Below are 72,089 nucleotides of genomic sequence, written 5' to 3'. Positions count from 1 at the left end.
CCTCGTGGAGTTTACTCTATGCACACGTAGCCAGGACTCAGCAAAGAATCAAGGGGACCCGTGCGTCGATGCAGGAAGCAGTTTTCTTGAGTTGCTCCCCTCTTTCTAGAGCTCTGCCCCAAATGTCTAGTTGCCTCAGCCTCCCCAGCTTCCAGCTCTACCTCCTCCACTCAGACGGGCCCTGTTGTGTTCCCTTCCCTACTGCTGAGCACTGGAAAGAAAGCTGGACAAGCAGTGGGCCACCTCATTTATTTCTTTGGGGTTCACAGTCTCTGCTACCTGTGGCCCCAAAGTCTGGAAACCAGTGATTCATGTAATCCATGTTGTTTGCGGTGGGAGGTGAAGTGCAATCCTTATGACTCCAGTCAGTCCAACAAGACTGAGAGCCATTTAAACACCACAGGCGAATCTACCTGGTGAGTGAATGCTGAATGCCCTGGCGTGCAGCGGGAAAGGAGGAATGAATCTCCTGCTTCTTTGATTTGTCTTGGGGTCCTCAGGCTGCTCTGGGCTGAGTGTTCATCCTGTGTTTAAAGAGGCGTTCTTTACATATAATACGGCCCCCACAGTGCAGGTCAATGAATTCCTTTGGTGCCCATTCAAAACACAAAGACCTGTCCTTGCAGGAGAAGAGCCTGGTTGGACTGACTAAGATGTGGTCTGTTACTCTCCAGTGGAACAGACTTTCCAAGGGCTACTTCTGCTCTAGATAGTTTTTACTTTATGGGCTAACGTTGGAACCCAGCCACACGCCGCAGTACTGAGACCTCTTTTTAGGGGTTGGGTGAAACTGCCTTTTTGCTTAGGAGTCTTGGGATTAGAAGATTTCTCTATCCCTCAACGGGACTTCCCAGCAAGTTCTGTAACCAACACTGTACTGTTTATGAGCAATTGTTCTCACCTTAACACAGGCCCTGTTTCTACCTAATGATATTTTATACCTATTAGCTTTCTTTCATGAAAGAATCCAAGTAGTGTAAATCTGGGCCAGCTTGGTATTAAATTTTCACTCTTCCTCCTGCAGTCTATAAACCAAGATGCATGCTTTACAGCTCTGAGCCTTGACCTTCTCATTTGTAAATGATGGTAATGATTTCCCCCTTGCAGGGTAGTTGGGGCAATTAAATGACTTCATGCCCACTTATTTTTCAGCTCTCTGGTGTGGCTTCCTAACTCACTTCTCCATGGAGACTGCTCCTGTCAGAGTCACCGATGTCTACCATGTGCCAAATTCAAAGACTCTTTTCTGGTCCTGATTTTACTTGTACATAATTTCACGTAAATGTTGAGTAGAGGTCAAACATCTTTACTGATGGAGATGAAGTCAGAAATGCTTTGGAGGGCACCACTGCTCTCAGTGTTGGAAATCCTCAGGGCTTGACCATGAAAGCTCTTCTCTTTCCTTCCACTGTCTCCCTATAGGATCACATCCATTTCCATTTATATGTCAATTCACATGTGCCTCCAGACCTCTCTTACAAGCCGTAACTTGTGTGTTCAACTTCCTACTGGACAAGTTCCTATGTTTCTATCGGACTTCTCAAACCAAAGAGCCCCCAAGCAAAACTCTTAGCCTTCTCACCTAAACATACTCTTCCCCAAGGCCTCTCCTCTCAGTTAATGCCATGTCCATCTATGTTGGCTACTTCTTTGAACACACCAAGCTGTTTCTTGAAGGCCTTGCACTCATTCCTCCATTCTCCAGCCTCTGGTCTCTGCCTATTTCCTAATCATCCACTAAGAGTCCACTAAGGGGGCAGGGTATAGCTCAGGGGTAAGAGTGTGTGCTCAGCATGCACGAGGTCCTGGGTTCAATCCCCAGTACCTCTGTTAAAATAAATAAATCTGATTACCTCCCTGCCCCCAAAAAAGAGTCAACTGAAAGATCACTTCCCCAGAGAGTCACTTAATCTGTTCTTTTCTTCCTTTCACCCTCCTGCAGCCATCTTTCCTCTCTGTGTCTCTCTCTCCTTTTCTGATAAGGACACCAGTCAGACTGGATTAGGAGCCCACCCAGCTCCAGTGTGACCCATCTTAACCCAGCTAATTACATTTACAGTGACCTTATTTCCAAGCAAGGCTCCATTCTGAGGTACTGGGACTTGGGACTTCAACAGTACCTTTTAGGAGGGTGCACAATTCAACCCATAACAGCACCTTGTTTTTCCTTTGGTGGCAATTTCTTTGGTTTACAATTATATCTTTATTTATGAGCTTACTTGTTTAAAGTTTGTCTCTCCTACCGTCCATGAGGGCAAAACCTGTGTCTGTCTTAGCACTATCTCCCTGGAGCCTAGCACAGTTCCTGGCGTAACTCTAATGTCAATCACAGCACCTATCTGATAGCCGGCGCATCGAAGGCTTTAGTAAATGATAACTCCTTTTGATTCTTTAGGGAATTTTTGGAATATTTTCCATTGGAAGTATCTTACCAGAATCTATTGTATTCTGTACATGTCCAAGGACAGGGAATGACGGTGGACCTAAAATCCCCAAGGGATGTGTGTGTTTGTCTCTAAATATTAAGAGCCATGCGTGGCTGAGGGATGGAATGGCCTGGTCCCAGGTGTCTCTGGGGGGACCATGAGTTGCCATGTAAGAATGAGACCCCCATTGTGATGCTGAGGTGCACAGCCAGCCCCTGACTGTCTGGAAGAGCGTCTGCATCCCTGCCAGTGTTCATCCTTCACCTCTGTCATCCATTTCCCACCGGCAGGGCTTCGTCCGTCTGGCTCAGGGATGGAATATGAATCAGGCTGTCCCTGGTATCCAGAATTAATCATTTCTCCTTCACATTGATTGTACACCCCCAGAGCCCCGAGTTGGGCCAGAAGTTCTGGAATCTGTTTTCTAAAAACATTTTCCAACTGGCCAAAAATATTTCTGCTGGTGAAAGGGGGAGAGGTGCGTTAGGGAGGAGATTGTTGGAGCTTCGAAGTAAGGACAATTATTGTGGAGAGCCGAGATGAGATCTGACTGCTGGCCAACAGGAGGATGGCCAGACAGTGGCGGGAGGGGTGGGGGACTATTCGGGAGCAAGAATCATGAATTGGCAGCGGTATTTGTCTGGAGTCGGGGCGGCTTCTAATGTTTATTAGCAGGGCTCATCCACCTGAGAACCAGAATGTGGACTTCGGGGGCAGAGGGGGTGGCGTGTGCAATGGATGGGAGGGGAAAGTAATTTTAATCTGGAAAGGGAAAGAATTGAAGAAAGTAAGTATTAGAAGGAGAAAGGGAGGGGTTAAGGAGAAATGGAGCAAAAGAAAGTGCAGTGAAATGAAGAGTAGGAGACGACGTTACAGGACTTGAGTTTAGGATTTCAGCAGTGTAGGTATTCAGAGCGAAGAGGAGGGGAGACCCATTCATGGCGGGCTGAAATGGAGCAGCGGTGGGAGTCACTGGAACTGAAGAGGTCGAAGAACTGCGAAGTGAGGATGCTGGTGGTACAGCCACGTCTCCCAGCCTTTCCGGGCAGGCTCTGAGCCCACCATTGGGGCAACTGCTCCTACCAAGGTCAACAACGACCTCCTGTTGCCATGTGTCTCATCTCACCACACTCACCTGTCGGCCGCCTCTGACAAGCTGGCCACTCCCTCTTCCTCCAAATGCTTTCTTATTGGTGCTCAGCCCTCCAAGCTCTGGGTGACCGTCTCTCCCAGCCACCCCACTGGCCATTCCTTATTTCTATTGCTGGCTCCTCTTTCTGACCTCCTAATGTGGGCACACACAGACTCCACCTTCAGAGTTCCTCTCTGCATTCCTGCTCTCGCTGCTCCCTTCCAGTACCACAGTTCAAACGCCGTCCATACCCTGATGTCTCTCAGTTTGCATCCCTGGACACCACTGTGTTCCTGGACTCTGGGCACCTGGATCCAGAGGTTTTCTTGATATTTCCACTTCAGTGCCTCATTAACATGTCAAAAACAGAAGTCATGACTTCTCCTGCCTAAGCGTCTACCCCTACTGGTCTTCATCTTAGGAACCAGTGCTCCACCCTTCAGGTTCCTCAGATTTGGTGCAAGATGCTAAGCCTTTTTGTGTGTGTTTCCATTTTCTCATCTATAAAACAGAGCGAATGGTGTTACTCGCCATATAGGCTCCTATAAGGACTAATTGAATTATTGCATTTAAACCACTTTACATTGTGTCCCAACTCATAGAAAATGCTCAAAAGTTTGTGTGTGTACACACACACACACACACAAACACACACACACAGACACACAGACACAGACACAGACACACACACACAGACACACACAGACACACACACACAGACACACACACACACACAGACACACACACACACAGACACACACACACAGACTCACACAGACACAGACACACACACACACAGACACACACACAGACACACACACACACACACACACACTCCTGACTCTGCATTGCCTGCAGCTAACTGATGCTGACCTCCTGATAATATAACTGGCCTAAAGTGGAGTTGTTCTAGCTTAAAAACCATGAAGACTGGCTTAGTAAGAAAGAATTCACAATCAGTGTAGGCATGTAGGATTGAGGGAGGTAAGAAATTTCTTATGCTATTTTCAATTTTGTTTTGGTAGCCAAAACATCTGGATAAAAATGAGCATTTCATCTGGACAAAAATGAGCATTTCTGCTTTTGGACATTCTAAGCCTCTGAGGCCAAATGGCTGGTTTTTGGCAACCTTGGGGAAACCCACTCCCCAGGCAGCCCGTGCCGGGGCCCCAGCAGGATCTTGTGGCCAAAGACCCAGGCTACAGGGTAAGAGTGGGCGGTGGGAAAAGATCCCTGCCAAAGCACTGTTCCAGGGTCTGGAGCTTAAACAAATCCTGTTTTCAGTTATCCAAGTATTTCCTAGCAAACAGATGTTTAACATCACATAGCCATAGTATGACAACAATCAGCTAAAACTGCCGTGCAGCCAAGAGAGACATGAAAAGGAACCATCCTCTTCGGGAGGGTGGTGGGTGGCGACAAAGGCTTTGCTGCTGAGATTCTGCACCTTCTTTTTCCTCTTCTCTAAGCCCGTTGGCATGTCCTTCTGCAGTGAGAGGAGGTGCTATTTCAGAGCCCCTAACGCTGCCTCTTTCACTCTTGCCATCTCGGTCACCCCAATCCTCTCGTACATGGATCTGAAGTTGGAGGAAGCAGTCTTCTTACTGCCATGTCTGGAGAATGCCCTTCTTGTCTGGGAAGGCCACCCTCTTCCACCGAGGTGCAGCACTGGATGGGATGCCTTTAAAAGAGTGAGGAGACCTGGGAGCTGCCCCCCTGGGTAAACCCACTCAGCCTCACCCCTAGGGGTCAACCGGATGATGGAGGTCCCAGCCAGGTTCCCCTCACCTCCAGGATAATATTTATAGCAACTCTGAGGGGCAGGCTTTAAATTTTTAAAAAAAGGAATCAATAAACCAAGAGCTTCTAAATTTAAACTGCTCAGAGGAAATCAAATGTAGAATCTTGAGAGAGGATAAAAACAAATAAACGAAGAGATGAAACTCTCCGGAGACTCTGTGGTTGACTTCTCTGAGTGTCGTAAGTGACAGTTTTTGTAGTCCTGAGTATCCTTGCCCTGCCAAGCTCTTTGTCATCTAAGTGGAAGGGGCATATACAGGGTTGGAAAAAGGAAAAGAGAATGAGGCTGTGACAATGCATGTCCTGCAAATCCCCACCATGAAATGAGCCATGCCGTCAAGCGTGCAGGCACTCCATGTATACCACCTCTCAGAATATACCCATTTCATCTTCAACTTACCACTAAATCTAGGATTAAATACTTGGTGTTTATGCCGACAGCCTGACAGGAGACTGGGGCTTCAGTTCCTTTATTTTCCATGAATCCAGCCAAAACTGAGTGACGTAGATGGGAGTGAGGGTGGGGGCTCTACCCGAAGAATCTGCAGCAAGTCCTTTCATTGGATCCTGCTGGCCAGTAAAGATACAGGGAGATTCTGTTAAGAAAACTTAAAGAGAATAGAAAGAGGAAGAACAAAGGGATGAGGAAGAAAGGAAACAGGAGAGAAAGAATACCATAGCCCCAAAGAATAAAAGTAGTGCATGGTAGGCGAGGAGCTTCTGTGCCCAATGTCGGTGAAAGGTTTGAGAAACGGGAGTGAAGCACTGTACATTCAAAACAGAGTTACAAAGCAGTCCCCTTGAAACTGAAGCTGCTGCATCCGTTTTTTGGAAATACTCTGACAATGTGTATCATGATCCCTCTAAAATGTTCATACAGTTGGAACAGTCATTCTTTTATTAGGAACCAAGTTTAATAATCTGAAATAAGAAATTGTTTTGCATGCATCTCAAACAGTGGTTCTCAACACTCTTCATACTTTAGAATCACCTGGGGAGTTTTTTTTTTTTTTTTTTTTTTTCCAAAAGAGACTGGTGCCCAGGCCTCAACTCAAACCCTAGGGTGGAGCCAAAGTACAGCTGGTGGTGGTGGTTGTTTGTTTGTCTGCTTTAAAGCTCCCTGGACGCTTTCACTCATATTGGACAAACAGTGATGGAGATTGTTGCTTGACTGAAGCCCTCACACTGTTCAGGACTAGTTCAAATTTCAGTCCCTCTGAAAGCTTGTCTTGACTTTGTATCCAATCCCACACCCCACCCCAGATACTCCCTATACTTTCCTGTTTCACTTCTTTGAGGGTTACCATCTCTTTCTTTCTCCCTGTCTTCCTTTTCCCTAAGAAGACCTTCTATCAGAATTTCTCTTCAGTCCCTAATTTTGAGGACTTTGGCTTACAGTAGGTGTAGGAGGTCGGGGGGCAGGTGTTGGGATGATGGGTAATTGGTCACTAGTTATTAAAACACTGGCCTCCGCGATTTTCTGCAGCAGCAGTCAGAGACTCCTACTCTCCAGGCCCACGGTGTTTCCATGACTCTCCCAGGGCGGCCTCTTCAGCCCCTGGGGGCATCCATTTAGGGGATGTTATGAAGATCTTCCAGGCTTTGCCGATTCACCATACACCTTCTCTCCCGGGTTAGGAGCCACACCAGAATTCTGCTCACCAGATATCTTCTACCAGCTACCACTTTTCAAAGTGTGAGCCAGGAAGCTGCGGCCTTTCTGTGTTCTTGGGGAGTTTGGGGGCTGTTTTTCCCATTTCAATTATTTCTCTTCTCCTTGGTGCATTTTGTTAGCTTGAGGAAGAGGAAGAAGGACCAAGCCCACTGGACTCACCATCATTGTCAGGAAGACAGCAAAAAGCTTTTAGGAATGTTAATAAAATGCTAATATTATGGTGTTCAGTCCCCAAACTAGGCTAGATAGTGACTATTTTTTAATATAAAAAGTGTGGGCAGAAAGACAACAAAATGATAATAGCAATGGAATTTTTAAAGAAGGAATTATGAAAGAGGTTAGTTTTCAACTTTTCAGTACTTTTCAAGTTTTCCACAACATTTTGATTTTGATTTTATGGCGATAAAAAGTACTGTAAAAAAAATGCACAAAGCAGTCTTCTTTGGAGACTGAACCCTTTATCACATAATTCTGTCATTGCTCAGATGTTTCACTCTCCTCTTTCAGAATTGTCTAGATTTGCTGGTCTCTCCTTATGACTGTTGTAATTGAGACTCGTCTTCCCCCAAAGCCTTGGGCCAGGTTTGGTGAATCAGTGGGTGATCAGGCTGGGAAATCCCACTTAACCCCACTGACGGTTAGGGAGTGTGGCTCAGTGCTTGGCTTTGAGATCCCTTCTGGGGGAAGACACCGAGCTGCCTCACAACAGCTAACATTTCTCAGGTGCACCCCCTGTGCCAGGCACCATCCCACAGACTTTACGTGTTTGAGTGTACTTAATATACAGGACAACCTCATACACTTGGAATTAGTTCAGTCCCAATTTTGTAGATGAGAAAATTGAGGGTAACTTGCTCAAAATCCTAGAGCAAGTGGTTGAGCTTGGTTCTCAACTCCGGGAGCCCATACTCTCAACCACTGCTTTTTTTTTTTTTTTTTTTTTAATTGAAGTATAGTCAGCTATAATGTGTCAGTTTCTGGTGTACAGCACAACGTCCCAGTCATGCATATACATACATATATTCGTTTTCATATTCTTTCTCATTAAAGATTATTGTAAGATATTGAATATAGTTCCCTGTGCTATACAGAAGAAATTTTTTTTAATCTATTTTTGAATGTAGTTACCCACTGTTCTTTACTAACCGTTGTAGGAAGATGGTGGCATCAGTGGAAAGAGTTCAAAGTAATGTCCCAAGGAGATAACTTAAAGAGGACTGGTGTGTTAGACCTGGTATTATTGTTCCAAGCTGACTGGTTAGCTGCAGAGTAATGGACAATGGGTGAGGAGGGGATGGAGTGGTGGAGTATTATCCATATTGGGTACCAATCTGTCCCCGAGCACGTGGACCCCTGACCAGTGCTGGCACCCAATCCCTACAGCTGAAGGCACTTGAGACCCCCATCTGCTACTCTGCCTTGATCTGGGAAGCTGGTCAGACAGGGCCATGTGTGGGGCACGGTCCCACTTGTTCCCTCAGGACTCATCATCTCACAAGCACGCCCCGGCACACACAGGCCAGCGGGCACTTTGTGCTTGATGCGTTTTAGAAACAAGGACAGGGCTCCAGGGCTTCCCCTAAAGACTGCTGTGTGTGGAATAGCTCTTTCTCTCCCTTTCCTGCCTCCTCTCTCTGTGTCTGTCCTCTTCCCTTTATCCTTTCTGACATTCCTCCTTTTTTTCCTATTTCTTCATTCACCTTCCTTTAAACTGTGGTTCCTAATCTTTTAAGAAGTCACAGATGCCTTGGAGAGTCTATGAAAGCTACTGGCCTTATCCCCAGCTAAATGCACAGAAACACACACACACACAGATTCACAGAGGTATGTGGATGTGGTTGTGATGTTTTCCCATGGACCCATCGTGAGCCTCTCAGTGCCTTCAGAGATCCCTGATATCTGGGTGGGAATTCTGCCTTCATCCTTCCCAGGCCACTGCAGACAAGAGCAGGCACCTCGCTTCTGATGTCCTCTTGGTGGACCAGAGAGTGGGCATAGTCCCACCTCTCCTCTCCTCTCTGGCCCTTCCCATGGCCAAGTGATCGAAGGCATGGACCCTGAGGATGGGTCATCTGGGTCAAAATTCTGGTTATTTCCTTCAATTATGTGCCCTTGAGCAAGTATCTTCACCAAGAAACTGAGAATGACTGTACCTTCCCTGTAAGTATTTATTATAATTACTTGCATTAATAAAATAAAAGCCCTTAGAACAATGGCTGGCAGGGAAGTAAATATCAGTATTTGCCATTTTTATTATTTGAGGGCTCAGTGAAAGAGGGAACAGAATGAGCCTTGGTTCTGCAAGTTCATGATAGCTTCTTCCCCTCTGTCCTCATTTCGGGGGGTAGCAGAACCGAGTAAGAACAGCCCTGAATAATTTAAACATCTAGGAAACATTTAAGCCCTCTGGGGATGACTAAGACACACAGATGACCATCAAGGAACTTAAAATTTAGCCCCAGAAATAAAATAACTAAAACAACTCTAATGCAAGACAGAATTTGGCCAATGGTTCAAGAGAGGAATAAATCCAGGGCTGAGAAAGAGATTCTGTTCAACTCTGGGGGAAGGCGGCTCTGGGAGGGTGGCCAGGGCAGGCTGGTGGGGAGGGCACGGAACTTTGCAGCAGGAGTGGGGTGGAGAGGCTCCGAGTCCGCCAGCATCGGAAGAGGACAGTCTGGAGGAGACTGTCCCAGGGAGTGGCAGAAGAGATCTTAAACGACACGCATCTTGGATATAATTTGGTTGCGGGAACAGAAACCCACTCAAGCTAACGTACATAAATAGCGATTTATTTTAAGATATTGTGGTTTCTCACAAAGCTCATGGAGATGAAGTAGAGCCAAGTCGCTCAAGAGACTTCAGCTGGGAACCAGAAAGAGGAGCCCGTCTGGGTATCTTCCACACTCTTTCCTCATCCATCGCCCCATCTCTCTGCCCCTCTGCGTCTTCATCTCTTTCGAGTCTCTTGCCCACCTGTCTCTTCTATCCTCTCTGCTTCCTCTCCAGCATTCAGGATCTTGAAATGGTGGTCCTAAAACCCATGTCTGCGTGATCTCTGTGGTCCATGTACCCACAGACCATCTCCATCTCAGCAGGGTTGCTGTAGATGGTTGGGCAGGTTGGGCCCTGCACAGAGGCTCTCTGCCAAGGGGGTGAGTGACAGCTGAAATACAGTGAAATTCTCTCACTAACATAAATGGGCCAAAATCTGGCCCATGAACAAATTTCAAAGGAGATGGGGACATATGTTTCCGCCATGGGTCCAGAAGGACTTCATGGGTCCAGAAGCATTTGGGAACAGATCTAAAGTGGATCACATGGTAAAATAAAGTTTAAAATATACCAGGTAGAAGTCAGTGAGTATAATTTTCCACTTCAGCATGTTCTTTTTACCTGCTGAACATCTCATTCCTATTAAGACACGGTGCATAATGCTCTGTTCTGTGGCTGGATCATGACCTGTTCATGTTTTCTTTCTAAGGGATATTTGGTTTTTTTCAAGCTTTATATTATAGAATATGAGGCAACACATTTCCTTGTGTGTATGTATAGTATATAAGTAAAAATATATGTGTGTATATATATACACACAGATACATATATATACATATTTTTTCACATTTGAGAACATGTATCTTAGAATATGAAGAGAACCAAAAAGAGATTATCCTCCAGTGTTACAACAAGATAAAAGCTGACCAACATCACATTAATGACTTTCTGTGAGCCTAACAGACAACCGAAGCCACAGGACCAACAGCCACCCTGAAGAGGCGGGCGTCTGCAGGGAAGCACAGGACCTGAGAGCTTGCCTATCTGGGGGCAGAGGCCACTGGGCACCGTATGAAGTGGTAACCGCATTGAACTAGAAGTTATAACGATTTTCTGGAAGCCAGACAGGGACTCACATGAGAGTGTGAGGCTCCGGGGGCTGTGGTCACAGGGGCAGAGATTCTCAGCCTTTTTCAGGCTTTTCCTCCAGGAAGCCCACCAGGCTCTCACAGGAAGAATGGGAAAAATCTAGAGACACTGGCTGTGAGAAGGGAATAGCAGCTACTGCTGACACTCCACAGAGGCCTTTCCTCTTCACAGAACAAGGAGTTGAATCTACGGGGGGATGTGGGTTGCCAGAGGCCACTCTACCCAGCCTCAGACTCCAGGTCGCACCCAGAGGGCAAAACAAACAAACAAAAACAAAAAACCCCAAACTTAATCTGCAGGGATGTCCTCATCAAAGACATAGACTGAAGATACTGGAGGCTGTTCACTGCTGCAAGGGAGAGGAACAGGGGTTGAGGGATAACATAGGGGAGGAGGGACGGAAACCATTGCTAAGGCTACATGTGAAGATGCAGACCCCCTGAGTACTCCAATGACTGAGACTTCATTAGAAAATTAGAGATGCTCCCTGCCCGCCACACCCCACCACCATGCCAGAAAGCCCCTGGTACTTATGACAGGCAGGAAATAATAATATACAGACAGGAGAGCTCAAGAGGCATGAGACCAAAGAGAAGGAGAAAATCTTGAAATCAGCTGCAGAGGGGGAAAGAAAAAACACTGTACCTACAAAGGAGCAAGGATAAGAATACGGCCATCTTCTCATCGGAAACCAGGCAAGCAAGGAGACAAGGGGGCACCATCTTTAAAGGGTTGAAAGAAAAAGCCTATTGACCTGGAATTCTATATCCAGTGAAAATACGCTTCAAAAGTGAAGAAGAAATGGAGACTTTCTCAAACAAAAACTGAGGGAATTCATTGCCAGTAGGCCACTTTACAGAACACGTTGAAAGAGGTTCTTCAGGCAGAAGGGATGTTATTAAGCTGAGCAACGTCAACCTACCCAAGGAAATGAAGAGTATTGGAAATAAGATAAAGGTAAAATATCATATTTTTCTTATTTGTAGTCACTCTTTAAAAAAATGACTGATTTTAAAAAGCAGTAACAGCAATGATGTAGTGGTGTTTATACCATATGTAAATGTGAGGCATGTCCACAGTGACACAAAGGACGGGAGGAAGAGCTGGGGTCATCTGTTGTAAGGTCCTTTCACTACACATGAAGTGACACTATAATACTATGATAAAACATTGTTATAACAAAAGTTGGATTCAGATTATTTTATTTTTTAAATTTTAATTGTAATTTTTTAATTGAAGTATAATCAGTTTCAATGTGTCAATTTCTGGCATAATGTTTCAGTCATACATATACATCCTTTAATTGTTTATGTATTCTTTTTCATTATAGGTTACTATAAGATATTGAATGTAGTTCCCTGTGCTTCACAGAAGAAATCTGTTTTTTATCTACTTTAAATATAGTAGTTAATACTTGCAAATCTCGAACTCCCAGTTTATCCCTTCCCACCCCTTCTACCCACCAGTAACCATAAGTTTGTCTACTATTTCTGTGAATCTTTTTCTGTTTTGTAAGTAAGTTCATTAATGTCTTCTTTTTTCTTTTTCTTTCTTTCTTTTTTTTTTTTTTTTTTTTAGATTTCACATATGAGTGATATATGGTATTTTTATTTCTCTTTCTGGCTTGCTTCACTTAGAATGATGATCTCCAGACCCATCCATGTTGCTGCAGATGGCATTATTTTATTTTACTTTTCATGGCTGAGTAGTATGCCACTGTATAAATATACCACAGCTTCTTTATCTAGTCATCTGTCGATGGACATTTAGGTTGTTTTCATGTCTTGGCTATTGTATATAGTGCTGCTATGAACACTGGGGTGCATGCAAAATATATAATTGTAAGCCCTAAGGAAACCATTAGAAAAGTTAGAAAGAAGTGTAAGTAATAAGTTAATAGAGAAGATAAAATGAAATCATAAAAGTGCTCAATTAAAACCAGAGAAGGCAAAAAAGAAGAGGAAATAAGAAACAAACAAAAATAACAAAAAGAAAACAGCTAGCAAAAATGACAGATTTTAATCCAAAAACACCAATAATCACTTTAAGTGTAAATGGTCTAGACACATAGTTAAAACACACACACATTATCAGATTGGATTTTAAAAATCAAGTCTCAACTATATTATGTCTATCATAAACACTTTCAGTATAAAGACATGGATGGGTTAAAAGAAAAGGGATAGAGGAAAACACACCATGAAAACATTAACCAAAAGAAAGCAGGAGTAGTTATAATTTTGGATAAAGTGGAATTTAGAATAAAGAAGCTTATTAGCGACAGAGGGATATTACATTATAATAAAGAGGTCAGTTCTCTAAGAAGATGTAACATCCTAAACCTGTATGAACCTAACAAAAGAGACTCAAAATACATAAAGCAAAAATTGAGAGATCTGAAAGGAGAAGCAGCAAATCTACAATTTAAAGCTGAAGACCCTAACACTCCTGTCTCAATAACTGCTATAACAAGGAGGCCAAGAACAGATGACATGAAGAATATTATCAATCAGCTTGACCTAATTGACATTCATAGAACACTGTATCAACCACAGCAGAACACACATTCATCTCAAGTGCACGTGGACCACTCATCAAGAAGACCACATTCTGGGCATGAATTAAACTGTAACAAATTCAAAAGAACAGAAATCATACAGCTGTGTATTCTTGTGTCCTATGAAAATTAAACTAGAAATCAGTAACAGAAAGATACTGGGAAAAACCCAAATAACTTGGAAACTAAACATTTTGCTTCTAAATAGCCCATGGGTCAAAAAGGAAGTCTCAAGGGAAACTAAAAAATATCTCGAAGTAAATGAAAATGTAAATACAACTTATCAAAATATGCGGGATGCAGCAAAATTTGTAGGATCTACGAAAAAGGTAAATGGAGCACTTTTTTTTTTACAAAAAAAGGGAAATATAGTATACATCCGGTTTTATCATCTGCATTTTCCAATTCACAATATATTGTGACCATTTTTCTATATGCATATTTTCAGTCGCGTTCTGGGTTGAAACCATGATTGTGAGGGTTGAGGAGTGACAGGAAGGTGAGGGAGTGGAGGTGTTCGGACTAACTCCTCTACCAAGTTCAGTGGTAACAGGAAGGAGAAATATGGGGCAGTAGCCTGAGGACCAGCTGGGTTGAGGAATCGTAATTTAAGGATGGATGAAACCATCCTCTTGCAGACCTAGGAACAACTGGGAAAGCAAGAGGGGAGTAATGGGAGGAGGAAGGATGGAGGCCGAATGGAGGGATGCTTATGCCAGAAGATGAGAGAAAAGGAGGGGAATGTGGGTGAGGAGACAGAAAAACTGATGCAGAGGAGATGGAATTTAAAGGAGTTTACTTTGTGTGATTACCATCTCCCTGAAGCTGATGAGGTCATATGTTGAGTGCAGTTTAGACTGATGTGTTTGGGGCCTCCAGGAAGTGGAAACATTTGGACCAGAGACCCTGGGAAACGCAGCAGGGAGTCAGCAAGAGCAGCAGCAAGAAGCCAAGTAGGTGAACAGTCAGAGCATCCACATGGCTCTTCCCAGGACCACTCAGGACTCCAAGAGTGGGAAGGATGGGAAGGAGACTTGGGCACGGCCAGGGTGCAGACTGGGAGTGAGATGGGTACAGCAGAGCCCTCTGGCCAGGAAGAAGCACACTCAAGTGTCTGGAACCAGAGGACAGAAGCAGGGGAGAGTTGGCTTTTGTAAGCACCAGGCTCTGAACTCTGCTCAGATGCCCTGCCTTCTGCCTTCTGACATCAGGGTTTCCACCTATGTCCTCCCCACAAGCTGTTTGGCCCTGCCTGGCTGCCAGCCTCATCATCCCCTCCTCCTCACACCTGGAGCTTCCTGGTCTTCAGGTTCAGACCCTTCTCATCCCCAGATCCCAGGGAGCAGGGGGAATCCAGCAGGGATCCCCCTGCATTCTTCAACTCCTCAGCAAGGCACCTGGGTTCTCCACTGACCCCACCCATTCAGCCCATTCAGACAGCTTCCCATCACCATGCGGTTCCCCCTGCATGACTGTTCACATCTACAGCATCCTGAGCATGTTGGTGTCAGGCCCTTCCTGGGCACGTGGGGTACAGTGACGGATCAGCTCAGGCCACTGCCAGAGGAAGTTCAGAGTTCAGAGCAGAGACAATACGGGTAAACCGATAACTCATCCAGGCAAACAAGGCCAACACAGCAGTTTCCAACACGACCGAGGTCTGCAAAGGGCAGCCCTAGAGCTGAGCCCCACAGCACAACAGGAGGGACGCATACGAGCAGAAGGAACTCCAGGAGCAAAGGCTCAGAGTCCGGATGAGCCTGCGACGTGGGGTCACCAAGACCAGAGCGACTAGGCCCTTGCTGCTGCGACCCCAGACCCCAGACAGCACTGGCTCACGTATGCTTTGCTGTGGGCTGGGGCCTGGGTCTGCCATTGCTAAGGTGTAACCAGGCATGGTTTCAACATGGCCTTGGATTCTGGCTGTGCTCTTGGGGCTGCTCAGCCACTGCAGGTCCTAAGCCTTCAGAGTGGGTGTTTTGCTCTGTGTCCCCAGAGCTGGATTTCTGCCCATGGAGAACATTTCTCCCCTTTCCCCAACGCTGTCATTCCTGCCGAGGCCTATTATATATGTGTGTGTGGTGGTGGTTGGTGGGGTGAAGACACTGGCCACTTGATCTGTGCTTAATAGAGTGCATTTCCCAGCCAACTCACTCCCTCTGCCTGGGTGTCGGTTTCTTCACCGAGAAGACACCCACGACCTCCTTCAGCACCACAGTCGGGGACCTGCCCCACTAGCTGCCTTGCCTCTCCTCCCTTCTCTCTGCTGAAGCTGCGATTTATCCTGTCCTCTCCAGCCGGACAACTTGTGCACCATGGTTCATCATATGCTAACACTGTAATTATGCGTTTATAGGGTCGGGTCAGCAGAACACCAGCCAGGAGGGGAAATAAATCAAAGCTGGGTGTTTTGGGGAGAAGGTCCAAATGTCTCTGCAGCAAGGCTTCTCTGGGCTCCCAGCCCAGGGTGTGAGGCCTCACAGCTGGGCCACGGAGGGAATTTGATGCAGCTGTCCGGCTGCTAAACCGAGGGAGGGGCACGTGTGGACAGGGCCGGCCCTCCCAGACCAGCAGCCCTGGCCCCTGTCCCCAGCCAGCTTAGAAAACCGAGGTTGGCCACTAAGTGGCACTTCACAGGTTTCTGGGACTTTCTCCTGCCCAAAGAGGGCCTAGTTCTTTGGCTGGTGTGGTCCTCACACCCAAGTTAAAGAGAGCTGAGATGCACATTAACTTGCTAGTTAGGCATACTAACTAGCTCCTTTGTGCTTGACTGAGAGACAAGAACCTGGTCTTCTGACCCCAGAGAAGTGATTTTCATGTCATTCCATGCCTCCTGGAATAACTGCCTGTTATCACGGTTCCTTTGGAGCCGAGGGGCGGCAGGAGGAATTACAGGTGCTCACACTGGAGCAAGTGCAGGTCACTCACACTGGGTGCAGGGACTCCCTTAGACGGTGCTTTTGATATACTGAGTAACTGAGTTCTCATAACCACACCCTTAAGTAGATACCATTCTTCCAGTCTTACTCATGAGCAAACTGAAGCTTGTGTCAGTAACAAGGTTGAATAAGCAGTGGCTGGTCCTACACAGGGAATGACCTTGCATTCTACCTGCTGGAGCCCACCTTCCACCCACCCCTAGGGTCGCTCCAGCTGCAGGTGCCTGGGCAGACCCACCTCAGCACGGGTGGGGAGGGAAGGCTTTGGTAGATGTGGGTTTGTTGCTGCAGGAGGATGGTTAACCACCTCTGCTGTTTGTTTCTGCCTCCAACTCGCATAGATGCCTGGGGAAGTCTCTCTCCCAACTTGGGAAAGATGTACGTGCAGAAAAAAAAATAGCTTCCCCAAAGAGAGGTGCTGGCTTTGAAGAGTCCTTTCTTTTTTGAAACCACTTTTTTTTTTTTTAATTGAAGTATAGTCAGTTTACAATGTTGTGTCAATTTCTGGTGTCCAACATAATGTTTCAGTCATACATATACAGACATATGTTTTCATCTTCTTTCTCATTATAAGTTATTGTAAGATACCAAATGTAGTTTCCTGTGCTAAACTTGTTTATCTATTTTACATATAGTATAGTGTGTATCTGCAAATCTCGAATTGGGAAGAGTCTTTTGGGAGATGGCTTAAGACTGCTAAAATAAGTGAAAGTTAGCTATGAGAACAAAAAGTGGGGGGAAGAATTCTAAGCATTAAGGAAGAAGAAGGAAGCAGGTTCAGGGAGGGCTCCCAGCTGCACCCTCGTGGGGCAGCTGCTAGCTACAGAGCCACTCTCCTCGGCCCCCAGTGACCCTGGGAATTCTACTCTGGGGGCAGCTGCAGAGGGTGCCAAGCCACCAATTTTTAGCCACCAAGTCTCGGGTTGGAAGGGGAAGGAAATAGGATGAAAAAGAGGCAGAAAGAAGATGGGGGAAGTCATGAGGGAGGAAGAAGACCCTGCGGGGAGCTGAGTAACAGTCATATCCCAGTGATGGGCCCCTCACTTTCCTGTCTCTCCTGGAAGGATGGTCTTTCCAAGGCGGGGACCATGAGCAAAGGACTTATTCATGGAAATCCAAAAGGAGATTTAATGAGGCTGGCCGGAGGCCACGTCTCATCTCTTTCTGGAAGCTGTCACTCCCAGGAGCCCTTTCCCCTCCAAGAACCTCCCAGGACCTGCATTTCATTAAACAGCAAAGAGGTAAAACACTTTTTAACTATTTGCAAGATCTGAACTCTTAAAGGCCCCATATCAGTGGTTCTCAAAATGCAGCCCCTGGGTGAGCACCACCCGCAGCACCCAGGAACTGCAGAGGCAGCTAGATCCAGCCGTCAGTGGGTTGGAAAGCATCTCTCCTTCGGCAGTCATCCTCCGTCTGCTGATGGCCAGGTCAAGTGCCCTTGTCCTAGAGGAGCAAGGACAGACCGACATTCACCAAGCACATCGCAAGTGCCAAGTATGGCAGTAAATACCTCATGAGACACCTCTCTTTTGCAGAGGGAGAAACTGAAGGGCAGAGAAGTTCAATGACTTGCCCAAGACTGCACCGCTAGGCGGTAACGGGGCTGGTCTATTTGAACCCAGGTCTGAGTCCCTCTCCTCTGACTCAGAGTTTCTTGGATCTGCCCCGCTGGGAAGTTGAGTCCAGGAGGTGGGTCAGCAGTGGCAGTGTTCCAAAGCCCTTAAGCTCCCTTTGAATAGAGCAGCTGTTTTCATACCTTTTGGTTTTGGGGCGTCTTTGCCCTCTGAGAAACTATCGAGGAGCTCAAAAAGCTTTTGTGCATGTGTGTGTGATATCCAGTGATATTTACCATACTAAACACTAAAGCTGAGAAATTCTTAAAATACTAATTAATTCATTAAAAACAAATATAAACCCATTACACATTAACATAAATAATGTGCTTGAGGGGAAAAAAGCAACCCTGGTTTTTTGAAAATAGAAAATGGCATTGTTTTACATTTTTCACCTCTCTTTGTATCTGACTTCACAGAAGATCGCTGGATTCTCAAAGCTGCATTTAATCTGTTGTGATACCTCATGTCACGCGGCCTCCAGAAAACTCTACTGCACGCCTGTGAGAGAATGACAACGAGGAGGCAAATGTCTTCATGCTATTATCAAGTAGGTCTGATCTCGCAGACCCCTTGAAATGTCCTAGGGGGCCCCAGAGGTCCCTGAACCACACTTTGAGAACTACTGGACTGGAATATAGCTGAGGAATTATCATCTGAGTGCTTTTAGGTCCCCATTTTTAGAATCCATCATTCATAAGTAAATACCGAGTGATGGTCCCCAGTCTGGCTTCTGCCAGATTTTCATTTGGAGACAGAGATGGGCTGGAGGTGAGGGAGAGGAGGCATTGGTGTGTAATGGAGTGTGCTACTGGAATTCTGAGCTAGGTCACTGGTCACCACTAAGAAAGAGTGGGTTGCTCGCTGGCAGCTTGCTGGGATAGCCGCAGGCCTGCCCCAGGGATGCTGTCTGTGGAGGCGGATGCCCAGTCCAGCCCCACTGCCCATGGGCCACCCACAGCCTGCACAGTCCACAACTCAGCTCCGGCCGAAAATCTACCACAAGGCAGGTGTATGTGCTGGAACTGCAGCCTCTAGAACATTCAAGCTGGGTGGGACCCACAAGTGGGGAAACTGAGGCCCAGAGAGTTCTACCTGCCTGAGATCACACGGTGCTGCTCCTGGGGGAGCTGAGTGAGAGCCCCAGGGACGCCTCCACCTGCTGATCTGTGGGACCCAGTCTTCCAGCTGGGTGCGGCCCTCCGGGGAAACTGCTCCTCCAGGGGTAAGTCAGAGTCAGGACAGGAGTCACCAGCCAGGGCTGACAGTATGTTATATATTGAGGCGACCTGTTCCTTAGGTGCTGCTTTCCCTTCTTTACATTTTAATAGTATCTTTGGGGACAAAGCATCACTTCCACACCCAGCCACATCCAACCCATCTCTGTGACAACAAACAGAGAGAAACCTCCAGGCCACTCACCGTGGGGGTTCTTGGCTCTGCTGCCCGTTCCTCCCTGCACCCACCGTGGCCCCCATCACCAGGTATTGGCCAGGGCCCTTCCTTTCTGGTTCTCAGTGACATTTGCAATGTCCCTTCTGCCATTGCTGGGGACACGTGCACAACTCAAAGTACTCACCCTTGAAAAGCCCGTCATGCCAGTGGAGAGAGGAGATTACGGGGACCACATGGATAGGGTGTGATAAATATTACCGAGGGATAAGCATAGCGTAAGAGAAAACAGACAAAGCCAGGCGCTCAACCAGCCGTGCGCTCTGGGGAGACAGTGCACTGGGGAGCCTGCAACCTGGGATGTGAAGCCGAGCAAGCGGGTGAGAGGAGGTGGGAGTGGCTGGATGGGGTGAGAAGCTGGGGGGCAGGGGTGTCAGACACACTCACTCTCAAGGATTGGGGGCAGCTGGCCCAGGGCTGCAGGGTTATAACGCCTCCCGTAGAAGGATTACGTATAGCTTCTCCAGCTTTTGAACAGCCACAAAGATCTGTCTGTCCCACCCCTGGGCAGAAGTTGGGCTGCCTCTTGCCCCTGGTGAGGTAGGGATTGTCCTGGGCCTAGACTGGGCTGATGGTGAGTTCTGTTCCAAGTAAGAGGAGACGGGGGCGGGGAGACAAGCTGGAAAAGGTGGGCAGGCTGAGCTGGGCTCAGCGATTGCCTCCAGGTTAATTAGCCCTGCGGGGCTCGTTACTGTGTCTGAGGGTGCCCCTGCTCTCTGGGGGCCTGGATGTGGCCTCCCTGGGGGGCTTCCAGAGCCAGGGCAGGAGAGCGATCTGATCCGCATCTGGCTGTCAGCTTTCTCTCCCTCAGGCACCTCCCTCCACTCAGAGGGGCTGGGGAGCTCCCAACAGAGCCTGCTCTGTCACAAGGGTTTTGTTTTGTTGTTTTTAGATTTCAGCCTCTTTGCCTCTAGAAAATTTTGATTTAAAAAAAATCTTATAAAGCAATAAACTAAACATGCTTAGGTTTACCCTGCTTTGAAAATCCTCCCCGTGTTAAGATGATCACAGCCTACATGTGTTTGGACAGTAAGAGCTCTATAATCCCTGCCGTCACGCAGCATCGACACGGAAACTCAAGGGCAGGCGGAGGGTGCAGCTGAGGGCTGGGTGTTCAAAGAACATCAGCAGAAGGCAAGGCGGAGATCACGTGACTCACCCCATCCTTCCCGTTTCACAGATGGAAACCTGGAGTCCAGGGAGGTTCGGGGAGAGGTTTCAAGACCTGGTTGAGAGAAAGTGCAGGACTTGAAGTGGATCTCGTGGACGGCTGCTGAGCTCAGGGCAGTCTCTGAGCAGTATCGCTGGTCCTCATGTCCTTCGAAGCCTCCACGTATTTGCTGGGGGTTGGAAGTGACAGAAGCCCTACTGGCCTGATGCTCTGACTCAAGATTCTGAGGGCACTGTCTGCCAGCCTTCAGTGTCTGCGGACGAGCTCTCAGTAGAAATGGAATCATACTTGTGGTATTAGCAACCAGAGCTGTCACTCACTGCCCTCCCGCTGAGCTCCAGACTCTCATTCCACTGTCCCCAAACACTGGACACATTTAATCCTTACAACAACCCCATTTTGCAGCTTTGGAAAGTGAGGCACCAAGTGGCTACAAGACTCACCTCAGATCTCTTGTCTGCTCAAGGGGTGCAGCTGAACTTTGATTCCATGTTTGGCCCCAGAGCCCTGCTTTCTTTTTTTTTTTTTAATGAAGTATATAGTTGATTTACAATATTGTGTTAGTCAGGTATGCAGGAAAGTGATTCCGTTTATATATATTTTTCCAGATTCTTTTCCATTATAGGTTATTGTAAGATACTGAATATAGTTCCCTGTGTTACACAGTAAACCCTTGTTGCTTACCTATTTTATGTATACTAGGGTGTATGTTAACCCCAAACTTCTAATTTATCCTTTCCCCTCTTCCTTTCCCCTTGGGTAACCATAAGTTTATTTTCTATGTCTGTGAGACTGTTTCTACTTTGTACATAAATTCGTGTGTATTATTTTTCAGATTCCACCTATAAGTGATGTGTCTAAAGCCCTGCTTTTAATGACTGTGATAGAAGTCCCTCCCCCGGGCCCAGTGAGCGAAGTCGATCCCTGCCCAGACTCTCCGGGCTGCCACGTGCCATTGGGACCTTGGGACCTTAAGACTTTCACACCATACTAGCCTCATCAGTCAGGGTCCTCCAAGAAGCCGACGCTAAGACAGGATTAGACATGCAGAATATGGGGGGAATGCCCACGAGGGAAGGTGGGAAGGAGGCAGGCACAGGCTGGGAAAGGCATGAGACTATGATGCAGGCCTGAGCCCGTGAAGGACAGAGAGAAGGAAGGAAGGTCTGGGGCTGGGTACAGTCTGACACAGCCCTGGCAAGGCTGATGGGGAGGCCCAGCCAGAGCACCAAGCCTCCCAGGAACGGGCCTGCCTCAGTGTCCCCAGAATGCTCAGACAGCTGGGAAGCACAGCCTCCGTGTGAAGACAGCGATCATCCCGGGGTGCAGCAGCCAGGGCCCAGGAAGACATCTGGAGGTGCATTTTCATGGCTGCCACATGGCAATGCCTTAATTGGTCAGAACCACAGGCCCTCTGGGTTGCCTCACAAGGATGTCGCAACAATCAAGTCAGCAACATGGGCAGACACAGTGTCCCCCAAGGAGATGCCACTGGGCTCCTCTGCTTTCCAATCAGACTTCCTCTGCAGTCTCCGTGGAAACACGCCTTCTGGAGCTGCTTACGAGAGGAAGGCAGTCGTTCTGGGGAGGATACTGGGAGCTATGACACGGCCAACAGGCAGGTAAGGAGGGGAGAGACGGATATGGGGCCAGCCATGGACATGGAAAGAGAACAAGCCATCAGAGACAAGAAGCGGGCACCCTGCCCAGGAGACTGGGCCACGAGCCGGTGGGTAGGGGGCCCGGGGACATGGATGGGCTGAGCCAGTCACCAGGAGGAGGACTCGATGGCCTGCAGTTGGCTGAACGATGACAGGGCTGAGATGTCAGGACAAAGCAGGAGTGAGGGGCAACGCTGGGCTTAGAGGGAAGACATACCAGGACGCCCAAGACTGGCCACGGAACGCTGCTCAAGCACATATACGAGAGCGAAACTGCGGTGTGAGGCCCAGTATTATGAGCTACCCTGACACCTGGGGAAGGAAGGAGGGCCGCCGATGGCCTCAGTGCAGTTCCCCTCCGCACCCGGCTCCTGCAGAGAAGGTTCCCCAGCCAAACGGCCCTCCTCAGCAAAGCGAGCGGGCACAGTTCCTGCTTATCCTGAGCAGTGGCTTCAGTTCCCTCCAGCGCACGGAGTTACGCAAACAAGCCAAGCACATCCTGCTGCGGGAACCCGGCGTCACCCCACCCTCTTGATACTACAGAGCCCTGCCTTCCCCAGCCCCTCCTCGTTCGCTCTGCTCCCCAGTGCAACCCCCGTGTGGTCCCACGTGGTGTGCAGCATCCTCTCCCCCCAGGCTATGAGCACATGTGATTAAGAAGCAGCTGTTGACCTCACCTGCCGAGAGTCTGGTGCTGTGTGTCTGGCCATCTTTCTAGTCCTAGGGCAGGAATCCCTCCCTCACTGATGGGATGGATAAGACGTGATGAAAACAGGCACAGACCGCACCCATGCCCTCAGGGAGTCCAGCTGGGAGGACAAGATGTGACAGGTAACAGAGGGTTAAGTGCCATGCACGGACCAGACAAGAATTCATTCATTTATCCATTCAACAAATAGGGGGTGACCCCCACTATGTGCCAAGCACTGCTCTGGGCCCTGGAAACACAAGGATGAAGGAAACAGACAAACTCCCTGCCCCTGTAGAGCTTGTATTCTGTAAACTCCACGTGGTGGGGAGACAGACAGCAGGGGGTAGGAGACAGGAGAGCCAGGGTGGAGGTGGGGCTGCTATTTTGTTTACTTAGGATGCTCACGGATGATCTCTCCAACAAGGAGATGTTCAAACAGGAACCTAAAGAATGAGCAGGCTGCATGAGGCTCCCCGGGAAAAGCATTTCCAGCAGAGGGAATAGCCAGGGCAAAGGCGGTGAGTCGGCGCACGAGAGGAGGAGGGCTCATGGTGCGCCAGGAACTTCCGGAAGAGAAGGACTTGAATAGACTTGAAGAATGGACAGGTTCTGACCAAAGAAAGCTTGTGAGATCCTACGTGGGCCTCTTCCACTGGCCTCTTAGTGGGATGCACAGGAGCTCAAAGACCTGTAGAGGGGGCCTGGAAACACCTGGAATCTGAGACTTCACTGCACCCCCTATTCCTTCTCGTCCTTTACAGGACTTGGACATTCACAGCTTGTACTGGCCGTGCGCCTGATTCCAGGTTTCTCCAGCCCCATGTGACGGGCGGGGTCCCATGTGAGGGTGGCAGACGTTTGTCTCCGTGGCCCCAGCCACCCCTGCGGAGAGCCAAAGGCCTGCTTCCCCCTGAAGCGTGGGCCTGCCGCCCGCCTGTGAAGGAGCCCAGCACCTCCTCCCTCTCCAGGAGCAAGGCGGTGTGCGCGAGGCCACGAGCAGCTCTCTGAGCCTGCTCCCAGCCGCGGCGCTCTCCGGGACCGCCTCTTCCACAGTCATCGCCTATTCATTTAACAACTACTGAGCTCTTACTCTGCGCAACGCGCTGGGCTGGCTGCTGGGCAGACAGAACTGAAAAGACAGGCTTTTCCGCCTGTCCTGAGTCGGGGCTTCCGTTCCCCCTGCTCAGGAGCTTGCTCGTGACTTATCCACGTGGGCTTCCACACCAGCTCCGTCACCCCCCTTTTACTTTCAGCATTCTTATTGTGGTGAAATGCATTTACTATATTACACCAATAAGTGTGTCTGTAGACTACATAGATTATTTATACCTCTATAAGAAATGCATAAAATATATCTGCGCATACTGAGGCATCTGTGGGTCAAATGATTCCATACCTGGAACTGGCATTAAAATGTCTCACATTCCCCTAGACTGGGAGACATGCGTATGTGCAACAAAAATAGCAAAATGTGGACCATTGCTGAAGCTGGGGCTTATCATACTGTTGTCTCTATTTGGGGGAATGTTTGAAAATTTCCAAAATAAAAACCTAAACAGAAGTAAAGAAACAAAGCAAGTTGGCAGATAATTATGAAGCAAATAAAATGCCCAGGTAACCACCCCATAGGTCAAGAAATACAAACTGCCTGTCCCCCAGCCCCTCCCTGCCCCCTAGCCCCTGCCTGTCTCCCAGCCCCTCCATGCCCCCCAGCCCCTGCCTGCCCCCCAGCCCCTGCCTGCCCCCCAGCCCCTGCCTGTCCCCCAGCCCCTGCCTGTCCACCAGCCCCTCCATGCCCCCCAGCCCCTGCCTGTCCCCCAGCCCCTCCCTGCCCCCCAGCCCCTGCCTGTCCCCCAGCCCCTGCCTGTCCACCAGCCCCTCCGTGCCCCCCAGCCCCTGCCTGCCCCCCAGCCCCTGCCTGTCCCCCAGCCCCTACTCGTCCACCAGCCCCTGCCTGCCCCCCAGCCCCTGCCTGTCCCCCAGCCCCTCCCTGCCCCCAGCCCTCACCAGACATAAACCATCACCCTAGCTTCTGTGCTGACCATTCCCTAGGTTTCTTTATGGTTTCACCACTGAAACAACACAACCTAGTGTCGCCTGTTATTGAGCTGGGCAAACAGAATCACACGGTACGTGCTCTTTTGTGACGAGAGATCGAAAGACGTGAGAATCTGGGGAGAAGCTGGCAGAGCTGGGAAGGGTTTTAGTCTGTCCTTCTTGTAAAAGAGAAAGCCAAGGCTCGGAGAGGTGGAGTTCTCACCCCTGGTCTCACAAGAGGAAGGCGTGGGACACCAGGTCTCCTGACCTCAGCAGAGCTATTCCACTTACCGAACAGTTTTGTTCAAGGTCACATATTCAGCAGCAGGGCTGGGAAGAGTGCCACGGTAACAGCTTGAGTGAACTTCACCAGGACTTCTGACCACCAGGTGGACCTGCCCACGCAGCAGGTTGCTCAAGGTGGATTCAGCTCAAGGAGCTGTAGTTTGTGAAGGACCCAAATACTTCCACACAGAAGTCACAGAGAACACAGCCCCAGGGGAGTAACTTTAAGGACAGTCTCATAGGAAGGGGAGCTAGTAATTTACTTGACAGAAATTTACTCAGTATGTGACCTGTGGCGTAGGTAGACTGAATGACGGCCCCCAAGCTGTCCCTGTGCTAATACCTAGAATCTGTGGATGTTACCTTACATCCTTTGCAGATGTCATTAAGTCAAAGATCTTGAGGTGGAGAGATTATCTGGGATTATCTGGTGGTCCCTAAACACAATCACAAGTGTTCTTATAAGAAGGAGGCAGAGAAAAGAGTACAGACAGAAGAGGAGACAATGTGACCACAGAGATAAAGACTGAAGTGATGTGGCCACAAGCCAAGGAATGCCAGCCCCCACCAGCATAAGAAGAGGTGAGGACCTGAGTCTTCCTTAGAGCTCTCAAGAGAGAGCACAACCCTTCTAACATCTGATTTCGGCCCAGTGAAGCTGACTTCAGACCTCTGGCCTCCAGAACTGGTAAGAGAAATCTGTCTTGTTTTAAACTCCCAAGTTTGTGGTAGTTCCTTATGGCAGCCAGAGGGAAATAACACAGACGTATCTATTGAATATATATAGTTCTGGGCATTTTTGATAAAGGAATAAATTAGACTTAGTCCCTGAAGTCAAGAAGTCTAAATTGTCTGATGGAAGGAGAGCTAAGTCAAGGAAAGCTTCCTGGAGGAGGTGATGCTCGAGCCCAATCTAAAAAGAATGAGCAGGAGTTGGCCAGGTGAAGAGCAGGAAGTATGAGCCAACAAGAAGGGCAGCATGGATTACACACTGAGGACTCAGAGAGCCCGGCACGGCCTGATAACCACACTCGGAGGTCAGGCAAGCAGGAACGAGTTCAAGGTTGCCCTGTACAGTGGATTGGTGGAGACACGGTTGCTGCTGTGTGAGACTTTTCTTACCTCTCCTCTGGGGGCTGCATGAGAACTGACCCCTGTGACTCAGCAATCAGGATTCAAAATACAGCTACCACACCAGCTGCAAAATGGCCCAGGTGTCACCCACTTCTTCGTGTTTCTAACTTCCGACTTGGAGACCAGGCAGGGATGCATGCTCAGCTGAGCCGGGCGGTGGGTCCCGGCCGAGCTGCAAGGGAGCCGGGGGAAATGAGTATCTTGCATGTCTAGCTTCTCTGTTCAAGGTGGGCTGTATTAAGAGGGTGCCGAGGCTGGGCAGCCAGAAAGAAGGACAAGTATCACTGTCCTAGGAATGGAAGATGGGAGGGATTTGGATGGCTTTGCAGACATCCTCAGAGAGAAAGTGCCTCAACTCCTGAAGGAAATTAAGGAACTCCTGGCCATTATGATTTTATTAACTCCCAAGGAGAGCCCTCCACTGCCTAAGTGGAAGCTCTGGCCCTGCAAATTGAACGCAGCTCTTCGCCGTTGCATAATGTTTTATGAGCAGCAGACGCAGACGCCGTCCTTTAAAATCACCGTCCATTACAGAAACAGCAGGTGTTTTAATTGCTGTTTCTCTGATTAGCCCAGTCTGACGTTTCAAGTATTTTCTATTTCATCCCAGAAGGTCCCTGTTCATGTCTTTATCCTGAGCATTTCAGACAATTCCGGGGGCTATGTCTTGCCGGACAGGGACATGGGAGCCCCCGGGGCACCTTGGATTGTTCAGGCTTCGTGAGGAGGCTCCAGCTCTTCTTAGAGAGGTGCTCTCCCCGGAGCTGAGTCTTTTCTTGCTTCTCCTTATGCGAGGATTTCCTCAAATCCAGACATTTTGGAAAGATTTCCATTTTTCCAGAAAACTTGAACTTATGCATCACCGTCAGCCTTGTTATAATTACTAATTCCTGTGGCTCAGCCAGGACCATAGAGTCCCTTCACTTAGTGGCCACAGCAGCCTTTTTGAGGGCATGTTGTATGTTGTAATTTACATTTTTCAGATGGGGAAACTGAGACAATGAGAGACGAAGTGATTTAGGTAGCGAGGCAGCCAGCAGGTGGACCAAGGCCATCTGTACCGGGGGGTGTTCCCCTCTCTCTACACATTTAAGCTCAGCTCTGGTCACTCACAAGGATGTAGTGGGGCTTCACACACAGATCCTGCTACAGGGACATCAGGAACGCTTCCGGGAGGGCATGAAGTGCCAGGGTTTGCAGCAACTGACGATTCTGGTTAGACTCCAAACACTCACCCGAGAAGCACGGATATTTGCTCTGTGGTGGGAAAACTAAGCAAAAGCTAGTTCCGTGTTCGAGACTTGGGACAGAGTGACCATGCCCTCTAGGTCCTGACTGGCAGAAGTGGCCATGGCCCCGAGAAGCTGGCTCCTGGACAGCAGGGTTGGTCAGCAGAAGCAGGGACAGGCAGACGTCAAGGGCAGGAGTGCCAACAGCGCCAGGAGCACTGGGGCTACTCTCAGCCGTGAGGACCCTACCCTCAGTCAAACGGGGGGCTCAGTGCCATGGCCCTCGGGAGGAGGGCACTGGCAGCCCCTCTTGTGCCCACAAGCTGGTGGAGGCTGGGGTGCACGCAGGGCACATCTCTGCTCCTCTCCCCGCCTGCCTGAGCCAACTCGGCCGCATCTCTGCTGTGCTGCTCGCATCTTTTTTGGCCACTCTCCCTCCTCGGTGCTCCCCGCTTGACCCTCTCAGACAGAAACATGAATGCAGCGGGGAGTAGTTATTAATAGCTGAGAGTTGTCACATGGCTAATTTAGGGGGAGATAAACGGCTCTGCCGCTTTCATCTTCCCCAAATGAGAGAAAAGGGAAAAAATTACGGGGACCAAAATAGATATTTCTGGATAGCAGCTTCTACCATGAGAATGATGCTGAGATTTCTCATTTATTTTATGTGCTATGAAGTCAAATCATTTACAGGCAAAAACAAACACACTACTGAATTTAAAAAAATTATTTTAAAATGCTAACTCTTTATATATATATATATATATATATATATATATATATATATATATATATATATACATACATACATACACACACACACACACATATCTGGTCAAACTAATTGAGCTGAAAGAATGTGGGGCGAAACATGATAACTTCTGCATTTTGGAGGAGTCCGGGCCTGAAGGCAGAGGGACTCCCTGGAGTCTGGCGTGTGCCCATCCCTCCAGCATCTTTCCCAGCCAGTCTTCCCTCTTACTAGTCAACCCATCACCTGCCACAAGCTGGGCACTAAAGAAACACAGCAGGGGACAAATTTTGGCATGTGAAAGGGACCCTGATTCATTGCCTGCTGGTGCTCTAAGCTTGGCCTTTAGCCCCAGGGGGCCTGGCTGCCAGCCGAGAGAATGTTTCCCTTATGGAGGTAAGTCAACATAGAGATGCTATGTAAACCCACAGGTGACCCACAGGAGTTCGCTCTGTCTCTTAAGAGTGGTACCCTTCCTGCTCTGTCTACAGCTTCCTGCCATAAGTACTGACTGCAGACAGCTTAGCCCACCTGCTCCCACTGGCTTCCCTAGGGGAAAAAAATTACTCATCAAAGTAAGAGAAAGGGCTGCTGTGGCTGGTGAGACTCCAATAGGAAGCAAACAGTGTTGAATTGTTGATTCATTTCTGAAAGTAAAGATGAACATAGCCAAATTCTAAACACAAGCAACGGTGCTGGGTCAGGAAACAGAAATAATAGCTGTCTCGTTATTTTGAGCTTTTGCTGTATGAGGGTGATGTGTTTCCGGGGACTCAATTTAGGGATTAGCCAGAGGAGCCTTTGCAAGACTTCTGTGGACAGCCGGGTTCTGTGGACATCCTGTGATCTGGGCAGCTTGTGCAGAGGCCATTAGCAGTCTACACGGCTGCAGGCTTAGTAATCACTTCTCTGGGGTCTCAGCCGAAAGTCTGGAGATACGAGCTCCCGTTTCAGATGTGCCCACGATGGGAGCGATGCCGCCAAAGCGGATTAAAGGCGTGAGTGGTAGAACAAATCTCTTCCTCTATTAAAGCCATCTTATCCTTGCCTTTTGAAGATGACACTGCTAAGCCACAGTCACCAGCATGTAAACTAGGAGCTGTTTTCCCAGGAGTGGAGAGGGATTTATCCTGTTCCAGCCACACATTCTGGCCTACTGCTTCTATGAGAACTGTCAGGCACCTGGCCAAGGTCGAGGACTCTCTGTGCCCCAGAGACCAGGACTCAGCAAACTGCCTGAGGAAGGCAGTGATGCTGTGATCTCTTGAGCCAGCCAGGCTCATCAGACCCCAGAGGTGGAGGCAAAGAAGGGGAAGGGGAAGGACCCTTGGAGGAAAAACAGTTGACCCTTGAACAAAGCAAGGGTTAGGGGCGCCGACCCTCTGCGCAGTCAAAAATCTGCATATAATTTTTGACTTCCCCCCAAATTAACTACTAATAGTAGCCTACTATTGACCAGAAGCCTTACTGATAACATAAGCAGTCGATAAACACATATTCTCAATGTTATATGTGTACCTACATATATTTTATATATTCACGACATATCTTTTTCTTATTTTGTGCGGTATCTCTAGGCTACACAGTTCGTCATGAGTTTTATCAAATTGTCACTAATTTCCAAATATTTTTTCAATGTATTTATTGAAAAAAATTCATGTATGACTTGTGCAGTTCAAACCCACCTTGTTCAAGGGTCAACTCTACCCAAGTTTGCTTCATTGTGAAGCTCTCAAAATCATTCATTTTGGGGCCGGGTAGGGTGATAGCTCATTGGTAGAGTGCATGCTTGGCATGCGGGAGGTCCTGGGTTCAATCCCCAGTACCTCCATTAAAAAAAAATCATTCATTTTAATCACAGCGTTCTCCATGCAGCTTTTAATCGATGGCCCCATCCTTTCATTTAATAACATCCTTAAGCACCTCTTTTCTGGGGGGTAGGTGAGAATGCTAAAGGGATTGAAGAATAAAGATATCATGATGCTGCTGGTTGCACAAAATAGTCAGCACGTGAGAAATTTTAATAGGGAGATAAACAAATACACAAATGAATTTACGTACACACTCTCACACTCACACATCATGCTTCATTATAAAGGCTCTGAAGCAGCTTACAAGAATATAACCCATATAATAAACAAGAGACAAAATTTTGAATTATAGTGCAGGAAAATACAGACATAATAAAGGGGTATGTCTGGTAGAAACCCAAGAGTTATATAAAGCAATACAAGTTCAATATATTATGTAAGTTCAACAAGGCAAAAAGGTAACTATTACGATTGGGGAGAGCTTCCTGTCCATCAAAATAAATCAGAAACATGATTCATTACAAATATCACTATTTAGATCCCCTTCCTTTGAATTATATTAATTCTTCGGGCTAAACCAAAATTTTCTGGAGCAGTGGGTCTAAAATTTGTTTTTTTTTTTCCCACATGGAGCATCACAGAAAAGACATAGCAACAGCTTCAACATCGTGTCTGCAGTAAAGCAGAAGCGGGTTTGTGCAGTACTTTCTTGCAGGCAGCATTCCTCAGTGTGAGCCGAGGAGCCATTTAGGAAAGGCTCTTCTGCTGCAGGAGCTAAACAATCTGTAGTTCTCCGGTGGTTGGGTCTAATGTCCTTAAGTGCATTCGGTGTCCTTGGTGTAGATCAGAATTATCTGCTGAACTTGTTTAAAAAAATATAGATACTTCGATTCAGTATCTTGCCATAGATTCAGAATCAGTGAATTGAAGTGGGCATCTCTGTATTTTTAATTGTCTCCCCGGGTACCCCTTATATTTGCCAAAGACTGAAAACCATCAGTCTGTTCAGGTCCTAGAACTTCATGAGCTTTGCCAGGCCTCTGGTTGCACCAGCCAGGGTCCTCCTCTGGGGCTTCTTTTTAGATTTGTTTAACATGTTGAGACACTTCAGCTAATTGCTTCAAAAGACACCCCACCGGACTTCCCCAAGTAAACAACCAAATCAATAATCTCCAGACATTTAAAGCTTTGCTTTTATATGCCAGATCAGCAAGCGCAAGGAAACTTCCCCCATGCCTTGAATTCTAGCAGATTCAAATCGTATAGCACGAATTAAAGTTGTGTTCATTAAACACCAGGAAGGTAATTATGTTTGGGAAGAAATAAGTGCTCTCCTCTGTGGGTAGGAAGAAAGGCATATTAGAATCTCTACTGGATTCTTTTCCCTTTCTCCTGCTAACTTTTCCCTTTCCAGGATACTTTCTGTGTGTCTACATGGGGCTCCCAGTTCATCAATTTGGCTGAAATGGCCAGTTGAAAATGAGTCAATCTGGCTAATAAAAAGTTAATTAAATCAGTTGCTTATTAATTAAATAAGTAGCACTCATGTTTAACAAAAACTGGCCTTAAAAACCTACAGAATTGTTTGTATGTGTGCACAAAAATTGTTCAATGAATCATTAAATATGTTAGCAAAAATATATTTAAATATCCATGAATGAAGGTGACTAATTAAAGTATGTTGCATCCACAGGATGAACTAATATGCAGTTGTTTAAAATAATCCATTCACCATGAAAAGGAACAAAGTACTGATACTCTGTGGATAGCCCTCCGAAATACTATGCTAAGAAAGGGGAGTTATGTCAGCAAAATGGCAGGATAGGACATCCACAGCTCAAATTCAACCACCAAATAACAATCTGGCAGCCACTCATGGACAAAAGTCCTTTATGGGAGCTTTTGGTCTTTGAAGCCCAAGACCAAAAACGCTGCTTTGAGAAGGCATATCCATGTCCCAGCAGGAGGGCTTGTTGAACGTGATACCAGCTGCAGGCTGAAAGCAGCCTCATTCCTTTGTGAACTCAGGGCTAGTCTCCCTTGGCCATGGTCCTGCAACCAGCTCCAGCTGGCAAGGCATCTGGGAGGAACCGCACCCATCCATGCCCCTGGTCAGAGGCTCACTGACCTTGGCCCAATTGCAGATCCTGAATCAGCTCTGTCACCTAGCTCCAGACCCAACTCTACTATGCCCTGGGACCCAGTGACACCAGTTTGTACCCCTGGTATCAGGCCCACTGACCTCAGTCCTGACTGTGGACCCTGAAGTATCCCTGAAACCAGTTCCAGTACCACTGTAGTGAAATCTCAGAATCAGTTCTGCCTACTCAGGGACCGACCCAGGGACCTGGTGGGAGCATGATCAGGGACCTAGAGGAATCGCACTCATTTGTATCCCTGGTGACAGGCCTGTTGTCTGTAGATACAGAAGCAGTTCTGAGACCTGGCTCCAGCCCAGGCTTGACTGTGATTTCTTCCACCTGGGGATCAAGCAGGAACCACACTCACCCACACCTCTGGTAACAGGCCTACCAGCCATGTACCCACTCATGGACCCAGGAGCAGCTCCAGGACCAAGCTCCAGCCCCATTCAACTATGATCCCAGAGGCAGTCTCAGTAGGAGAAAGCCTTTGTCTGCCAAAACTAAAGAGATATTTGTTCCTTCAAATGCACAGATATCAACGTAAGGTTACGTGGATCGCGAAAAAAATCAGGCAAACATGACACCAGCCAAAGGAAACTAATAAAGCTCTATTAACTGACCCCAAAGAAATACACATCTAAGAGTTGCCTAGAAAAGAATTCAAGATAATTGCCTTAAGGAAGCTCAGTGAACTACCAGAAAACACAGACAAGTCAACAAAACAAAGGAAAAAATACATGAATAAAACGAGAAGTTCCTCAAAGGGATAAAAATTATTAAAAAAAAAACAAAACAGGTTCTGGAACTGAAAAATAGAATGAATGAAATAGGAAAAAATGCAATAGAGAGCTCAATAGCAGCAAAGAAAAATCTGTGAAGAAACTAGAAGAAAATAGCAGTGAATTTAAAGACAGCTCACTTGAAGTTATCCAGTCAGAGGAGAAAAAAGAAAAAAATAATTTTAAAGTAAAGAAAGCCTGAGAAATTTATGAGATACCATAAAGTAAACCAATATAGGCATCATGAGAGCCCTGGAAGGAGAAGAGCAAGATCAAGGGGCAGAAAGCTGATTTAAAGAAATAATGGCTAAAATCTTGGGAGGAATATGGACATTCATGTTCATGAAGGTCAAAGTCCCCAAAAAGGATCAATGCAAAGAAGATCACACCAAGACATATAATAATTGAAATATTAAAAGTCAAGGACAAACATACTAAGCCAGAAAGAGAAAGAAAAGTACCCTATAATATCACCTATACATGGAATCTAAACATATGACAGAAAGGAACTTATTTACAAAACAGAAACAGACTCACAGATATAGAAAACAAACTATGGTTACCAGAAGGGGAAAGGGGTGGGAAGGGGTAAATTGGGAGTTTGAGATTTGCAGATACTAACTACTATATGTAAAATAATAAATAACAAGTTTCTACTGGGAAGTGCAGAGAATTATGCTCAATATCTTATAGTAACTTATGAAGAAAAAGAATATTAAAAAAGGAATATATAAAATGGGGGGAGTAAAAGTGTAAACTTTTGTATATGATTAAAGTTGTTATCAGATTAATATAAATTGTTGTTGCTATTAGAGATTTTATGTTCACCTCATGGAAACCACAAGGAAAAAAATCTCTAGTAGATAAAAAGAAGAGATCAAAGCATACCACAAAAAATTTGTCAATCAAAAAGGAAGACAGCAAGAGGAAGAAAAGAGCAAAAGAACCACCAAATAGTCAGAAAACAATTAACAAAATGGCAATAGTAAGTTCTTACCTATCATTAATTGTTTTAAAGATAAATGGATTAAGTTCTCTAATCAAAAGACAGAGTGACTGAATGGAAAAAAATTAAATTAAAAAAAAAAACCCTAGATCTAACTATATGCTGCCTACAAGAGACTCACTTTTGTCTTAAAGAAATAAATAGGCTGAAAGCAAAAGGATGGGAAAAGATATTTCATGTAAATGGTAACCAAAAGGGAGTAAGGGTGGCTATATTTATATCAGACAAAATAGACTTTGAGTCAAAAACTGTCACAAGAGACAAAGGTCATTATATCATGGTAAAAGGGTCAATTCAACAGAAAGATATAAAATTATAAATATGAATGCACCCAGCATCAAAGCACCTAAATGTACAAAAGCAAATATTAACAGATCTGAAGGGAGAAATAGTAAAGCAGCAATTACAGGAAATATCAATATCCCACTCTCTAAGGGATAGATAAGACAGAAAACCAAGGAAACAGCAAAACTGAACCACACTACACATCACATGGATTTGACAGACATACACAGACTGTCCACCTAACAGCAGAAGAATACACATCCTAACACACACGCGGAACATTCTCCAGGATATACCACATGCTAGGCCGCAAAACAAGTCCTAACAAATTCAAGTAGCTTGAATCCAAGTAGCTTTTCTGATCACAGTGGAGTGAAGTTAGAAATGAATAACAGCAAGAAAATGGGAAAATTCACAAGTATGTAGAAAGCTGCCCTTGAAAAGCTCTTTGGTCAAAGGGGAAAATCAAAAGGGAATTAAAAAATATCTTGAGACAAATGAAAATGAAAACACAACAAACCAAAATCTATGGAATGAAGCAAAAACAGTTCTAAGAGGGAAGTTTATATCAATAAATTTCTACATTAAAATGGAAGAAAGGTCCCAAACAAACAACCTAACTTTATACCTCAAGGAACTAGAAGAAGAACAAACTAAGTCCAAAGTTTGGAGAAGAAAGGAAGTAATAAAGATTAGAGCAGCAATAAATCAAATATAAAATATAAAATAATCAACAGGTCAATATCCTTGATGAACGTAGATGCAAAACTTCTCAGTAAAAAACTAGCAAACCAAGTTAAATATCACATTTAACCATGACCAAAAGGGATTTATTACTGGGATGCAAGGATGGTTAACATATGCAAATCAATCAATGTGATACACATTAACAAAATGAAAGAGAAAACCACATGATCATCTCAATAGATGGAGGCAAAGCATTTGAAAAAGTTCAACATTAAGTCATGATTAAAATTTCTCAACAGAATAGGTACAGAAAGAACTTACCTTAACACAGTGAAGACCATATATGAAAAGCTCACGTCTAAAAACATAATCAATGGGGAAAAAATTGAAATCGTTTCCTCTAAGATCCAGTAAAAGGCAAGGATGCCCACTCTCACTACTTCTATTCAACATAGTACTAGAAGTCCTAACCAGGGCAATTAAACAAGAAAAAGAAAAGGCACCCAAACCATAAAGAAGACATAAAATAATCTCTGCAAATAATATGATCGTATATGTAGAAAAGATTCAATAAAAACAACAAAAAAAAAACCTGTCATAACTAATAAACTCAATAAAGTTGCAGGATACAAAATCAAGACACAAAAATCCTCCCAAAAAACTACATGAAAAGGAAATTAAGAAAATATCTTCATTCACAATAGCAAGAAAAATAATAAAATATTTAGGAATAAACCTCACCAGGGAGGTGAAAGATTTGTACACTGAAAATTCTAAAACATTGATGAAGGAAATTAAAGAAGACATAAATAAATGGAAAGCTGTCCTATGTTCATAGATTGGAAGAGTTAATGTTATTAAAATGTCCATACCACCCAACATGATCTACAGATTCTATGCAATCCCATCAAAACCCTAATGGCATTCTTTACAGAAACAGAAAAACAATCCTAAAATTTATACTGAACCACAAAAGACCTCGAATAGCCAAAGAAATCTTGAGAATTAAGAACAAAGCTGGAGGCATCATACTTTCTAATTTCAAAACATATTATAAAGCTAGAGTAATCAAAACAATATGGTACTGGAATGAAAACAGACATAATAGACTAATGGAACAAAACAGAAAGCCCAGAAATAAATCCATACATTTACAGTCAACTGATCCTCAAAAGGGTGCCAAGAACGTTCACACAATGGGTAAAGGAGAGTCTTTCATTAAATGGTGTTGAGTAAACTGGATATCTACATTCATAAGGATGAAATTGGATCCTTGCCTCATCCACATACAAAAATTTAACTCAAAATGGATTTAACCCTTAAACATGAAATCTGAAGCAGTAAAACCACTGGAAGAAAATAAAGAGAAAAAGTTTCTTGACATTGTCAGAGCAATGATTTTTTTGGATATGACACCATAAGCACACGCAACAAAAGCAAAAATAGACAACTGAGATTGTATGAAACTAAAGAAGCTTCTGTGTAGCAAAGAAAACAATGAACAGATTGCAAAGGCAACCTACAGAATGAGAAAAAATATTTGCAAATCACATATTCTATAAGAGGTTAATATCCTATCCAATATCCTACCCAAATAGTAAAAACAATAATAAACAAATAACAAAGCCTTATTTATTGAGCTGAGTATTTTGCAAAGCACTGTGCTGTGTCACTGTAAGGGTTACAGATAACATCTGTCAACTGGGTCGCATAAGCCTGGCTTTAGAACTGAAGATACTGAGACTCGGGTCAGAAAAAAACAACACAATTTTTGTGGTGAGGTTTAGTGGCAGCGCACCTGGCTATGGAGTTAAACCCATCAGCAAGGCATTCCATGGAAACTATAATCTCTATAATGTCCAAATAGCTGGCTTTTCCCACAGATTCCGTGGCCCTATGTGTGACCCAAAACAGGCAAACTGGCTGAGTAGGTATTTTCAGTTTGTCCTTTTTGGTGTCATGCAGATACAGACGGAAGTCCTCTGGGGTGCAGATTCCATAGCTTCTTCCAGAGACCCTTTTGGGGTCCTGAAATACCATTCTCACCTGCCAAGTCTTTCCTCCCTGGCTGTGTCCCAGACCCTGGGAAGACCCTCTCCAAGCTAGAATTTTGGCAGTAGCTACCCAAAGTAGACATGAGCTCCAAAATCCTTTGGCCATTATTCTTTAAACATAATCTGGGCTTGGAGAAATACAAAAGGAGCTGAACTCTGCAGAGGAAAGAATACCACATGGTGAATCAGGGGCCCGGGGCCCGGCTCTGCGGGTTGACAGTGGAAAGGCATTTAGCCCCTCCAGGCTTTGGTTTCTGTATTATTCAGGCTTCTCCAGAGAAACACAATCAATGGGAGATACATATTATATGTATAAGATAAACATATATATATATATATGTATATATATGTGTGTATATATATATATATATATATAAAATAAATCATATACATATGATTTATTATAGGAATTGGCTCACAAGGCTATGGAGGCTGAGAAACCCCATGACCTGCCATCCGCAAGCTGAAGACCCAGGAGGGCCAGCAATGTAATTCAGTCCAAGTCCAAAGGCATGGGAACCAAGAGCACCAGGCTCTCATGGCAGGAGAATGATGACCAGCTCAAGCAATGAGAGCAAATTCACCCTTCCTCAGCCTGTTTTGTTCTCTCCAAGCCCTTGAGGGATTGGATGATGCCTGTCTGCACTGGTGAGGCTGATCTGTTTTACTCAGCTTCCCGATTCAAGTGTCCATCTTTTCCAGGAACATCTTCACGGACACACCCATAATTAACGTTTTACCAGCTATTTGGGCGTCCCTTAACCCAGCTAAGCTGACATGCAATTAACCATCCCAGTCTCCTTTCTTGTAAAATGATAAAGTTGGGATTAAATGACCTATAACATACACTCTTTCCGAAGCCAACCTCTAACTCCATGGCCCAGAGTGTCCTGCTGACCCCGACCCTGATTCTTGCCCTCTGTCTCTTTCCTATGCCCCCTGTAGCTGAGAGCCTTGCACATTTGCAACAGCTGCCTGCTGCTGCCCGAGCCTGCTCCATCCACTCACTCTTCTGCGCAGACTGACTTTTTGTTCTTTACAGGTGTCTGTGAGAGGAGATGGGCCCGTGGATTGATCCGACAGCCCTTGCTCTGCTGGCCCAAAGCCTGCTGCTTGGAAAATCCCAGGTAAAGCCTCTGACAGCATCATTAGTGTGAGTCAGCATGCTGTCGATCAGGCCCAGTATAATGGGGGGAGTGAAGGGTGTAATTTGCTTGAACACACACACTTTCCTGCAGGATGATTACTTTGCAGCCCACATACTTTGGGGGGTGGGGGGCAGAATTCCTCTTGAATCAGCACAGCCTTCTTTGTCACATTCTGTCTGAAGAAAGACAGCTGCTCCATAGTCAGGAATGGAAGGGTGAGAAACTAATGGAAAAACAAATAAGGCAGGGAGGCAGGATGTGTTTTTGCATCACGTGCTGCTCAAAGGCTTTCTCTGCCATGGGGATGGGTAGACAGTCCCATGCTTCCTTGTTTTGGGCTTTGATACAAGCCCAAACAGGAGACCTCTCTAGCCTTCAAGCAGTCAGCTTATCAGCAGGAAGGTACTGCTGATGGAACACGAGACTTTCATCTGTGCTTGGGAATCCCAACCTTTGGAACTTACGCTTCAGGTCCCTCCTGACCCTGGTCTGTTATCACCTCTGCTCTATGTTTTGACTCTTTACTTAGAAAAACACATAAAGAGCTGAACCTACCACAGAGGGAAGAGCACTACACTACATGGGGGGTCCTGGGTTCTGGTCTGTGGGTTGACCTTGGAAAAGCAGAGAGCCACTCCAGGCCTTGGTTTCCTCTCTTGAAAAATAAGGTTAGAATAAACAACCTGTAAAGTTTGCTCTTTCTAGATCCAACATTTCATGGTTCAACTTCTACCTCCACTGACTGGGGTGTCCTGCCCACCCTGACCCTGACGCTGCCCCCTGGTCCCTTTCCTAGGTCCACTGTAGTTGAAGACACTGAAGACATACCACCCTGGTTTCAGTGATTTAACACAATCCAACATACAAGGACAAAAAATACCAGCCCAGTGGAATTATGAGCATTATGCTTTTTTTTACTATTCATTTAGTAATAAATATGGGGCTTCTGCTTTGGGCCGAGCTTGGCACTAGGCATTATGGGGTGTATCCAAGGAGAACGTGTGGGCCCCGCCTACACAGAGCTGAAGGTTCACTTGACAATGTTCAATCCTCATGAAACAAGGAGGGAATAACTGAGCATTAACATGTGAATGGACACATGAGAATACAAGCAGCTCAACGTGGAAGATGCACAGGGACAGAGGTGGAGAGAAGTGTTTGGGAGCAGAGAGGGGTCGAGGCTGGCCCTCAAGGACGGGTGGAATCCGGCTGAGCAGAAAGAACCACAGAAAGACAGGGAGGGGGAGAAATCACCAGTATCGAGGGGCAGTGAAGACCCTGTTTAGAGCTGCTGTTTGGAGCAGAAATTACATGTTAAAAGTGAGGTAAAGTAATGGAGAGGTGGTTATCGTCATATACACACAGCATGTTGCTCATTAGAGAACTCTTTGTCTGGGTTATCTCATTTAATTCATATAATGTCCTGCTGAGTTGATCTCCCTATCTCTTTTGTACAGATGAAGAAACGGTGACTCAGAGAAGTTGTATAACTTGCCAACCGTCACAGAGCTCATACAGGAGGTAGAGGCAGAATCCCACGGCTTCTGAACTGAAGTCCACGTTCCTTTTCTCCCGCAATGCTGAGAGAGCCAGATTATAGTGGGCCTGAACTGACAGGCCAGACATCAGGAAGAGAAAAGTCTGAGATTCTAGACTCACAAAGTCATCATCATAACTTCCATTTTCTCAAATTGTCCCAACAATTGGCACCTGGTTGCCTGACTCGGGATAGAGCCACGAGTTTTGGGGAGGAGCAAGGGAGGGCAGACAGGGCAGAGCACACTTTGAAAGTGAAGGGTCAGTCTGGCTAGGAATTTTGTGGTAGGCTGGAGCAATCGTCGGGGAGCAAAACGCAGTTGCAGGAAGTTCATTCATGGAGAACTTATCATGTCAAGATTCTTTTCACTATTAAATATTGAGTGTTTACTATGTACGAGGCACTAAACCAGGTACTACTTTTTCTTCTCCAATGTCACGTTAAGCCAATCCAACAATGCCTCACCATCTTACAACAGCTTCCCTCTGTGTCCTTCCACTGTTCTGATCTTCAATTACAAATTCATTTTTTGGTCACCTATAATACAGCAAGCTGTATGTTAGGCTTAGAAGATATGCTACCAACTGCTGGTACAGGGATGAAAAAATTACATAATAAGATAGAGTTAAAATAGAAGGCTCTGAAACAGACACAAATGAATATTGAAATTTGATAAGTAATTGAAATGGCATTTAAAATCATTGCATAACCATATGATATCACTTATATGTGGAATCTAAAAAAAAAGACAAACATTACAAAACAGAAACAGATTCACAGACATAGAAAACAAACTTATGGTTACTGCTGGAGAAGGAGGTGGGAAGGGATAAATTGGGAGTTCAAAATTTTCAGATACTAACTACTATATATAAAATAGATTAACAACAAGTTCATACTGCATAACACAGGGAACTATGTTCAATATCTTGTGGTAACTTATGGTGAAAAAGAATATGAAAACGAACATTCATATGTTCATGTATGACTGAAGCATTATGCTGTACACCAGAAATTGACACAACATTGTAAACTGACTATACTTTAATAAAAATATATATACCAGAAAAAATAAAATAAAATAATCGGATAGTGCGGAGATAGCACACAATTTGGAAGGCCTTACGCTCGGATCCCTATCTGTACAATAAATAGATTCTGGACTAAAGAGTTAAATATAAAGAAGAAAAATCATAAAAAGAAATTGTAAAATCATGTTTCTTTTCTCTTAGGAATGGGAGAGACTTTTCTAAGCATAAAAGCAAGGAAACAAATCATATAAAAATATCAATAGATCTAACGTCACAATTTAGAAAAATGTACACCCAAAGAAAAACACTATAAACAATATTGATGGAGGTCTTCCAGGGCAGTCGGATTCTGTGAGTTCACGGCTGAATGATGCTCTTGGCTAGAAACTCAGCCATGATGGATAAAACACAAAAGGGAGGACTGAAAGATAGACTGGGGCTCAAGTGCAGGAGAAGAATATTCGTGGACTGGATACACAGAAGCACAAGCTGAGGCCGTGGGCTTGCTGGACCCCAGGTCCAGGATCAGGCTGAGGGTGGGATGTCTAAGCTCAATTCACTGCTCTCTTTGAAGACAGGAGCTGAAGAGAGAGGCTCATGGAGCCCCGCGAAAGGAGGCTGAAAGCAAAGTGCTACAAAATGTCGCTGAAGGAAAACATTTTCAGATCACGCACCTAATAAAGGACTTGTACCTAGGTTATACAAAGAACTCTCACAATTCAACAATAAAAAGACACATGACACAACTACACATGGGCGAAGGATCTGAACAGGCTTTTCTGCAAAGAAGAAACTCAAGTGGCCAATAAACATATGAAAAGGCACTCCAAGGTTATGAGTCATCAGGGACATGCAAATCAAAACCACAAAGAGGTCACTTCATACCCGCGAGGATGGCTCTAATAGAAAAGATGGATAATAACAAGTGTTGATAAGGAGGCAGAGGAAGTGGGATCCTCATACACAGCTTGTGGGAACATCAAAAGGCGCAGCTGCTATGAAAAACAGTTTGGCAGCTCCTCAAGGAGCTAAACCCATACCAGGGAAAGGGGGTGGCAAGGGATAAATTTGGGAGTTTGAGATTTACAAATGTTAACTACTATATATAAAAATAGATTTAAAGAAACTTTCTTCTGTATAGCACAGAGAACTATGTTTTTAATGAAAAAGAATATGAAAACGGATATATGTATGTATATGCATGACTGGGACATTGTGCTGTACCCCAGAAACTGACACATTGTAACCAGCTGTACTTCAATTAAAAAAAAAAAAAAAAGCTAAACCTAGAATTAGCATGTGACCAAGTAATTCCACTCCTAGGTATATACCCAAGGTATAAATGCTCATGTAAAAACTTGTATAGAAATGATTGGAGCAGGTGCTATGGACTGAATTGTGTTTCCCCAAAATTCATATGTTGGAAGCCCTAATCCCCAGTAGGATGGTATTTGGAGATATAGCCTTTGGGAGACAATTAGCTTTAAATAAATTCATGAGGGTGAGGCCTCTCTGAAGGTATTAGTGCCCTCATAAGAAAAGACACTGGAGAGCTTGCTCTCTCTCCATCTCTACCATGTGAGGACACAGCAAGGTGGCCCTCTGCAAGCCAGAAAGGCAGTTCTCACCAAAACCCAACCACACAGGCACCCTGATCTCAGACTTCCAGCCTGCAGAACAATGAGAAAGAAATTTGCTTCTTCAGCCACCTAGTCTATATAGTATTTTGTTATGAGAGCCTGAGCTGACTAGGACAGATTTTAGTACCAAGAAATGGGGTGCTACTGGAGCAAATAACTAAACACATGGAAGTAATTTTGGAACTGGGTAATGGGTAGAGGCTAAGAGATTTCTGTGGTTATGCTAGAAATGTGGATGTTACAATTCTGACACTAATTTCATTGTGTGTGTGTGTGTTACCCACACCAAGCAATTCTCTGACACATCAGGGTGTCCTACAATTTAACTCAATTCTGACACTATCTACCTGGAAGTAGAATCAGATCCCACAGGTTCAGGGCTCAGCTCCACAAGACTGCCCACAGTTCAGATGCCAATCACAAGTCCAGGTTGTTTCCTGTGCTCTGGACTAATGTGCTGTAAGGCAGAGGTTCCCACAACAACTTTCTTGGTTTGATTAATTTGCTAGAGTGACTCACAGAATTCAGGAAGCCAGCTTATGCACTAGATTACCAGTTTATTACAAAGGATATTAAAGGATACGAATCAATAGCCAAATGAAGAAATACATAGGGTGAGGTCCTGAACAAAGACGCTTCTGTCCTCATGGAGTCTGGGACCAGGCATGGCAGCTCACGGGTGCATTCTGGTTCAACAACCTGGAAGCTCTCTGAACCCCATCCTTTTGGGGTTTTATGGAAGCTTCATTACATGAGCATGATTGATCAAACAATGGGCCACTGGCAACTGAACTTGATCTCCAGCCCGTCTCCCCTCCCTGGATGTCCAGGGCTGGGACCAAAGTTCTGATCCTCTAATCACATGGTTGCTTCCTCTGTTGACTAGCCCCCATCCTTAAGTTACCTAAGGGCTTTCCCAAACTCACCTGGTTAACATAAAAAATACACCTTTATAGCTCTCATAACTCAGGAAATTCTAAGAACTTTAGGAATTCTTCTAGGAACAGGGATGGTCACCAAATATGTATTTTTTTTTAATAAAGGAGACATTATTTTATTTAAAAATCTGTCTTCTAAATTTCAAAAAACAGTATTTCTCAAACTGTATGCCTTGAAACACAAGCATTTCTTTTTTTCTTTTTTTTAAATTGAAGTATAGTTGATTTATAATGTTGTGCTAGTTTTTAGTGTACAGCATAGTGATTCAGTTATATATACATACATATATTCTTTTTCATTATAGGTTATTATAAGCTATTGAATATAGTTCCCTGTGCTATACAGTAGGACCTTGTTTATCTGTTTTAGGTATCGTAGTTTGTTTCTGCTAATCCCAAATATGTATTTCTTATTATAAATCTCAGTATCACACGTTAGTGGTGATTCTGGTGAGGTCTCTGATGGAAATGAGGAACATGTACTGAAAACTGGAGGAAAGGCAATCCTTGTTTTAAAGTGGCAAAGGACTTGGCTGAACTAACGTTCAGATGTTTTGTGGAAGGTAGAACTTGTGAGTGATGAAATCAGATGTTTAGCCAGGGAGATCATTCTAAGCAAAGAGGAAGGAGCAGCTTGGTTTCTCCTGACTCCTTACAAGAAAATACAAAAGGAGAGAGAGAAATTCAAGAAGGAACTGTTAAGCAAAAAGGAACCAGATCTTGAAGGTCTGGGAAATTCTCAGGAGAGAACACTAATGGTGTGTTAGAACAGACATTTGGTAAAGTGATCTTGGGTGTAACTCCTGGACTTAATCAGCTTCCTCAGCAGAAGCCAGAAATAGAGATGGTACTCAGCTAGCAAAGACACTGCCAGTTTGCACTTAAGGGGACAGAGAGTGGGATGGAATGAAAGAAGGCCGTCATACTTCTTGGATTCTACAGAACTAGTCCATTGAGATATTCAGCTATGAACATGCACTATTCTTTATGAAAAAGGAAGAATGACCATAAAGGCAGTTCAGAAAATATCAGGGCTGCCTCCTTGGTTTCAGAGTGAGGTCATTGCTTTAATTTCAACTGGCTGGACAGCCTCCACTAGAGTGGAGGATGGGGCTGCCAAGAACCTTGGAGGTGGGATGCCTGCCTGGCAGAGCCAAGGAAGCATGATTGCCACCTGAGCGCATCACAAAGGCAGGACTGCCACCCTCGTGGGTCCAGAAGGTGGAATATCAGGCCAAAGAGGATTTTACTCAAGCCTAAAGATAGAATTCATCTTCTTAAGTTTTGGGCTTGCTTGGGACCTGTCACCCCTTCATTCTTTCCTATTTTACTCTTTTAGAATGGGGATGTCTATCCTATGCCTGTCCCACAATTATATGGCTCATAATTCGTCTGGTTTCATACGTGGAAAGGAATTTTCCTTGAATCCCACCTATATCTGATGATATTTAGATAAATCTTGGACTTTAGACTTCAGAGTTAATGTTGGAGTAAGTTAAGATTTGGGGGCCTGTTTAAAGTGAAGTTAATGTATTTTGCTTATGAGAAAAACATGAATTGGGGGTAAGTGACAGAATGCTACAAACTGAATTGTAGTCATATGTTGAAGCATATGCGGCAGACTGAGATGGCTAAGATTGTATATAAATCAAAAAGTGGAAACACCCCAGTTGTCTATCAATTGGTGAGTAGATCAATAAAATGTGGTATATCCATATAATGGAATATTACTAAACCATAAAAAGGGAATTAAGTGCTGATACATGCTACTGTGATGGATGAACCTGGAAAAAACTATGCTAAGTGAAAAAAGCTAGACACAGGTCACATACTGTATGATTCCATTTATAAGACATGTCCAGAACAAGCAACTCAACAGAGACAGAAAGGAGGTTACTGGCTGCCATGGACTGGAGGTACGAAGGGGATGAGAAATGACTGCTAATAGGTGCAGGGTTTCTTTTGGGGTTAATAGAAATGTTATGAAATTAGGGGTAATGGTTACACAGATTTTTGACTATAGCAAAAACTGCTGAATTGTTCATATTAAAAGTGTAAATTTTATGGTATGTGAATTATATCTCAATGAAACTATTGTTTAAAAAATGCTGCCTAGGGCTATAGGTCCTCGCAAGCTCTAAGCCTAGGGAGGAAGGTAAGCACAGAGCTGACCTGCAGACTAGGAGGTGGGCCAAGCTTTAATCGCTTCTGTTACTGGAAATGTGATGGACCCTATGTCAATACAATCCTAGTTCTGGATTGGGATCCTGGAGGATCTGGGGGAGGCAACGGCACACCACTAGACAGAGAAGAATAAATACATGAAAACAAAGCAAAAGCAAAGCCTATAGGAAATTGGACTGTAAACTCAAATATCAAAATACAAGAAAAGTACATCTCATGGAAGACAACCAATGAAATCAACATTCAGAACAGAACACAAATTTACTAATGTGAAATTTAATTTATACAACAGTCTGGCAAGGACTTTTAAAAATGTGTTTTTAGAATACTCAGAGAGAAAAATGAAGACGTTTTACATTTTAAAAAGAAATTACAAAATAAAACAAGCAGAGCTGAAAAAGAGCATGGGGATTTTAAAAAAGAATCCATTAATACAACCTCAGAAAAGAAAAATCATGGCCATTATAATTTTACAAAATGGAAACAAAAGGAGGGTGAATTAATGAATATTAATTAATTAATTAATGGACAATAGAATTGAGAAATTCACAGACAGACAGCAAACATGAAGGAGCAGTTAAGAGACATGGAGGTTAAACTGAGCTACTTCAATATATAGCTGGTAGGAACTCTAGGGGTTCCAGAACAAAAGAGCGGCAGGAGTGATGGAAAATCCATTTCTTTTGGAACAAATAACTCATAGACATTTTCTAAAATTTTAAAAAATTGTCTTCAACTTGGAAATGCACACCAAGTATTGAACAGGACCAAACTGCATAGAAAGCTCAGAAATACACCCTTGGATCTATGAAAAGTCAACATGTGAAAGAGACAGCATCATGAATTAATGGAGAAAGGACTACTGCTGGAGAAATATGAAAAATATTACGTTCTTACTGCATACTGTAAACCAAAATAAATTTTAAGTGAACCAAAAGCCTAAATTTCAAAGGCAAAGCTTAAAAACTTTTAGAAGAAAACATAAAAGGATATCTTTATAATCTTTTGATAAGGAGAATCTCCTTAAAAGAAAGCACGAAACAAAGGAAATGGTGGATAAGTCAGACTACGTTAAAACACAAAACTTCACAATCAAGATAGAAAAAGGAAGTTAAAAGACACACTGAAAGACGATATTTACCACGTACAAACAAAGATTTATAGAACGCTCATGGAATATCTATTAGCAATACAAAAAGGACAATCCAATAGAAGGAAATGGACAAATAATAAGAATAGGCAATTTATAGAAGAGGAAGGCTGAACTATGAATAAACCTAAGAAAGGACCTCAATCTCACGAGTAAGCACGGAAATACAAATAAAAATGTCAATGAGTGTCAATTCATACCAACCTGACTGACAAAAATTAAATTCTGTCCCTGGAGAAACAAATTCTATTTGTATTGCTGGGGGGGAGTGCAAATTGACATGACAACTTTGCAGGTAAACCTGATTGTATTTAGTATAAAGAAGATTTTTATATTCTACACTCAGGAAAGAAATTCTTCCATAGACTAAAGGAGCTATATTATGAATACACATTACAAATAGGAAATGAAAGGAAACCACATGAGTACTCAACCCATTCACAGGAGAATGGATAAGGCATTCGTGGCATGTTAATATAGGAAAAGGCACTGCAGCTAAAATGCATGAACTACAGCTACTTGCATCAACATTAAGAAATTTTGGGAAAATGTTGAATGAAAAGAGCAAGGTGCAGAGAGGTATAGTCCAAATACACATTACATATTATATATATATACATACATACACACTATATAATATTATAAATATATTATGTATATATAGCATATGTAATGTAAATTTAAAACATGTAAAATCATATCACTGCAAATCTGTGGACATCTAAATCTGTAGCAAATATATGGAATAAAATTGTTGAATTCATAGTAGTTGTTAACTAAATGGGGAAGTAGGAAAGGGTTTGGAATTGAGGGGAGTGGGTCATGGAAACCTCAAGTTTATCAACAAAATTCTGTTTATTTAAAACAAGTCTGGTGGGGAGGGTAGAGCTCAGTGGTACAGTGCATGCTTAGCATCCACGAGGTCCTGGGTTCAATCCCCAGTACCTGCATCAAAACAAACAAACAAACAAACAAACCTGATTACCCACCCCCCAAAACAAGAACAAAACAGAAATAAAATAAATTAAAATGGAAAAGATTTAAAAAATAAAAATAAAAGTAAATCAAGTCTGACCTCAATATAGAATAATGTTAAGATTTTAGAAAGCAAAGTAATGGGTGTTTATTTTATTATTTTTAATTTTTGCTGTATGTTCTAGATGTCTTATAGTGACAATATTAAAAATCCAGAAACTTCCGTACTAACAGACAAAACTATAAATTGGGAAAGAATAATCGCAACATGTGGCAGCCAGATGACTGAGGTTCTTGTTATATACTAAGTGCTCTTATTAAGTGATGAAAATGAGACGAGCACATGAGGAAAGCTGAGTAACAGCATTAAGAGGCAATTTGCAAGAAGAGAAATACTAGTGACTTGTGAACTTCTGAAACCAAGTTCAACATCACTGCAAAAATGCAGATTGAAGCGGCGATGAAATATAATTTTTTTTTTTTTACTACCAAATTCTAGGAATTTACCCTTAGGAGGTAGCCAGGAATTCTATAAAATTTTATTTTCAGGGATATTATTGATGGCTCCTTAGAGGGGTGAAAAGAATACATGGCAATAAAGTGCATGCATCTGTCCAAGCCAGCTATCTAGGAGAAATTTTGGATTCATTTGATCCTTTTACTCTCCATCACCAAACACTGTTAGTTCTGCTTATTAAATTCAAAGTCACACACTTTTTCTTCACATTTTAGCATCTGTGAAACTGGGATGTGTCTTACAGCCACTGCCGGCCAGGGGGAAGTCATGATGTCATTGTCATTGTCTAAACGTGCTCATCAAAACTTGCAAAATAGATAGGTCTCATGTTCTTTTCATAAACTTCATAAATGTTATATAAATTTTATATGTGAAAATAAGCTCAGAATTGCATATTCGTCTCAGAAGTACCATCTTAGTACAAGTAAGAGTGAATTAAGATGAATCTAAGCAGGTTAAGTAAAACATTGTCGAAGTCACGCATTTATATCTCAGGGAACTTAGAACAAACCTTAATGAAACTAAACAGAGTGTGTGAAACAGGCAAAAAAATGATGCTTTTAAATTAAATGAAATGTGAATTAGAGTGAGTATAGACAAAACTAAGCAGTTTGTGTCAAACAAGCCCAGAATCTATCATTCTTTTTAAAACCAATTCCTTATGAGGCATTAGAGCAAGATCTAGTTGATACTAAACAGTTTATACGAAACCAAGCTCAAAATCACTTGTTCACATCAAACAAAATTTCTCATGGCTCATTAGAACTAGTTCATATACAACTAAACAGTTTACATTAAGCTAAGTGCAGGCTCAAACATTCTTCTCAAAAGTAACCTTAGGATGAATGAGTGTAGTTGAAAGTAAGCAGCATACATGAGATAAAGCTTGAAATCCCTCGTTCATCTCAAACAACACTCCTAAGCTTCATCAACTTTTTTATGTGCAAACAAGACAGAAGTGTTCCTTGCCCTGGTTATCAAGGGGTCTTTGAACTCAGGGATCATTTGTCACCCACCCCTTGAAAGTCAGATTTAGGTTGCTTTGGATGAAAAGGATAATCTTAGCGGCAACTTGGGGAAAGCATTTTAGGGACACATTAAGGAGGATTTGTAGGAGCTCTAAAGGAATGTACAAACAGTGATTGGGATAAAAAGTTAATATCCTCATTGTGGAAAGGGCTAGTGAAAATCTGTAAGAAAAACCTTAAGTGTCCAATAGATGAAGGGGCCAAGAACAGAGAGCTCACAAAGGGGGAAATAAAATCAGCCAAGAAACATTTGAAACATATATAAACTCAAAAGAAATCAGAAAAATGCAACTAGGACAAGAAGTTAATTCTGCCTATCAGATAACCAAAGACTGAAATGATACACCAGTCCACTGCTACTGAGATTCCAGGAAAACACACACTGTTACATTCTCCTCGCAGGAGGGTGCACTAAAGCAGCCTTTCTGGAAAGCTATGTGCCAGTGTGTAAAAGGAGCCTTAAACACATCCACACCTTGCTTATTTATGCAAAAAAGGAAAAAAAATAAGAAGGATAAACCAAAAAGTAAATAAATTGATTATCTATTGGCATGGGGAAAAATATAAAGAAGGGGAAAGAGGAAGGAAATCTTACAGACAGGGAGCAAATGACCCTTCTCTGAGTATATATGTATCTTTTAGATAGTTCTGAATTTTAGAAACATGGTAATATTGTACATACGCCCAAATTAATGAATAATTAAAAATCAGCCAGGATATGGAGAGACTCCAAACAGAATACAGATAGCAACAAATGAACCTATATATTATGTTACAAATGATTAACCGAGCTGCACATAGTGAGGAAGAAAACTAGCCTTTGTAACTTTGGAAAATACGATTTTGACTATATTGTGCGAGACTAAAGACCCAAAGAATGGTGCATGTACTGTGCTCAAATTAGTAAGTGTTTCTCTCAGGGGTGTGGGCTAACAATTCGGAAGAGACTTTCTGTGAATACTGGGCTGGAATAAATACATTGTAGGCAATATCTGCAGGGCTCCTCACTGCCAGAGAAAGAAGCTGCAAATAAGGAGAAGGGGAAGATAGACTTAACCCTGTGGTTTGGGATTGCAAACGGAGGTATCAGTATGAACTCATAGTTCTCAGACAGAAAAATGCAGAAATATACATAGAGGTGTTTGCATGTGTGGATTAGTATAGCTACATATATTTTCTAGCTACATCCACGGAGAGGGCCTAGAAGCAATGACATCCTAGTAGGAATGAGGACGCTGAGCAACCAGATCTTCATTTCTAAATAGCATTCTCAGTGAAAGGAACCAGGATTTGTTGAAGAAGTGGATGATTCCAGAGCTGGGACCGGGAAAAATGCAAGATAAGCCTGGAGCATCTCATGTTCCCAGAAATTAAGAAGTGCTCAAAAAAGGAAAGGAACACTGAATAGGCTTCTAATAGACAAAGCTAGAGCAAATGGAGCAGCAAAATAAATAACCACTTTATTGGATTTTACCCCACAGAGTGAGAAACAAAGGAACAAACAAAAAGAAAATCCATGAGTCTATAGTGATACAAATAATTGAATAAATAAGTAAAATAGGAGCAAGGGGAAAACTTCTTTGCAGAAGAATTCCAATTCATAAATGTAAAGGGAATCAAGGAAATAAAAAAATCATTAGGCAAACACAGCAGTAATAATTGTTGTAAGCAAGTTCCACCAACAGATGCTAAAATTTGTAGTCAAAAGATTGATATTAGCTGCATTTCTATACATCAACAATGAACAATCTGGAAAGAAACTTTAAAAAACAACTCAGTTTACAATAGCATCAAGAAATAATAAAATACTTTGCAGTAAGTCTAACCAAGGACATAGAAGACTTACACACTGACAACTATAGAATACTGCTAAAAGAAATTAAAGAGCAGGGAGGGTATAGCTCAGTGGTAGAGTGTGTGCTTAGCATGTACAAGGTCCTGGGTTCAATCCTCAGTACCACCATTAAAAAAATAATAAACCTAATTACCTCCCCCAAATAAATAAATAAATCAAATTTAAAAAGAAATTAAAGAAGATACAAATAAACAAAATTGCATCCCACGTTTGTGGATTGGAAGACTTAAGATGCCCATAAAAACCAAAGTAATCTACGTATTGAATGCAATCCCTAAAAAAATCACAATGACATTGATTTTTTTTTTTTAAGAAATAGGAACATTTATCCTAAAATTCATAGGGAACCTCAAGAAACCCAGAATAGCCAAAATCATTTTGAAAAATAAGAATAAAGTTGGTGGACTCACATTTCCTGACTTCAAAACATTATAAAGCTACACTAATCAAAACAGTGTAGTCTGGCACAAATACAGACATATAGACCAATGGAATAGAATAGAGGGTCCGGTAATAAATCCTCATGTACATGCTCAAATAATCTTTGACAAGGGTGCCAAGGCCATTCAATGGGGAAAGAACAGTCTCTTCAGCAGACGATGCTGGGAAAACTGGATGTCCACACGAAAAGAATGAAGCTGGGCCCTTATCTTATGCCATGTACAAAAATTAACTAAAAATTAATTAAAAATCTAAGTGTAAGACCTAAAATTTTATAGGAACATAGGAGAGAAGCTTCATGACACTGGACTCGGCAATGATTTCTTGGATGTGATACCAAAAGCATAGGCAACAAGATCAAAACCAGACAAATGGGACTATATTGAACTTAAAAACTTTTGTACATCAAAGGACACACTCAATAGAATTAAAACACAATCTATGGAATGGGAGAAAATATTTGTAAGTCATATATCTAATAAGAGGTTAATACCCAGAATATATAAAGAACTACAACTCAACAACGACAACAGAAAAATCAAATAACCTAGTTCAAAAATGGGCAAAGGACTTGAACAGACATTTCTCCAAAGATGATATACAAATGACCAACAAGCATATGGAAAGATGCTCAATGTTATTAATCATCAGGGACATAAACATGAAACCACAATGAGATGTTGCCTCACATCCTTTAGGATAGCTATTACTTGAAAAACAAAAACAAAAATGAAAACAAAAAACCAACAAAACTGGAAAATAACGAGTGTTGACAAGATTGTGGAGAAACTGGAACCCTGGTGCACTGTTGGTGGGATTATAAAACTACTATAGAAAACACTATGGATGTTCCTCAAAAAATTAAAAATAGAACTATCATATGATCCTGTAATCCCACTTCTGGGTATATAGACCCAAATAAATTGAAGTCAGGGTATTGAAGAGATTATTTGCACATTCATGTTCATAGCAGCATTATTCACAGTAGCCAAGAGGTGGAAACAATCCAAGTGTCCATCAACAGGTGAATGGATAAACAAAATGTAGTATATACATATAATGGAACATTGTTCATCCTTAAGAAGGAAAGAGAGCCTGTCACATGCTACAGCATGGGTGAATCTTGAGGACATTATGCTAAGTGAAAGCCAGGCACAAAAGTAGTGTATGATTCCATTTATATGAAGTATCTAAAACAGTCAAATTCATAGAAACAGAGAGTAGAATGTGGATACCAGGAGCTGGGGGTGGGGGTCGGGGGGTTGTTATTTAATGAGTATAGAGTTTCAAATTTGCAAGAAAAAAAGTTCTGGAGATCTGTTTCACAACAGTGTGTGCATACTTAATACTACTGAACTGTACACTTAAAAATGTTTAAGATATTAACTTTTATGTTGTGTGTTTTTTACTACAAAGTAAATAAATACAAATTTGAGAAGAAACAGGATATTTGCACAGACTTAAATGAATGTGACAAAGAAGAGGGATACATACATATATATGTATATACACACAATGGAATATTACTCAGCCATAAAAAAGAAATATCACCCCTTGCAGCAACATGGATGGACCTAGAGATTATCATACCAGGTGAAGTAAGTCAGGCAGAGAAAAACAAATATTATATGATATTACTTATACATAGAATCTAAAAAAAAATACAAATAAACTTATTTGCAAAACAGAAAGAGACTCAAGCAACATAGAAAACAAACTCACAGTCACCAAAGGAGAAAGGGGAGGGGGAGGGATAAATTAGAAGTATGGGATTAACATATACAACTATATATAAAATAAGCAACAGGACTACTGTATAGCAGCACAGGGAACTATGTTCAATATCTGGTAATAACCGATAATGGAAAAGAATCTGAGGCTGCACATCTGAAACTAACACAATATTGTAAGTCAACTACAGTTAAATTTAAAAAACCCCAAAATCAAGGAAAGAAACTAAAAATCTCCTCCCACCTGAATAGTTATTAATTACAAAGGGAAGATAGTAACTCTACAGTGGACAAACAGAGCAGACACCAGACATCACCTTAACCAAGCGATAATCAAGGTTAACAGCACCAAAAATTAGACTTGTCACCCTATGAACCCCCTCATATAATGCACCAAGAAGAGAACACTGTCATTTCTGTGGTTTTCATGCCAGAAATGCATTAACCTCACTCTAATCATGAGAAACCATCAGACTGACTCACATTTGGGGACATTCTACCAAATACATGACCAGTGCTCTTCAAAAGCCTCAAGTTCATGAAAGATGGAGCAAGGCTGGGGAACTGTCACAGGTTGGAAGAAACAGGAAAAATGACAACTAAATACAATGTGTAACCCTGGAATGGATCCTGGACCAGAAAAAGTACATTAGTGAAGAAACTGGTGAAACCATAACAGAGAGTCTGTAATTCAGTTAATAGTTTTCTCGCAGTTTCTAAATTTCAATAATTGTCCTATGGTTACACAAGATATTAACATCAGGGCAAGCTAGATGAAAGGCTTACAGGAACTCTCTGTACTATTTTTGCAAGTTCTCTGTAAGTCTAAAATTATCTCAAATTATAATTTTAAACAAATATTCATACATTTGGGGGAAAACCAGGAGATTGTTTTCCAACAACCTTTCCTGAATAAATAATCTGAAATGTAAAAGGGTTTATATAAAAAGATGTTTATCATAGCATTATTCATAATAATTTTAAAAATCAGAAACAACCTACATGCTCATGAACAGGATGGTTAATAAATTATGATCTCCTCTGGGTTCTTGGCTCTGACTACAACCTGTATGCTGATGACACCCAAATATACGTCTCTGCTCACAGAGCGACTGCTGGCTTCACATCTCCTCTTAGAGGAAGGTCTAAGAGATACATCAAAATAGTATGGCTAAAAGGGAGTTCTCAGCTCCTTCCCCAACCCAACTTCTGTCTTCCTTGTGGCTTAAGGGAGAACCTACAAGTCATCCTGGATTCCTCTCATTTCCTTGTCTTCCATACTTAATCCATATGCAAGTCCCTCCTCTCTCCTTCCAAAACATACCACTGGTCCATTACTTCCCTCCTGCACCACTGCTCCTCCTGATGCAAAACATCGTCTATCTCCCTGTGCTCCAGGGAGCACAGGCTCCCATGGTCTCCCTGTTTTCTCTTCTGCCCTCTCTCATCATTCTCCACGCAGCAGCCTGAATGATGCTAAAAGACATCCATCAACCTGCTCTTCCTCTGCCTAAAGCCCTCCAGTGGTTCCCCATGGCACTTAAAGGCCAACTTCCTTACCGTCTCCAGCCGGGTCCTTCTGGAGCCTCCAGGCCACCGTCTCAGGCCAGCCCCTTAACCTCTCCCCTCCTCTCTCCCATGTTCTGGCCACAGTGGCTTCATTCAGTTTCTTGAACAGCAAGGTCCTTTCCTCCCCCAGGAAGGTTCCCTCTGTCCAGAAGTTTCTGTGCCTAGAGCTTCTCCTGGCTCTTTCCTTCTTGTCATTCAGGGCTTGAACCAACTTTCACCTGTTTGCGAGGCCTGATTTGGCCACTTAACGTAAAGCAGACCCCACCCCCACCCCCACTCTCTATGCCAATCATGACTTTTAATGACTTCTGAAAACTAGTAATAAATAATTATCTATAATTATTTTGTCCATGCATTTGCACAATGGCTAACATTCTGACTCTTTTCTCTAAAATGTAGTCTTCATGAGACCTGAATCGTATTTTGAAAAAGTTCAGATCCACAAAAAAGTTGGAAGAGAACATACACGTTACTTAGTTTCTCCAAATGTTAACATCGTATCACATTATCTCAGCCTCTTTCTCTCTTTACACACACACACACACACACACACACACACACACACACACACACACACACATTTTCCTTATCTGAAATAAATTGCAGACATCATGGCCCTGCATCCCTAAATACTTCCTCACGCAACCTAACAACAGTGACATTTTTCTACATACTATGATCATCACACTCAAGCAAATAATTCTACAACATCATTTATATACAGTCCAAATTTCTCCAATTGTCCTAAAGATATCCTTTACGTCAATTAATTTTTCCCCTGATTCAGGATGAAACCTAGCGTCAAGCACTGCATTTGGTGATGTCTCCTGAGTCTCTCCCACTTAACCTGCCTCTTAGTTTTTCATGATGTTGACATTTCAAAGCGCCCCCAGGACCCGTCTGTCTGACAGAACGCACTGCACTCTGAATTTGTCCGATGATTTCTTCATGGTGGCAGTTTTCATCACCTGGGTTTTCTTTTAGCCAGAGGTTAACTCCAGAGCCACTTTGTTCAACATGGTGGCTACTGGCCACATGTGGCTACTGAGCACTTGAAATGTGGCTAGAGTACCTGAAGAAGTGAATTTTTACTTTTAGGTAGTCTTAATTAATTTGCATCAAAGTGAAAACCTGACACACTTTACATTCACTGGGAGCTTTCACAGGAACAGAGCACAGTAATGTTCACGTGGCTTGGGTATGTGGGTCTGTTTTTTTTTCACTGTATATTATGAACACTGTCTGGTTCGAGGTCTGCTTCAGGTGGAAAATACAAACTGAATTTTGAAGACTTAGAAATAAAAAAGAATCTGTCCATCCATTCATTCACAAAATCTGAATTCAAGTCATGGTTAGGAAATGTAGCAACACACACAGAGAAATACACACAATTTAAAAAGTCAGAGAAGCACAGGACAGCAAGGGTAGGCTGAAAATAACCCACCAGGGGGCAGATTCTACCAGGTGGGAATCACGTATCTCTCACTCACCGAAGTATCTGTACTATCCACACTGCACCTGACACGGAGCAGGTGGGTAACAGAGATGTGTGGAATGCATGAGAGTGAGTGAGTGAGTGACCCAATGGTCAGGCCGTCAAGGAGGGAAGAATGGCTTTGCTCAGAGAGCCAAGGGGGCCTTTCCCAGCAGACCAGCTAGCACAAACAGGGTAACAATGATGCCCTAATAGTAAAAAAAAAAACAAAACAAAAAACAAAAAACTAGACTAGAGAGAACAAAGGCAGGGAGGGCTGGGAAGACCTGGCAAAAACCCAGGGGAGCATTCAGAGTTCCTGGGAATGGCTCAGTCCGCGCAGCAGAGCTGCCAAGAGGAGCAAAGAGGGTGATGAGATGAATGAGGCCCGGACCTTGCTCCTCTTTGGACATTCTTAGTGCGCACTTGTTTTGGATAAAATACGCCCTGTGGCAGGCAGGGTGGCATGGTCTCCATCATGACTTGGCTCCTGGCAAGCAGGGACTGCGGGGTGACACCCATGCTTGTGAGTGACCTGGAATGGGTGCCACGTCTGGCGGCTGCCTCTGGCCTCCCATACCCTGAGCAGGCGCACACACAGGGACCGCAGCAGAGAGGCTCCTGTCCTTCCTGGGCATGACATTTGTCTGTCTTTCCCAACAAAGGACTTGGCAAGTTGGGGACTAATATATTTACTCTCCTGAGTGTGTTGTGCCAAGTACTTATATACCTTCCAGATACTATTCTCACCCCGATGAAAACTTTGGAAGGTAAGTATCATTATCCTCAGTTTAGATAGGAAGACATTTGGTTTCAGGTAGGTTGAGTAATTTACCGAAGGTCACACAACTAGTCAGTGTCTGTGCTGGCTTCTGAGAGTCGCTGGGCCCCAAGGGGACACTCTTTTCACTTGTCCACCTTCCTCCGAGGGAGAAAACGATGTCATCACAATTCCTGTCTGAGTTGTCTTTGCACAGCTCTGGTGTCTGCGCCCTACAACAACGCTACCTTATTAAGTTGTGCTGTCCTGGAGGGGTAGATGCCACCTTCTGCATTTATATACAAACATAAATAGTGTGTGTGTGTGTATATATATATATATATATATATATATATATATATATATATATGTATATTAGATAGATATTGCATTTTGTCTAATTATAGGAAGAAAGTCTCGCCATTTAAATTTCTGAATCGTATTATTAAAAGCTTGAGAGAATGACTATTAAATCATAACTCAACCACCACCAACCTGTTCCTCATAAAAATGGTTTTCTACATTTGAATGGAATCTGATCCCTAGATCTGCATGGGAACTGTCTTCTGGTAAGAGCAGCACTCCCAACCAGTGCCAGACCTCATTGTTTACTACAAAACTGTAGCCTCGGCTAAAACTGCCAGATCCTGGAAAGGCAACCCTACGCCTGCCTAAGTGCTTTTAGCTAAACATTCTTCCATTGAAAGGTTGAGTGTTTCCATCTGAGAGGGCTTCAGTTTTATAGTGATCAGAAAGTGGGGGGGGGGGGCGTCGACGTTCTGATTCCCCCACGGAAGAGCATTATCCCATGGAGAGCATTTAAGAGATGCTGAACAACAAGATCCACTTTAGAACCACAAATAAACTTCCACTGCGATGAGGTCTGGGAAAACCTTGTGTTATAGAGCTCTTCAAGACTCCTACATTAAAATGTGGATTGAATGTGTACACTTACTTTCACTGCCTTCCTAAAACTCACAGAGACTGTAAAAAAGAGATTTTAAAACAAATATGTAAACACACATGTATGGGGAAATGAGAGCCGAGAAGACAGCAATGAAATTTGGGAAGATGGATGGAAGCAGATGTATGTTTCATAAGTGACGTATGAAATCCTATAAAGCTACATCCTAAGCCACCGGTGGGCAGAGCTGTGAGCCACTCTGATGTATCCCGCAAAATCTGGAAGAGCTGCAGGAAGTGGTACTCTGAATTTAGAGGGAGGGCAATGGCTAGAGTGAGAGGACTGGATAAAAAACTGAAAAGATCTGAAGGGAGGGCAGCAGAGAGGATGTAGCTCTGGCACCTACATCCTCGTGTGTGTAGGCTCCAAGGCCATCTTGAGACGGCTTAGCTAGGCAAAGCCTTCTGTGTGCTTCCCTCCACATCTGCCTACAATTAAACACTTCAAGTTAAAATTGTTAAGATAAATGTCAAAAGGCAACTTGAAAAAAGGCAACAGCTTGAGGGTGTAAACAGAGTGGGAATTTGAAGATTCTTGGTACACCCACAAGAATTAGTGTGTTTTTGCCCCAATGGACTAAATCCTCTCACTCACCTTGTGTACCTCTGATGGGAGGTGGTGGGAAGTACAGTGCTCCGGGTGTGACTTGAATTTCTTAGAACTAAAGGAATCTGCACCTAAAGGCCCACACAGACTCTGACAGAAAAACTGTCAGCTTCCTAGAATTTCTTTCTTGCCACCAACTGCCATAGACGCCTTTGAGTTGCACATTTCTGAAATTCGTCAAGAATTATCTTCTAGCAATACACTGAAATGTCTTTGAGCTTGGCGGTTGGATTTTTAACTCTCGGTCAGATGTAGTCACCTGCCTTGGCATCAGCGCCTGTGTTATCATAAAACGGCACACAAATCATTTTTGTGACAGGTCTGAGTCGTAAACAGGGAGACAGCTTGGTGTAGCACGGTATTTTTCAATTTTAAGTAAAGAATCTCCTTGAAAGAGACGTTAAAAAAAAAAAAAAACCCTCTCCCATTCCTCAAGTGTTGACTCAAATTATATTTTTGCTACTGAGACATACACTAACTTTAAACAAGATAGAAATTCCTTATGCTTATAGTTCTTAAACTATCTCTACAAAGCCAAAACAGATAGTCAAATTAAATTTAAACAAAATACAGCAAAAACACAGTATCTTTAAACTGTTTTGAGTTCCCTATGGTTTGGATATAGAAGGTAGATGATTGCTCCTTTTGTAATGACTAGAAAATAACTGGGTAAAGTAAAACTTCACATGTTAAAGATACCAGATGGCTGTGGGTGCAAATAAATTTAAAGGAATAAATTCCAGGGAAAAGAGAGCACTTCCTAGCTGAGCAGAGATCAGCAAGCTTCCTTCCTAAGGGTGTCTGCCAATTTGGGGCACAAGCAGAGGTTCTGGCTTCCCATAGGCAGATAACTCAGTACAAGTCATGTGATAGAAAACTGGCAAGTGGGAAAAATCATCTTTCATTTCTTCATGTCAACCCACAAGGTCATTAAAAATTACAATGGCTTCTCTTTTCCCCATAGAGTTTACTGGGATTGTGATTAAGACTAGAGCTTGCAATGTTCCCAGCAGCACTATTTACAATAGCCAAGACATGGAAACAACCTAAATGTCCATCAGCAGATGACTAGATAAAGAGGCTGTGGTATATTTATACAATGGAATACTACTCAGCCATAAAAAAGAATAAAATAATGCCATTTGTAGCAACATGGATGGACCTGGAGATTGTTATTATAAGTGAAGTAAGCCAGAAAAAGAAATAAAAATACCATATGATATCACTCATATGTGGAATCTAAAAAAGAAAAAAAGACAAACAAACCTATTTACAAAACAGAAACAGACTCACAGACATAGAAAACAAACTTATGGTTACCAGAGTGGGAAGGGATAAATTGGGAGTTTGAGATTTGCAGATACAAATATATATAAAATAGATACACAACAAGTTTATACTATATACTGCAGGGAACTATATTCAGTATCTTATAGCAACATACGGTGAAAAAGAATATGAAAATGAATATATGTATGTTCATGTACGACTGAAGCATTGTGCTGTACACCAGAAATAGACACAACATTGTAAACTGACTATACTTCAATAAATATATATACATTTATTGTACATATATGCACACTATATATATACAGTATGTGTATACACATATTTTATATATATACCCCCCCCCCAAAAAAGACTGGAGCTTGATTAGAAAGGCAGAGAAAGGGTCCCTGCAGCCTTCTGGTTTTGGGGAAGGATGATCACTGGAGGGGAGACCCTGAAATAAGCACAAGATAGATCTTACTCTCAATATATTTGAAAGCAAAGGAGAACCAAAACTAAGTTACGCTCAAGCTGGGCCCTCTTCCTGATGGCAGTGGTAGGTTACTGATCAGAACCTGCCCTTACCACTTTAACTAGCGACTCGCTTTGTTCATCTTTGGCATCAAAATGGGGGAGGGGGAAGGGGATAGCAATGGGAGGGGTGCAAAGCGGGCTACTGGGGGCTGAGGTTCTACTTCTTGACAAGGGTATTGGTTACACAAGGGGCTGCTTGGTGTTGAGCCCTTAAGCTGTCCATTTTTGATTTGTAAACTGTAGGTGTAAATTTGTTTCTGTAGGTGTATTCTATTTCACCATTTTTTTTTTTTAAGTTTAAAAAAGCCTAGCTGACTCCGCTCCTCCCCAGAGGCTGGTACTCAACGAACGGCTTTCTAAGAACGTGAACACAGATGTCGCTCATCATCAGCTTCAGGAGAAACACTGCGCATGCTTGGATATTGCCGACAACGATTTATTGTAGGGAGAATACGGACGTTTGTGTACTTGTAGCTTTATGAGAAGACACTCATAGTAGATGTTGAACTTTGGGTATTGAATCTTTCCGCATACTTAACGGTTTCTTTACATTTCTTGAAGTGCGGGTTATAGCGTGGGAAACTCCCAGGGCGTAGTATCCTGGTAAATCTTGGACTTTGAAGGATCTTGCTAGGATTCTTTGGTTTTTCTCTAACTAGTCACCACCTCTTATGAACACACCAAAACCACAACTATCTGCAGAACAACCATCGATGAAAAAGACCAAAACCTACCAGAAAAGATCCTCTACAAAGAACCACAACGAGATGGGGAGGAGGGGCGGACTGGCGACATAACACCCCCCCCCCACCCCTTCGCTGTTGGTCACCCACAAAAACGGGAGAAGAACTACATAGCAGAGGTTCCCCCACAGGACTCAGAGTTCTGAATCCCCCCTCGGGCTCCCCGGCCCAGGGGTCCGGCACCAGGAAGATGAGCCCCGGAGCTTTTGGCTCTGAGGCCCAGCGGGGCTTAATCTGAGGAGCCCACAGGACTGAGGGAAATAGAGACTCACTTTAGACGACGCACACAGAAATCTCACGCGCACCGGCACCCAGCGCAAAAGCAGCAACTCGATAGGAGCCTTGAACCAGACCTACCTGCTGGCTTTGGAGCGGCTCCCGGAGCGGCAGGAGGAAGGGGGCGGCCGCGGCCCGCCGTGGGCACCCAGGCAGCCATAGCGGGAGCTCACCCGACCAGGGGACGCCGGGGTGTGGGCGGGCCCACCACGGCCCCTTGTTAGGGCCGAGATCGGCCCCGCCCAACAGCCTGCAGGCACCAGCGCTGGGAAGCCTCAGGCCAAACAACGAACTGGGCGGGGCCGCGGCCCCACCTAGCATTAGATGCTGCCTGAAGTCCTCCTGAGCCCACAGCTGCCCCTAGACAGTGGCCCTTCTCGCCAGAGGGCCAAGACCCAGCTCTGCCCACCCGTGGGCAGGCGCCAGCCCTGACCTCCAAGAAACCGGTTCTAGTCTGTAGCCCAGCCTCGCACACCGGGGGGCAGACACTAGACACACGAATACCACAATCCCGCTGCCTGTGGACTGAGACTGCCCGCAGTAGGCTAGACCCTGCCCTGGGACCAGGTGGGCCCTTGCCCTGCCCACCAGCAGGCCAACACAAGCTTTAGGACTCCCAGTACCCAACTGTGTCAGGACCCACCCTTCCTCCCCCTACAGTGATCTGACATCAGCTCTGGGATCCCTGGGCCCTGCAGCCACACTCCAGGACCAGGCTCTGCCTGCCAGTAGTCTGGCGCTATCCCCAGGACCTGGCTTTACTCACAGTGGACAGGCAACAGCCCTGGAGTCTTCTAGACCCTGAATCCACCTACTAGTGAGCTAGCACTAGCCCCAGGGCCCCCTGGGGTTCTTCAGTCAACTGCCTTGGACCAGGCCCCGCCAACCAGCAGCCAGCAGCCTCCACACAAGGCAGGGCCCTGACAATGCCAGCCCAGGGGCCATCCTAGCCTGCCTGATATATTTACATCATAAGGGTCCCAGAAAGTGAAGGGAGAGAGGAGCTGAGAACATATTTGAAAATATAATAGCTGAAAAATTCCCTAACCTGGGAAAGGAAAGTCACCCAAGTCCATACATACAATGGAATATTACTCAGCCAAAAAAGGAATGAAATTTTGCCATTTGCAGCAACATGGATGGACTTGGAGTGCATTATACTAAGTGAAATAAGCCAGATGAAGGTAAATACTGTATGACTTCCCTTATATGTGGAGTCTTAAAAATACAAACTAGCAAATAAAACAAGAAAGAAGCAGACACAGATACAGAGAACAAACTAGTGGTTACCAGTTGGGGGAGGGGAGAAGGGAGGGGCAAGATAGGGGCAGGGAAGAAAAGGGAAGGTTATTATGGGGTTATATTAAATCATGTGTGTGAAACTTTTGAAAATTGTAAAGCACTACTGAATTTAAAGAATCTTTCATTCAATAAAAAAAATAAAATATTTCTGAGTCAATAACTACATCAATCATGCTTTCGCCTCTGTGGACACATGATCAACAGCCATTACTTAACTACTCCCATCAGCCTGCCCTCAAGGTTACCTAATAACATAAATGGAATCCACTGTAAGAATTCTTGGACACTCCAAGCTTCTAGCCAGCATTCATTTTTCTCCTTTTACTCACAAGGCAAGTCTTGGTCCCTAGTCCCAAACAACAAATAAACTTTGGGGAAAAAACAGCCTTAGAATTTCCTTCTGGGGTATAGTGTACCTCATGGCCATTAGAGGAGAGGCCTAGTCAAGATTTGTTCTGCAAAGACAAAGGGAGAAGGACTATTTGACTTTCAAAATCCCTGTTCCAACTGTGAGATTCTGCAGTTTCCTGATGAAACAGAATGAAGGATGGAACCCTGGCACTTACCCATTAAAGCAATGACGAGTGGGTCTAATTTGTGGTATCTCTAACTGATAGTTTGCATTTTAAGGTTAAGATATTTTATTGCTTCCAGATGGTCAGCTAACTTCCAGCCAGAGGAATATTACTGCAGAGTTTAAGAATAGCTATGATGCAAAGAGAGATTTTAATTATCATGTAAAGAATCTAATTAAAAAGACATACAGTAGTTGGCTCTTCACATGCTCAAGCCTATAAAAATCAGTAGTTTAAAAAATTACCTTAAGGAGGAAATTGGAAAATTATTCAATCTGAAGTAGAGACACTTGAGGAATTCCTCAAATTAGAGAACTAGAATTAGGTTAACTGCTTGTTCCTAGATGCGTTGATTTCCTCGTTGTTCCTTCTACCCAGTTTTATGACACAAACTTGTGAAGGTTCTTTGGGTGTTTTTGCTTCCTGGTTAATTTCCAGAATGAGGCAGATTCTCTTTAATCAAGCAAGCAAGCAAGCAATGGATCAATTTCAGCATCTGTGAACTTGACACCTGTGTTCGGATCCAGATCCTTCCCCTTACTGGGTGAGCTTGGGCAAAGCTCATAACACCTCTGAGCTGCAGCTTCCTGGTCTGTAAAATGATAAACCTCACTTAGGGTTTCTGGGGCATGTCATGAGACAATAAAAGTCAGCCATTGTTATCTGCAGAGCTTTAGAATGGGCAACTATGCACAGATGAGGCCAAGGATTGTGGAAGACGGGTGACTAGTGGGTAGAATTCTACAGAGAGGTATTCTTCAATGGACTGTCTTCTCTGTGACTTCCTCTCCCTGGCTCCTAAGCTCTGCAGCACAGAAATATTTTGCAAGAGGAATAGCAGTGTTTGCAGGAGGAATGGGCAAAGTGTCCTGTTGCAGGCGAACTGAGCTCTTTGCATTTAATGATTTGGAACCAGAAAGCTACTGACATGTGATATAGTGACCTTAACTAAACACTGTCTCCCCACTTCCCTGCATGATACATCAAGACCTCCGGACCCACCTACCCCGTCTTCTCTGTTTGGCACCTTGAGGGCAGTGCTGGAACAAAAAGCTGAAAATGGCCAGCAAAACTCAATCCAGGAGGTTCATGTAGCTTGAATAAACCTGAGGACTCCAAGCATGTCAGTCCTGTTCTTGGAGGCTAATGTTTCTACAGCGCATTCTCCTCTGTAGCTCCGCTAAGTGCAGTGAACCTTGGCCAGATGCTATAAAAGAGAAAAGTCATCCCTACTCCGGTTCCTCCGTGTTGGAAACCCTAATTTATTTGGCACTGAGGCTCCCCCCTTTTTTTAATGGAGGCACTGGGGATTGAACCCAGGATCTCATGCATGCTAAGCATGTGCTCTACCACTGAGCCATAACCCCCCTGCTCCAAGGCTCCCTCTTGTTAAGCATAAGCCAACTGGACAGCTGACCCACAACCTGGGGAATCTAAATTTCTGAAGGGGAGGTAGATGAGAGCGGGAGGGGTCATTATGAAAGAATGAGGCATGGCCTCCTTTCCTACACATCAGTGGGCAACAGGACAGACAATCCGTAGCCTAGACCAGGTAGGACTCAAAAGACAGAACGTTGGTCCAGGTCAAGGGCTGTTTAATTTGTTCCTTGAGTGACTCTGATAGCCTTGCCTGTGTTTGGATGGGAGTTGTAGGTGGCTAAACTCCCTGGACTATCTTTTTCTTTATTCCCACCCTCCCCATTTTTGTTGTTGTTGTTGTTGTTGTTGTTGTTGTTGTTGTTGTTGTTGTTATGTTTAGAAGTTAGATTTAAGAGAATCAAGAAGATTTCTAAAAATATACCTCTTCCCCCCCCAGAAACAAAGCACAGAGCCACATCCAGAAGCCCGGGCTAGTCCACAGAACTATTGTGGACCATCCAGTTTTGATCACTAGGATAACTAGTTCTTATAACTAGGTTGGGCTAAGTCACTCCCTACTGCCGATTACCTGGCCGTGTGGAACTTGTGTCTAGAATGTACAAAGAACTCTTACAACTCAATAAAATAATAAATAATCCATTAAAAAATTGGAAAAAGATTTGAATAAACATTTCATAAAAGAAGGTCTATGAGTGATCTACAAGCACATGAAAAGGTGTTTATCATCATTTGTCATGGGGGGAAATGCAAATTAAAAATCACAATGAGATGTCATTTCCTGCCCACTAGAATGGCTAAAATGAAAAACAGTGACCATACCAAGCACTGACGAGAATGTAGGAGAATTGAGCCTTTCGTGCATTGCTGATGGAACTATAAAATGGTGCAGCCAAACTGAAAGCCAGTTTGGCAGTTTCTGTTGAAGTTAAACGTGCACTTACTGTATCTTTCAGCAATTCTACTCCTAGGCATTTACCCAAGAGAAATCAAAACATATATCCACCCATTCCAACTGACTTCACTTAGAATAACAATCTCAAGATCCTTCCATATTGCTGCAAATGGCAAATACCATATGATATCACTTATACGTGGAATCTAAAAAAAAAAATGACAAATGAACTTATTTACAAAACAGAAACAGACTCACAGACATAGAAAACAAAATTTTGGTTACCAGTAGGGGAAGAGGGTGGAAAGGGATAAATTGGGATTTCCAGATTTGCAGATACTAATATATATATAAACTAATATATATATATATAATATATATATAATATATTATATATATATATAAACAAGTTCATACTGTATAGCACAGGGAACTATATTCAATATCTTGTAGTAACTTATGGTGAAAAAGAACATGAAAATGAATATATGTATGTTCATGTACGACTGAAGCATTATGCTGTACACCAAAACTTGACACAACATTATAAATTAACTATACTTCAATAAAATATATATATACAAAATATGTCCACCCAAAGACTTGTATATAAATGTTCATAATAGTTTTATTTAAACTAGCAAAAACTGGAAACAACCTTAGTTCTATGAACGGATGAATGAATAGACAGTTTAGAAGATCTCCTTATAATGGAATATTACTCAACATGAAAATAGAATAAGATATTTCATACATGCTGCATTGTGAACAAGTCTCAAATAATTATTCCAAGTGAAAGAAGTCAGACACAAAAGAGTACCTATTATGTAATTTCATTTCTACTGAAAGCAATTCAGTGTTTTCTCAGGGCTAGAGTTAGGAGAGACTGACCACAGAGAGGCATGAGGGAACTTTTCGAGGGTGATAAAAATATTCTCTATCTGGTAAGGAAATGGTGCCAACAATCTAGATGAACCTGGAGGACATTATGCTAAGTCAAGCGAGCCAGATACCAAAATTTTAAAAGCTGCATGATCTCACTAATGTGTTGAATCAAAAAAGGTCTAATATATAGAAACACGAAGTAGAGCAATGGTTACCAGGCACGGGGAGGTGGGAGAAAATGGGAGATGTTGGTCAAAGGGTACAAAGTTACAGTTCCAAAGGATAAGTTTAGAGATCTAATTACAGCATGGTGACTACAGTTAGTAATACTGCACTGAACACTGGAAATTTGCTAAAAGAGTAGATTTAGTTACTCTCATCAGAGGAAAAAAATGTTCAATGTGTTAATTAGCTTGCAGTAATCATTTTACTCTGTGTATGTACATTGAATCATTATGCCGTAACACCTTAAATATGTAGAATTTTATATAAAAATAAAATTGAGTAAATAGGTAACCAACTAAAATATTCTTTATCTTGAAAGTGGTAGCTGTTATTATGAATGTATAATTTGTTAAAATTCATTGACATATACACTTAAAACAGGTACCTTTTATTACATGTAATTTACACAGCAATAGAGCTGATTTAAAAAAAAAGAATAGGAAAGCATGGCTCTGAACCCAAACCCATAAACCCAACCAAAAATATTGGTATGACTTCTGAGTGGGCTGAGGAATTACCAGGGGGGAGCAGGAACCGAAAGCCACAGTGGGAAGGCAAAACAGCTGTGCCAAATCAGAAATTTTTCATGTTTCTTCTGGAAGAATTTTTTTCCAGGGAAATTACCCCCTCCATAGTAGTTTGCCAACAGCTAAAACAGTGGACTGGCTGGTAAAGACTGAAGGACAGACAGTGGTTAGTTGGTTCTATATAAAATCACATCTATCAAGCTAAGAGTAAAACCAAGTTACTCGTAAGTGGCGGATGATAATGGGAAATCAGGGGTTTCTGAACTCAGAAAATGTCAGCTAGTGTGCTTTTATAGGTCTGTGCTGAGACATAAATATTCTAAGCTTAGGGATGCTCTTGTGGGTCTGGAAGGCACAGGGCAGATGTTGTGATGTTGGCTTTATAGATACCCATAAAGAAATTCTCCCGTGTGTTGGACACAAACTTTCACCTCCTCTCAGATTCAAATATCTCCTTTATTTTCCTTTTATAGGAATAAAAGCCTGAATGTATCACAGCAAACACAAATCAAATTCCAGCTCCATATTTCAGGTTGAAGAACATTAACAAGGGCCCCAGCGGCTCAGCCTTATGACCCATTCAGACCAGAGGCTGCTCATTTATTCCTTCGGTTCATTAATTCACTCACTTATTCAGCCAGGATGCACTGTGAGGCTACTGCAAATCAAGGGTTGAAGAGACAGAATATGGTTCTGAGTCTGAACTGCTCACAGTCCATTTGGTGACAGAAACGTGAACAAATAATCACGATGCCAAACGATCATCAAGGTAAATGTTCTCAAAGCTGTGGAAATGCACACACACACACACACACACGCACGCACACATACTCATCTGGCAGAGATGCCAAGAGCCAGTTTGGTGAGAAATCTCTGAACTTCCACATTTCCTTAAACAATCTACAGTGAGAATATCATTCGTGGATTTCTCTAAACCCATTTAGGGCTGAAAATAGCAGAAAAATGAGCAAAGTTGCTCAGAGTATCTCCAATTCCGGGATGAAGAGGTTGGAGAAATCTTACTTTCATCGTCCCACTAAAGCACACACCATCTTCTGGGTATAAAGGAAAGAGCACTTTGGCATATAATTTATTCATTCGTCTTATTTATTCATGTGTGTGGATGAACTCATTGATTGCCATGATGCAATTAGATGGATGCATTTCTCCCAAATCTACAAGATGCTTGGATTTGGTTACAACATTCTTGACGTCCATTCTTCGCTCTGGCTTTTCTTTTTTCCTTTATTCTCTGAGATACTGTCAACCTACTTGTCCTTCTAGGCAAACATCAATTAAGAAAATGTCACTTGCAAATTTTGTAATGACATTCTGAAAAGGCAGGTTGATGACAGAGTTCTCTGGAGCTGACTGTATATGGGAGAGGGAAGGACCCGCTCTGCCCACTGCTTTCCCTGACAAAGCCCCTCTCCTCCCAGTTGTAGGTGCCTGATATCTACCCAAAGGCTCAGCCGCTTTCCCTTTCTGGGAGTCAGCCTACCTTTGAGCTGGCAGTGGGAGACCAGGACTTAGTGATACCCTGTGTAATAACGCTCGGGGACTCAGCATCTGATAGGTCCAGGTGCTCAGGTCAGCATCTGTCCCTGCCCCCTGGTTCTCTGTCTGGTCCCTATGCCTGAGCCACTACCTCAGTCCTCTGCCTGGTAGCTCCCAGTTCAGGTGCCCTTCTTTTTCCAGGTTAGTCTTCCCTCCCAGGGAAGTAGTCAGGCTCCTGCACCCCTAACCTGTGGCCAGGGATCTCTGACCTGATGACAGACCCAAGTAGGATGGATCAGATTCTTGCATATTTCCTGCCTCCAGGGTATCTGGGTCTCAGTTACCTGTTACCAGACCTTTCATGGTTCCTTGGGTACCATGTTTCATCTGCCTGCCTGGGCTTCCTCCATCACCTGCTGTTGGTTCTGCTCATCAGACCACCACCCTCACCCAGTGCCTGCTGCCACTTCCCTCTTGTCTCCCCCAGCACCCTATGAACACTATCCTGTGAATGGCTCCCAGCCCCACCTCCACCAAGAAGGCTGCCCTCAGTCTATCTCTTCCCCTTGTAATTGGGTCCCCTGTGTCTAGCAAAGATGAAAAACAGTCCTTTGCAACGCTTTCTTCAATTTGTTCTGGGGCAGTGTTTACTAAAGTGTGGTACCCATACCTTTGATGGAATCTGAGAAAAATGAGGTGGTCTGTGGATGAGCCATATTTTGTAAAAAGCAAAGTTAATCACTTTTTAAAAACACATATATTAAAAGCATGACACACAGTAAGCACCTAATAAAATTTGCTTTTTTACTTTGTGAATATTATTGTCTAAAATGTTGCTAATTGATAAGAGAAGTGAGTTTGTTTAATTAAAAGTTGTGTAGATAATAATACAGGTGGTATGTAAACATTAAGAGATTGGGAGCTGGGGATTTGCAGATGCTAAACACTCTATATAAAACAGATAAACAACAAGGTTCTACTGTACAGCACAGGGAACTATAGTCAATACCTTGCAATAGACTATAATGCAAAAGAATATGAAAAGGAACAGCTGTATATGTGTATAGCTGAATCCCTACGCTGTACATCAGAAATTAATACAACTTGTAAACTGACTATACTTCAATAGAAAAAAATTAAAAATTAAAAGATTGGTAATATATCCATTAGGGATGGGTAAGTGGTTACAATGGACAGAACCCCAAAATTCAGTGGCTGAAAGTACAAGAAGTTTATTTTTTTTCTCAACAATACAGACAATGTGTTTCCAGTCAGCAGGTGGATTTGCTCCATATAGTGTTTCAGGGCCCCGGGGCCCCTTGGCCTTGCGGCTCTTCCTGCCCCTTTGGGTCTCATCATCACCAGCACGGTCAAGGCTGGGGTGCCGCCTTCAGGTTCTAGCGCACAGAGCAGGTAAAGAGAAGAGCATGAAAGCGGCCCACAGTTGACTTAAAGTCCCTCGTCCCCAGAAGTGGCTGTATCACTTCAGCTCACACTTCACTGGCTAAAACATACTCACGTGTTCGTACCTAACTGCCAGGGGGACGGGAAAAGGAGTGCAGCTGTGTCCCAGGTTTTGATGGGCAGCTAGCTGACTCTGAGCACACGTGACTAAGTTTGGGAAACACTCCTCTTGGAGTGGGTGGCAGGATTCTTCTTAAGACCACGGCCAAGGAGCAAGATGGTAGTTAAGGGATTCCCTGTGACAGGGTAGAGCCAAACAGCTTTCGGCCCACTGACAGTTCATACCGAGTTTTACTTTTCTCTGTTCTCCATTGTATTCCCATGATACACTCTGCCCTTTCAGAAAATCTGTTACATATAGTGGCTTTCAGTTGGAGGTGCCCTGGGGCATGATGATTAGGACTGTGATGGGGAGATAAAAAGCCCCTACAGCCCCACAAAAATGTCGTTTTGCTAATCCCCAGAACCTATGAAGGTATTAGTTTACGTGGCAAAGAGACCTTGCACCTATGATTAAGATGCAAGACCTTGAGATGGGAGAGTATCCTGAATTTTCCAAGAGGGGCCAGTGTAATCACATGAGTCCTCACAAACAGAGCGTCTTTTCTGGCTGTGGTCAGAGATCCAGAGAAATGGTAAGAGCTCAGTCTGATGTTGTTGGCTTTGAAGACAGAGGAAGGGGCGATGAGCCAGGGAACGCAGGCAGCCTCTGGAAGCCAGAAAAAGCGAAGAAATGGATTCTGACCTAGAGCCTCCAGAAAAGACTACATCCCTGCCAAGACCTTGACCTTAGTCCAGTGAGATCTAAGTCAGGCTTCTGATCTACAGAACTGTAGGGACAAATTTGTGTTGTTTCAAGCCTGTGAGGTTATGGTAATTTTTCACGATGGCATGAGAAATCGAATACAGGGACCTATGCCCTTGGTTGAGAAAATATGGTTAAGCAGGGACATGGAGACATGGGAAAATATTGACTGGGAAATCATTGGTGATGAGCACGAGGTGCCAAGGACAGCCAGGTGAAGGTGAGCAATCCCACAGAATCTTTCTCTCAGAAGTGCTGGGAGAGGGCACTGGACTTCTTGCAGCGACCGCAGTGGAAGATGTTAAAGGAAAGGGTGACACAGGAGCCTGGAGAACTTGGGAACAATTGGCGTTCATGTCCTTGGCCATGGAGTAAGTTAAAGAATTTCTTCCATATAGCACAGGGAACTATATTCAATATCTTGTGATAACCTGTAATGAAAAAGAATATGAAAATGAATATATGTGTGTATATATATACGCATGACTGTGACATTATGCTGTACACCAGAAACTGACACATTGTAACTGTACTTCAATTAAAAAAAAAAAAAAGATGGCCAAGACAAAATCCCATGAACTTCTCTTCATCCCAGAAATTCCACCTGCACCGTAAGAACTCCAGCGACCTTGTTCTTTTCCAAAATACTTAGAGAATGTTTTGGGCTGTTTCATGTGAACTATCAAAAATTATGTTTTCCTGAGTATTTGCTCCAAACAAATTGTTGCATCCGGCAAAATAACCCAGGAAACTGTAGTTTCAAAGGCTGCCTCCGGGGGCTTCACAAAACCACCCAGCACAGCTAGTCTTGATGCCAAGATACTACCCATGAGAGAGAGGTCTTTGTTCCTTATCCACTAGCAGCTATGTAATGAGAAAGGCATTGCAGGGCATGCGAATACACGTTTAGAAGGCTCTG

The 72,089-nt window shown here is 43.6% G+C and overlaps 1 long non-coding RNA gene across 1 annotated transcript; it reads right to left on the bottom strand.

The window, feature by feature from the left end:
• Nucleotides 1-43,718: 43,718 nt before the first annotated feature.
• On the bottom strand, nt 43,719-63,564 carry LOC116657407. Its single transcript, XR_004312488.1, has 3 exons — nt 63,487-63,564; nt 53,798-53,800; nt 43,719-43,730 (listed from the first exon to the last, which is right to left on the bottom strand). It is a non-coding gene; the product is annotated as an uncharacterized LOC116657407 (long non-coding RNA).
• Nucleotides 63,565-72,089: the final 8,525 nt, after the last annotated feature.

This window comes from Camelus ferus, chromosome 18 (genome assembly GCF_009834535.1).
Source record: "Camelus ferus isolate YT-003-E chromosome 18, BCGSAC_Cfer_1.0, whole genome shotgun sequence".
NCBI classification, from domain to species: domain Eukaryota; kingdom Metazoa; phylum Chordata; class Mammalia; order Artiodactyla; family Camelidae; genus Camelus; species Camelus ferus.
This window is presented reverse-complemented; position numbering and strand designations above follow the sequence as displayed.